Here is a 59,733-nt window from a genome sequence, read left to right on the forward strand (position 1 = left end):
CACTGCCTGTTTCTATTCTGACCATTTATTCCATTTCATGGTTATTGCAAAAAAAAAAAAAATTTTTACATTGGGGGGGGGGGGGGGTCAAAAAATGATGGGCCCCGGGTGCCACATACCCTAGGTACGCCACTGTCATGATGTTAAATCTTCCATCAAGTCCCCTTCAGCCATCTCTTCCTCAAGCTTTTCTTCATGGAATGGAGGAATAGCCTAATAGCAGGCTGCAAATTAGGACAGGTTAGTCACTGAAAACTCCATTGCCTCTGGTATGTATAGTTCTTGAATTGTAAGGGAAATATCCACTATACCTAAATGTCCCTTGAGTGAGGTGAGGAGTGGCCTGGTGTTAGAGCTGCTGCCTCAGCACCCTGAGGTTGTGGGATTGAATCCCAATGTTGCTTCTTGTGACACTGGGCAAGTCACTTAATAATTGTCCCGGGTACAAAATAGGTACCTGTATATATGTAAAATGTTTTCAACGTGTAACCACAAAAGGCGGTATACAAGTCCCATTCCCTTCAGTTACAACTGAAACCAGTGAGATCTAAACCAAAATCCCCCCATAATAAGAACAGCCTTACTGGGTCCATCTAGCCCAGTATTCCATCTTCACAGTGACTAATTCAGGTCAGATGTGCCTGGCAAAAACCATCTCTCTACCATTTTTTGCTATATCTTTTCAGAGATTGGGTGCACTCAGTACTCAGAGGCAACACCATGGATCCACACAGAGGCATTTTACAACACCAAGATGAGTTTAGTGTCAAGCCAAGATGTGAATCGCCTAACGTAGGGGTTAAATTATTCCATAGTTTAGGGATTAAGAAGAAAAATGCTGAATGCCTAGTGGATTCATAATATGCTCTAGAAGGAGAAGGGAGATCAAACCAATTTGCGTCTAATGAACAGAGAGATCTGACTGGAGTATAAGCAGAAATTAAATTATCTACATAGCATGAGTTCTCAACCCAGTCCTCAGACACACCTAGCCAGTCAGGTTTTCAGGATATCCACTGCATAGACTGGCTGGTTATGTCCTGAGTACTGGGTTGAGAACCCCTGCTATACAGTATTGTGTAGGTCTAATAGTGTTATAGGAACATGTAGCAATAATGATAAGGAATTGTGGATGTAGCTCACACCTTTTTCAGTAGCAGATCAGGCATACTAGGTATTTCCCTGTCTTTGGAGAGCTTAGAATCTAAGTTTGTACCTGAAGGGAAAATGGTTAAAGTAAAGGGCATAAACTGAGGTTATGGAGTGGTAGGAGTATAGATAGGTAGGTGCCATCGACTTGTGTTCAAGTCCTAGTGACATGATGAATTACATATCTATAAAGAAATTGGTTTTGTTCTAGTCTGGTAAGGTCCTCCAGCATCATTCTCATGATTGTTTTCAATATGTCCAGCCATCTGGATGCAGGTCAACCTCTTCTCCTGTTTCAATTTTCTCAAACATGCTGTCCTTCTCCAATGATCTTTCTCTTCTGATGGTGTGTTCAAAATAAGACAGTTGTAGCTTCTTCATTAGAGCTTTGAGTGACATTGCCGGTTTGATCTTTTCCAGAATCGATTTGTTAGTTCTTCTGGCAGTTCAGAGCATGCATAAAATCCTTCCACAACACCAAAGCTCAATTGCGTCAATCTTGTTTCTGTAGTGTCCAACTTCACATCCATAATTGACCACTGAGAAAATGAGTGTGTGAACAAGTCTGAATACTTTGTTGAGAGCCTTCATTGAAGAGCAACCAAGTGCTATTCTGTGAAGTATTTCTTCCCTGCTAGTTTCTTCTTTGTTTATGAAAGAGCCCAGGAGATTGAAATCTTTTACAACTTCTATTCTATCACCTTCAAGCTCAATATCTTCATCATTTTTTGTGTTCATGATCTTTGTTTTGTTTATGTTCAGTTCCAATCCCATGTTATGACTTTCAGCTTTGACTTTTCTCAATAGATACATGTCTTCTTTGCTGCTGGTGAGCATTGTATCATCTGCATAGCGCAGGTTGTTTATATTTTGGCCACCAACTTTGAAACCAATGCTCTCTTCTTCCAAATTTGCTTTTTTGAAGAAAGCTTCACCATAATGGTTGAACAGGTAAGGTGACAAGATACAACCTTGCCTAATGTCATATTTTATTGGAAACCAATCAGTGTTGCCATATTCAGTTCTCACTGCAGCTTCTTAATTTTTGTAGAGGCTCTTTATCAGCTGAGTTATGTGTTTGAGTTCTCCATAGTTTATCATGATCCACACAGTTAAAATGTTTGCTGTAGTCGATGAAGCAAAAGTATAGGGGCTTTTGGTATTCTTTGCTCTTCTCCAATATTCATCCAACATTGACGATAATGTCTCTTGGTCCTTGACCTGTTCTGAAACCAATCTGAACTTTGGGTAGTTCTTGCTCAACATATGATTGTAGCCTTTGCTGTATTATTTTCAGCAATATTTTGCTGGCATATGGAATTAATGCAATTGTTCTGTAGTTGTTGCAGTCCTTTGTGTCACCTTTCTTCGGTATAGATACAAACAGTGATCTTCTCCAATCACTTGACCATGTTTGTTTCCTTCCAAATGTGTTGACACAGTTGGGTGAGGGCCATAATAACACCTTCTGAGTCTTTGATGAATTCAATTGAAATACAGTTGATACCAGGTGACATGTTTTTCGATAAAGCTTTCATTTCTGCTATGACTTCTTTTAAAATATCTGGTTCAATATCAGTTTCCAGTTCAATTTTCCGATTGTTATCCTCATTGCCTTTTTTGTATAAATTTTCTGTATATTCTTTCCATCTCCTTTTAATGCTTTCTGGATCATTCAATATCATTCCATTGGCGCCTTTAAGCATCCCCAATTGAGACTGGAATTTCTGCCACAATCTCTTAACCTCCTGATACGCTAATCTGGTTTTTCTATTTCCATGTTCCAATTCAATTTTCTGACAAATATCTTTTAGATATTGTTCTTTGTCTTCCCCAATTTGACGTTGAAACACTCATGATACTTTCTTCTGTCACCGGAAAGTTTAGCTCATCTTCTACTTTTCTGGTTTCTTCTGAGATCCAAGGTGATTTCTTGACTTTCTTTCTCTTCTGGAATGTTTGTTTTGGTTTTTTTTGTTTGTTTGTTTGTTTCATCACTAATAACAGTTTTGATATCATTCCATAACTCTTCGGGCTCTATATCTTATCTCCTGTATCAAGACAGGCAAATCTGTTGACTAGTTTTATCCAATATGCTAAAGGAATATTTTCAATGTCATATTTTGGGAGGTCTCTAATGATCTTGCAAAGCTTTGCTTTGATCTTTCATGTCAAGAGCTCATGGTCGCTTCCAAAATCAGCTCCTGGTTTAGTCCTTGCTGTCCAAACTTCAGATTTCCATCTCTGACCTATGCAGAAGTAGTCAATTTGATTTCGATACATGTCATATGGAGAGATTCATGTTTACTGACAACATTTGTTGTGTTGGAAATGCATATTCATGATTGACAGTTGGTTCATTTTACAAGTAACATTAGGAAATTCTTTTTCACGGAGAGGGTTGTTAATGCTTGGAATGCCCTTCTGAGGGAGCTGGTGGAGAGGAAAATGGTGATGGTTGAAATTTAAAAAAAAAAAAAGCATGGGATAAACTCAGAGGGTTTTTAATCAGAAAATGAAGGGAGGATGGGACTTGATATACTGCTTTTTCTTTATGGTTTGCACAGTCCAAGCAGTTTACATGGGGCAATGAAGTCTTGTGACTTGCCCAGAGTAACAAGAAACTGTAGTGGGAATTTAATTCACAATCTCAGGGTGCTGAGGCAGCTTCTCTAACCACTAGGACACTCCTCCACTCCACTAAGACTGGTACTGGGGCAGACTTGAATAGTCTGTCCTGTATATGCAGGGTAGGATTAATTCTTCTGTGGGCCCTAGGCACCCAAGTACACTGGGCACCCTGGCCCTGCCCCCTCCCTGCTTCTGCCCCCCTATGTCCCCCCAGGCCTGGTTCCAGAGGTCCAAATAGCACCTCTTCCTTCCTTCCTTCATTATTCAGTGCAGCTAAACTTGCAGTCTTCAAAAGGCCACAGGCAGCGGTTCCTACCCACTGCCCACAGTTGGCCCAGAAGCCTGCACTCTGATGGGAAATCCCAGCATCAGAGGAAAGGCTTCTGGGTCAGCTGCAGTTAGTGTGTAGGAACTACTACCCACAGCCTTTTGAAGACTGTGAGTTTAGCTGCACTGAATAATGAAGAAGGCAGGAGGATGTCTGGAACTGGGCCCGGAGACAGGTACACTGATGTCATCAGTGCAGGCAGTGTTCCGGACCCCCCTGAACTCTTCGGACTTGAGGCACATATCCACTCGGCCTACCCTTTAATCTTGCCCTGTGTATATGGCAATTTGTTTAGGATGGGCTAGGGAGGGCTTCAATAGGAACTCCTGTAATTTGGACTATGAGGATAGTACTGAGCAGACTTTTACAGTCTGTATTCATTTGATCATTTTCAGGTTTGGATAGGCTGGAGTAAACTTTAACAGTAAGTCCAGTAGTTGGAACTAAGGACAGTACAGTATATGACCCCAAAATATAGTACATTTCTCCCTCCGTATTCGTGGTTTCGATTATTCACTGTTGTAGCTTGCGGCTCCTTCCCCCAAATTACATCAGCTTGCATAGAGAAATCGCTGATTCCAAGTGTTTACAGAGAAAATCGTTGATTCCCAGCACTTTGTTCACCGTGTTTTGCCTCTCCTTCATGAACAGGCCAGGTCTCCCACCATGTTATTCGCGGTTTCACCATATTCCCAATGGTTTTTAATAGAAAACAGCAAATAACATATAAAAAAGTTATTTGCGGTTTTTTCAGTATTTGCGGTTCTGTTAATTCCCTATCACAGCGAATATGGATGGAGAAGTGTGTATAGTCTATGGCCCAAAAATATCAAAGAAAAAAGACAATTTAATTTAATCATGACTTTATAAAGCATGTAACCATTGGACAGACTGGGTGGACTATTCAGATCTTTATCTGCTATCATTTACTATGTTACTATGAATCGATAGGTTTACCCAAGACAAGAGGCTTTTCTGGTTCTCAGGCTACTTTTCTAACCATTAGACTATTCCTGGGGGGGGGGGGGAGTGAAGGCACAAGAGACCATAGATGAGTTTTGCAGAGAGAATACTGGGTGGAGGATGAGTTAGACCAAAGAGCAAAGTACAGTACTGGGTAGATTAATGAGTATGAGGGGATAGAAGTACCAGAGAGGATAAGCCAGGCTGGAAAGAGATGCATGGGAAGTTTGGGGGGTAAATAAAAGGTGGAGCTCACCAGCCAGTGAAGGTTTCTTAGAGTCTTGGAGACTATGAATGAATGAAAAACTGGTTGTATAGGAGGAAATATTCTTGGTTGGGATCAGAGGGGAAAGGAAGCATCTGCCTTTGTTTTTACATCTTGAGCTGAAGAAAGAAGTTGAGAGGTGGTCCTTAGCCTTCAGCCTTCTAGAGACCTCCAAATCTACCTGAAGTTGAAGGATATACTGCTTGCTTTTTGGCCCCTCTTAAATTTCTTCCCTGGACCTCAGCATATTTAATACCAGCTCTGGGAGGTGAGCAGTTGGTTGTACAATCCACCTATACCTGTATGCCTAAGGGTAGTTGGAGGTATAAATTCCCCACAGGTTCAAAAAGAGAGGCACCATAGTTTGGCAAATGAGACACCAGGGGGCGCTGCTACACCATACATAAGGCCTAAAGCACATTATATTTTAATGATATATCCTATAAAATATATTTTGTTCTCAGCATGAGCTCGAAGATAGCTACCTTTTATAATACATTCCATTTCCTAGAATTTATTAGTTTTTATTTTTGAAAATTAAAATGCATCATATTACAGTATTTCCACAAAATATCTTTTACGCACAGGCCGGCAAAAACTTCCCCTATGAATCCCTCAATATCTATATACGGTATGTTCTTTTTTGCTCCTCTTTTTCTCCTGCCCTAGGAAATGTTCATATTTTGGATGATGATTATATAAAGTCAATGTATATCTGTAAAATTCTAACCAGAAATAGTAACAGAGGTCTAAGGGTGAACTTCAGTTTTTTTTTGGTCGGGGGAAGAGTGGTGCCTTCCAGCCCACAATAATCTCTTATTTCTGGCCAAGAAAGGAATCCTTTCCCTTCTTGTAAAAATAGATTATTTTTGTTCCATTTAAAATATTGGGTTTCCATAACTACCAAATAAAACCGGTAAGATTATGCAGAAAACAAAACCATAATGTCATTCAGAACATTACAAGGCATATAAGGCTCCTTTTACTAAGGTGCGCTAGCGTTTTTAGCGTACGCACAAAATTGCCACATGCTAAACCGCACGGTACGCTTCTAGAATAACGCCAGCTCAATGCTGGCATTAAGGTCTAGCATGTGCTATTCCGCACGTTAAGGCCCTAATGCACCTTATGTTATCAGTATATTTATCAAATATGATCTTCACGTAGGGCCCCCATACGCTTTGGCAGGCATGCCTTTCCTTGCTGCTCTGTTAAAACACACACACACTCTCTGCACTGTTGCAGCTTAGTCATCAACTTCAGCTAGGTTTCCCAAGATAGAATAACCAGCTGTAAATCTCTAACAGAGAAAATGACAGCAAGCAAAGTCTGCCCATCCATTAACAGCTACTTATCTTTGATAAAAATCAATCTGTTATTATTCCCTGAAGGCCTCTGTATAGTCTCCTGGGAAAGAAGTCTGCTATTTTGGAAATATAGCCCCATTCCAGTAGCTCAGTGTATCCTCAAGGAAAAGAAAGCTTCACTAACTGGTAATGATGTAAAAAAAAAAAAAAAAATAATAAATAAAATGTGGGGGGGGGGGGGGGGGGGGAGGGAGGTGAAGGGAGTGTGAAAAAAAACTCAAAATCTTTAGCTTTTATGTGAGAAATGTACCACGCCACCCTGTGAAAGTCGCTTTCCTATAACGATAATTGCAAGGGAACAGATATTTTTGTAATAAGCACTGCAGCCCAGCTGTAAATTGTGTCATGCAGTTCTTGGGTACAAGTGCTGAACGCATCATCAGCTCGCCTGGCATTATAGAGATGGGCTGAGAGTTAGGAATGAGGAGGTTCAGGCTGAGGTTTCTAGTTGGGTGGACGCAGATTCAAGAAACTTTCTTCACCTGACAGGTGTTGCCAAAGTACAGTAATCGAGAAACCCTCCGTCTTTCTGTCCTCTTTCACTTTCTCGGTCACTTCTTATCCTGAAACCCTGCAGATCCTCTGCTGACTGCGCTGGCCATCATTTGCCTCTTCTACAGTGTGTTATGCAGTTGGACTGTCATTAAACCTCTCCCCCCCCCCCTTTTTTTTTTTCCCTATCTTCTGGATGGGTTGTGCAGGCTGGAAGGATCCTGTCTCCTCCTCTGCAGGCTTTGCCATTCCAGGTTCCAGACTCTTTAATCCCCTCATATTCTGCAGTGCTGATGCTACTGATTCTCTATTAGGCAGAGATTTCCTTAGTCCAGTTATTGCAGTTAAATTTACTCTAGAAACAGGGACTCGACCTGACCACCTGTCTGTTTCTATCATATTTTAATGTAGGAATATAGTTTATCTTTCTGTCGTCTCGTCTGTTCCTGCACATGTGGTGGTGTGTCTGTTAGTGAACGTGTTTGTGTACCGATATACCCATCATAAAGGGTCTAGTCTTTTCTCTTCCCCCTCCCTTGTATCTCCTTCCTCTCCTCTTCAGTAGGTCTTTCTTCTACCCCTCTCTTTCCATTTCTATCATTCCCCTTCCCCTGTGGTCTCTCCCCCTCCTCCATATTCTTCTCTTTCTCTCTATCTTCCCCCTCTCTCCCCGCCCCTCCCCGTGTCTCAGCAGTCTGCCTCTGATATTGGCTGCTCAGACTCCAGGGTGGAGCAAACTGATTGCAGCAGTGGTGACAGTGGGTTGTTATTCTGCTTTTTTTTTTTTACTATTATCTATGCCTTGACCAGCCCTTGCTCTGGCGCTGGGGCCAGCCTGTGTCCCCCCCCCCCCTCCCCAGGCTGACCCAGGCCAGGGCTTGTCCTCCCTGCCCAGTGATGGTCTCTCTAGCTTTGGCCAGGTAAGGGACGAAAAAGAGAGATCCAAAGCCATCCTGGATGCCCCCTAGGGTCACGGGGATCCCATGGGGATGCCCCCTAGGGTCGCGGGGATCCCGTGGGGACGCCTCCGAGGGTCGCGGGGTTCCTGCGGGGTTGGATCGCAGTGCATTCGAGCCACGAGGGTAGTCTCCTCCTCCTTACCTGCACTGTCGCAGCACACAGCCGAACGGAAGTCTTCCCGATGTCAGCGCTGACGTCGGAGGGAGGGCTTAAGCAAAGCCCTCCCTTCCTCCGACGTCAGCGCTGACATCAGGAAGACTTCCGGTCGGCTGTGTGCGGCAGGGCAGGTAGGAAGAAGGCAATGGCGAACGAAAGAGGGGGGAGGGGGCGGTCCGCCCCGAAGAATGTGCACAGCCGGTCAGGTCCCCCGATCGACCGACAACAGGCCCGGCCGACAAACCTCCCTGCCCTGTAGCTGCGAATCTAAATTACCTCTTACAGCAGCTTCAATACTCCAGCTGCTGTAAGAAGGTAATTTAGATTTGCGGCTACAGGACAGGGAGATTTGTCCGACCGGGCCTGTTCTGTTGTCGGTCGGGTGCGGAAACGCCACAAAGGTAAGGGGCAGGGAGGGAGGAAAGGTGGAGTGGAGAAGAAAAGACGCTTAAGGGGGGAGAAGGCCGCTGAAAGCACTGGGGAAGACAAAGGGGTGGAGAAGGACGCTGAAAGGACATGGGGTAAACGGGAGGAGGGGGGGAAGGATGCTGAAAGCACATGTGGAAGACAGAGGGGGGTGAAGGACCCTGAAAGCACTGGGGAAGACAAAGGGGTGGAGAATGCCACTGAAAGGACATGGGGAAAACAGGGGTGGAGAAGGCCACTGAAAGGAAATGGGGAAAACAGGGGGGGAGAAGGCCGCTGAAAGGACATGGGGAAGACAGAGGGGGGAGAAGGCCGCTGAAAGGACATGGGGAAGACAGAGGGGGGAGAAGGACGCTGGAAGGAAATGGGGAAGAGGGAATGGGGAGAAGACCCTGGCAGGGAAGAAGACAGAGGTGCCAGACTATGGGGGGAGTGGAGGGAAAAAGATGGGTGCCAGACCAATTTGGGAGGGGGGAGAAAGGGAGAGGCACAGTAACAGAGCAAATGGAAGACACAGAGAGAAGAGAGGCAGTGGATGGAAGGAATTGAATGAGAATATGAAGAAAGCAGAAACCAGGCAACAAAGGTAGGAAAAAAAATTCTTTTTTTTTTTTTGCTTAAGGATAAAGTAGTATATTAGTTGTGTTGATAAAAATTTATAAACATTAGAGGCTCTGGTAGAAACCCGTTTACAAAGTATGTATTCTTCCCAATTAATATTTCCAAATTAATAAAGTCTTTTTGCTTATTTTTAAATGGGTTTCTACCAGAGCCTTTAATTCAGTAGCATAATTAAATGAAATAACTATTTCTGTAGTTTATAGGGACGGGCGGGGATGTAGGGGATTCCTCGCGGGGACTGGTGGGGACGGAGGGATTCCTCGCGGGGACGGGTGGGGACGGGTGGGAGTCCTCACGGGGACGGGTGGGGACGGGTGGGACTTTGGCGGGGAAGGGTGGGATTTCTGTCCCCGCGCAACTCTCTACTCTGAGAGAGGGGCAGAGGTGGCCATACAGTGGAATGGGATGAGCCATAGCTCCACCAATATTTTGCCCAACACGGTATCTTTCAGTGATTAGAGAGCTTGGAGGTGAGGTCAAAGATTTGTTTGTTTGGCCTCTGCAACCAAAGGATCTCTGCTGGTGGCAGCAGGCCCAGCAGAGGGAAGGGAAGCAGGGGAAGGCTCTCATATACCCTCCTTATTCTACCATCCTCTAGGACAGAACAAACAGACAGACAGATGAAGAAATATTCACAAAAATTAGGAAAGCTGGCAAACTGGGCAACAGTATAAAAATGGCTGATTTCAACTACACTTACTAAGGAAGTAGGCGTGTGAACTGACTATTAATCTATCTAACAGGAAGCTGGGATTCTACAATTTGTTGATTGGGACTGGAATGTGCACACTATGAAAGTGGATGGATAAAGTATTGATTGAACATTATATATAGTGGAGTTTTTTTTCTTTTTTTAAATCTTTATTGATTTTCAAACTTCGATAGTGCAATACAAATGGTAAATCAGAAAAACTGCACAAAACACACTATTCATTATACAGTTTTTACATTAAACAATCATTTTTTCCCATCCTCATCTTCATTCTTAATATAATAATACATATGATGTGATTATAAATTATAAATAAATAATTTAACTATTCAAAATACATTTCCCTCCCCCCACCCACCCACCCACCATGGGGCGGTAAATGCCTTGTCCCTGTCCTTGAGGTGAGCACTATTTTTTTCTTCCCATTTCGGCGGGTTACCATCGGCTAGCTGCGGTTAACAACCACTGTGTCATTCTCTTCTACGCTGACGACTTCACGATAATCATCCCATTCACCAACTCTGAACAGCAACAGCAACAGCAATTCAGCAACAGAAGTATTAAATCGGATGGAGCAATGGATGACCGAATTCAGACTAAAACTAAACTCAGAGAAAACAAAAATTTTCATAGCAGCGCCATACCCACTCGACACTAAAGCACCAATGTGCATCAACAACCTCTGCTATCCAATTCAACCCACTATGAAGATATTGGGTGTAACAATGGACCAAAACCTGACCATGAAAGACCAGGTGGACTCCTTGATCAGAAAAATCTTTTATACCCTCTGGAAACTTCGGTCCATCAGAGCTTACTTCGATGCCTCATTTCGAATTCTAGTACAATCCCTTATTCTGAGTCAACTCGATTATTGTAACATCGCCTACTTGGCACTCCCCCAGAAATACATGCGGCGATTGCAACTGGTTCAAAATACAGCAGTTAGACTACTTTGTGGATTGAAGAAGTTTGATCATGTGACACCTTCCTATCGACTTTTACACTGGCTACCGATGGAGGCACGTGTGAAATTCAAGTTTGGTTGTTTTTGCTTCAAGGTACTTTATGGCTTAGCCCCTAAATACATAACAGACCTTTTCTCTTTCTCAACCAACAGACACAAGCGAAGCTCACACCTGAATTTCGTTTCTTCACCGGTTAGAGGTTGTAAATTTAAAAGTCATCATCAACATCTTCTCGCACATCAAGCAGCATTATGGGGTGAAGACCTTGAACAATTGCTTGTGCCTACTACCTATGGAGAATTCAGGAAACGCCTGAAAACACATCTATTCCTGAAATACTTAGGAAACCAACCTATTCAATCTTAGTCCTTAACAACCGAGCGCAAGAACTACCTGTCGCTAAATCTGTACTTTGTTTGTTCATTCAATCTGTAACTTTGTTTATTCACTCAATCTGTAACATTTCTAATCATTGTAAACCGTATAGAACTTCATGGTCCTGCGGTATATAAACTGTTATTATTATTATTCTAGGATGTACTTCATGGGATTGCGGCCACCCCAGGCGGTGGGCCCGCTCAAATCGAATGGGAACCAAACCATCTCGGAGCGGAAAATTATCAGCTAGCCAAGATTCCAATTTTTGTAGTAGGAAAGAATCTGCCACTGATTCTGGGATACCCAGAATACGGAGATTTGACCTTCTTGATTGATTTTCCAGATCTTCTAATCGTTCAGTTTGTGCACATGTTAGTTCTTGGAGGGTCTTTATGTCAGCAGCTTGTTCCTGATGCTCATCGTCCAGTGTAGAAACACAAGTTTCTAGATCCATAGTGCGATGAGCCATAGGTGATTAAAGCTTCCAAGCACTGAAGTTGTTCTGAGGGACGATCCAATCCTGGCTGCATTACAGTAGATACAGCTTGAGTTATTTCCTTCAGTGCCTCTGATGAAAACTGGCTTATCTCCGTTACCGCCACCTGCGCCATCTTATCTTTGGCCGTGTGTAGTCGAACCCGGTCCTTTTTTGTTGATTTAAAGGACACTTCTTCCTTTGTTTGAGTTAAGAATTTGTCCATGAATGCGCACACCACACTGCAATTGGTTCGGTGCTAATTAGCAGGAGTTATGTGCTAAAATAGAGGCCCAGGGCCCGGGTGTGAGGTCAACTCACGTATTCCCTGGCTCACAGCATCACATGATCTCCTGCTCTCATGTTTTTTATACTGTGTATAAGACTTAACAAAGTGCATATTTTTACATTGAGTTCTCTCTTTGTACCTACTTTTATAAAGGCACAGAAGTGAGAGCAGTTACAGAGTGAGTACACTACTGTTTTTATGAAGGCTGTTACTGACATTTCTAAAGTATTATTTATTTGTCTTGTAAAATTTATCACTTAGGTGATATATTTACACACCATGTGAGTATGTATTGATTATTTCACCACCTTTTATTGATATATCTCTTTTTATATGGTTGCCCATATGTATTATATTTGATTTTTGGTGCTTTTAACTTTATATGTTTTGGTTTGTGGTAATATTTATTCATTTATGCAATTAATGGTTTTAGTCTTTGTATCTTTTTTGCTTTTATGATTTCATACTTACAGTTTTGGGTTTTTTTTTTAACTGTATATATTCTATTAACTGTTCTTATAGCCCCTGATGCAGCCCCTAGAGGGGGTAAAATATGGCCCTGTTCAGTTACTGTTGATTTTAAATATAGTTTCTTAATAAATATCTGTTTAAAGAACTCATCCAACTGATCTGCTTCTTTAAAACAAACAAAAGGTTTGTACAGACTCTTGGAAGAAAAAAACCATAGTCTGTTATTAAGACAGACATAGGGGAAGCCACTGCTTGCACTGGGATTGGTAGCATTGAATGTTGCTACTATTTGGGTTTTTGCTAGGTACAATCGACTCCACCTAAGTGCACTTTGGTTAAGCGCTTGCTTCGGTTATCCGCAGCCTACCACCATGGTCCCGTTTTTTTAATATTAAGGTCAATGGACTTAAACTCCGGATAATTGCAATTCTGATAAGCACACAATCTGCTTATGCGCACTGATGTTATAGGTCCCACCTCTATACGTTCACGTTACGTTTACTCCAGTTAAAAACAATCACGTTCTCACGTTGAGATCAACAGTCTAGGCCTGGCCAGGTGTTCGAACTTTCAAAACTGCACCATGGCATCTCGTGGAGAAAAAATCTTTGTCTTTGGCTGGTCAAAAGTCATTGTCTCTGGCTGAACGTGTCCACCATGCTGGACAAAAGTCATTGTCTTTGGCTGAACGTGTCGATGTCTTAAAGAGACTTGACCAACAGGAGAGTCAGGTCTCTATTGCAAAACATTACAGCATTTATCCTAGCCAGATTTCTCGAATTCACAAAAAAAGCAAGCCATATTGAAAGACTGGCAAAACTACAGCAATCTTACCAGGAAACTGAAAAGAACTGGGAAGGCTGGAGACGTTGAACAGGCTTTGCTGCGATGGTTTGCTGTACAGTCATAATGGACACTGCAGACAACCAGAGTCTGATGATGATGGGGATACTTCTGCGGTCATCACGATTAATGAAACACCTGCAGAGATTGTTTCCTTCTTGGACGCGCTGAAGTCCCTACACACACTTCGTTGTTATCTGTAGATAAATGGATGTCACGACTATGGACAGTTTTACAGCATCAGTAGTCAGATATACAGACTGAATCGTGCAATCTGCGTGCAGAAAACAATGACTGATTATTTCAGTAGAATGCTGGTTTAAAAAAAGCTTTACAGTATATTGCATTAGACGAAACAATGCTGATTCTAAAACTGAACCATGTAGAATTGTTTTACGTGTAGTTTTTTTTTATTTTTATTTTTTTGCTGGATACAAGTTTTATTGCATTTGACTACAGCGTACTGTGATTTATCATGACTAAAAAGTGATACTCCGATTAAGCGCCAGAGGCCTTGCACTTAAACGGAATCGACTATACTTGTGATCTGGATTGGCCACTATGGAAACAGGATACTGGGTTAGATGGACCATTGGTCTGACCCAGTATGATTATTATTATGTTCTTATGATATAAATGCACAGGATGCAAGCCATCTTCAGTTCAAAGGAAGCTCTGGAATAAAGGGGCATGGGATGAAGAAGTTAGGCTTCTTTACAGAAAGGGTAGTAGAAATATGGAATGGCCTCCCAGTAGAGACAAATGGGACAAGCACATAGGATGAGGAAGGGATAGTAGATGCTATGGATAAACCATATGGTCTTTATCTGATGTCATTTTCAGTGTTTCTATGGCACCATTTTATTCCTACCAATTTACATACCATATGCTTGGGCCCCACCTGACACTGTCCTGCTGAATTAGATGGCAAAATTGCAGTACCCTTTACTCAACATGAGAGAAAATAAATTCAAAACCATCTCTCATGCAATAAAACAGAAAAATCCAGTACCCACTTTCCCAATCATAGGAAAAAGCCTTCCCATCCATGCATCATCCATTGAAAGAAACCTCCATGTCCCTTTCAATGTGTAGAGAAAACCCCAAGCCCTTGCTCTAGGATAGGATTAACCCTTCTATTGGGCCCTAGGCAAGTAAATGAATTGGCACACTCCCATTGTAATCTATTTATAGTACTCCTACAAATAAGACTGGCTGGGTTCTGACTGCAGTAGAAAATGACATGGGGACAAAGTTTGTACCCATCCCCATGGGCTCTATCCTCATTTGCATAAGCCTCAAACACTTATGATTTTATATTTAAATCTTTTTTTTTTTTAGTATAAAAAGGAGGAATATTCTGTACAACTGTTTATAAATAACAAATATAGCCTTCCGTTTCAATCTGGTTTTGTACCTTCCCAAAGGTTCAGTTGCCTATGTTTTATACATCAGCTAGGAAGGTAATTGGATTGTCTTTCAGACATGGGTATAGAAGAGAACTTACACTGTGTAGTGGATTAACCGGAAAATAAGTGTCTATTAAATGTTGGAAATAGATGAATTTGTGGCAGTAATGGTAAGATGTCTAAACAGCTGGGCACATAAAGTAAGGATGTTGCAGAAAGTAGGAATCTCATCAGCAGACAAGATTTTTGTTGCTACATCAAAGACAGACAAGACACAAATGATGTCATTTAACAGTACTGTAGTTCATTTAAATCCAAAAGCAGCTTCCACGGTTTTAAAAATCATTGAATTTAGTTGCCAGTTGTCTAAGATGTGATTAAGCTTTTACATAGTGATACTAGTCTCAAGCTTAAAAGAATGACACAAGGACAAAGTTTTATCCCTGTCCCAGATTAACTGTGGGTAACCATTCCTGTGTCACTGTCTACCAGTGCAGAATCCTGCAGATGAAGAAGCAGGTAAGAAGGGCTGCTTGCCATCTGGAAGACAATGCACAGGGTGTGTGGTAGCCCTGACCCACTTCCACTTTTATTTCTGTTAGTAGTTAATTTAGGAGAACAAAATCTGGTTTGGAAGCTATTGAATTCGAATTTTGTGAGATGATCCCTCCTAAACATCTAAGTCCTAGGCATATGCCTAATTTGCTTAAATTTTAATCCTTCCCTGCCTCTTCCTACTTTTAGTACAACAAACATATGTAAAACTCTTACACCGTGAATCATGCGAAAATAAAAGGCCTAAAATAAAAATGCAGCACTTCAGATTCCTCTAAACCCCCCTCCTCTAGCACCATTTGAAAGTTCATTTGATCCGGAGTCGAATAATAATAAAAAAGCTGCTCTCGGCTCGGTTTGCCACAATAAATTCTTTGGGCCCCTTTTTGGTAGTTAGCTCCCATCCTACAAATTTTGTGGAATTTACTTCGAATGCTTGAGTTTAGGCACACTGGCGGCCTTTTAACAAAGCTGCGTGCTAACGGAAAGCATGGCTCGGTATTTAGCGTAAACCACTCAGCATCACAACTTTGTTAAAGAACAATTCTGAGCACTTGAGAGTGAGACCACCCTACGCTCCTCCCCCCCAACCGAGCGTAAATAGAGAACGGCCGTTGCCTTCTGATTGGCTCTTATCGACAGTCTTCCTGCTAGAGACCCTTCCCTATCACGTGCACAGGGTGAGGCGGTGCTGAAGACGGAGGGGGGGGAGGAAGGGTAACCATAAGTTCAGTTAATTTCTGGAAGGCAGTGACGATCCCATTCTAAGGTGAGTGAATTTTGTTTGTTCTAGGAACCCGATCCTTGTGCTAAAACCGGTGCCTGTCCTAAAATTCGGATCTCTGCACATAGGGTATATCCCAGGGCTCCAGCTCCTGCGTACACACCCAGTGCCTCTGTTCACTTACTCAGAGTCGGGTACATGCCCAGGTTGCAGTTTATGTCCATACTCTGTGCAAGTTCCAGAGACCTGACTAGGAACGGGGCGGTTACAAGTGCATTTGGACAGAATAAGTGAAGCTTTCGCAGAGATGCCAAGTTATCCACTTCCAGGCTGAAGGTTTACGGACAGTCCTGCTTTCTGACCACTCCATTATGGTGCATTGTGGCACTTACAGACACTACAAATTCCATATTGTTTTGGGATGTAAATTCAAAACCAGGACTGGATAAAAAGTCTCTAGCTTGGAACTGAGTAAACTCAGCATCCCTACTTTCTTTAACCCCCTCTTTTGCAAAAGCTAGTAGCGCAGTAAATGCTTTGACACCCATAGGAATTGAATGGGTGTTGGAGCATTTGCCGCACGGCATGTGGCTGCATGGCTTTGTAAAGGGGGGACCTAAGATTTTTATTAACTACTTTTGTAAAAATAAGGTGGTGTAACCCAGTGGTGTAGTGAGGGTGAGAGGTGCCCCTCTTCTCTTTCCCCATACATCTAGTTCAGGGGACTCAAAGTCCCTCCCTGAGGGCCGCAATCCAGTCGGGTTTTCAGGATTTCCCCAATGGATATGCATTGAAAGTAGTGCATGCACATAGATTTCATGCATATTCATTGGGGAAATCCTGAAAACCTGACTGGATTGCAGCCCTCAAGGAGGGACTTTGAGACCCCTGATCTAGTTGAAGTTGTTGCTCATGGCGGTCAACAACATGCTCCTCACGACCCCATCAGCTCTCTCTGATATCACTTCCTATGCGTGTCAGCGGGAGAGCCGACAGGGTTGCAAAGAGCATGTTCACTGCGAACAACTTAAACTAGAGGTATGGGGGAAGGGAAGGGGGTGTGCATGGGGAGGAGAAAAATGGGAAGAGGTGGGGGAGGAGGGGTTCCAGCGCTCCCATCAACATGGCACCCGGAGCGGACTGCCCCCTCCCCTCTCTTACTACGACACTGGTGTGATCTTGTATTGCTGTCCAATGATTTTTGTCTCACCTGCCCACGCTTTCCATTTGGATTTTAGATTTAATTACTGGCCTGATTTAAAAACAACTATCAGGACCTTCCTAACACTATTTCTCCCAGAATGATCCTGTAAAAATATATACAAGCAGTCCCTGAATTACAGATGCCCGACTTAAGTACGACTCATACGTAAGAACACGTCGCGGCTTCATTTCATTTCACTGAGCAGTGTTTCCAGTGGCATAGACTCCTACACTTCTCTTGTAGCAGAGTCAGGAATAATGAATGGCCACATTAAGAACAGTGTAGGGTTGTGCGTGCTGTATCAGACTGAATTGCTCTCACAAACGTTTGCCTCGACCCTGAAAAAAGTTTCTATATTGAAACATGCATGTCGGGAGAGGTATAAAGGTGAACTAGTCACTATCAAGTTAAGTGAGGTTCCTCTTTCTAATAGGATTAACATAAATATGATGATTTAAAGGAAATGAAGATTTTATACATATAAAGAAAAGGATAAATAAAAATAATGAATAAAGATTAATAAAGATTGGACTGACGAAGAGTGTAGCAACCGAGGCGGTGTTGTGCCCTGTTGCAGTCAGAAGGTCCATACAAATAAATAACATACAGGACTGTGTGAATACGTGATCCATTAGAATATTGTGGATTTGCTATAGTTAAGATCTAAGGAAGACTTAGAACTGAACAATAGTTTGAATACTCAGCAGGTGACGTACCTTAGAGGGAACACTGGAGACAGTTGGCCTTTTTATCAGCTGAGAGCAGAGGTAAGCAGCAAGAATCTTAAAATCTACAAGTTCTGAGTTACATACAAATCCAACTTGAGAACAGCTTTAAGAATGTAACTTGTTCTTAATCCGGGGACTGCCTGTAATTGGACATAATACTTTTAAATTTTAAACTTTGTATTTTGTGTAAGATATATGATGGTAAATGTTTATTAAAATTTGATGAATCACTTATTTTAACACACAAACCTAAGTGATGTATGAGGGCCTTTCAAAAAAGTAACAGCAAATTGACAGTATTTCATGAAACAAATACCCCTAGCATTTCAAACACCCATGCAGGAAAGGTATATTCTTAGAGGAAGTGTTGACAGTGCCCAATAGATGGCATGGCCTGCTTCTTGAGCAATTTTGTCAGAACGTTTTCTGTCACTTTTCAAGTGTGCGATACAGATTCAGTGCCAGTTCAGTGTCCCCTGAGGAAGGTGTCGTTTGGACACCAAAATTAGAATCCTTGTTGGGACTGTATTTTTGAATAAAGACTAATTTCCTTGGCTGTTTGAACTCCTTCCCTGCCTCTCCTGCTGTATTGTAATCAGTAGGGCACCATATACAAAATGACAGTGCCCTTAGCTGTTTGCATGGCAAAGGAGCAGTGAGCAGTCATATTTTTGTGGTCGGAGGGAGTGAAGCCTCGTGAAATTCATAGAAGAATGCTTCATCAGTATTGGCAATAGAAGAGTGTATGACTGGGTAAATGCGTTTAAAAATGGGCAAACCTCAATCTGTGATGAGGGCTGCTGTGGTCATCCCAGCACAGTTGTCACTGATGAGAAGGTGGGTCGTGCTGACCATGGCTGTGGAGTCGGTAGATAAATCCTTTGACTCCGAATCCTCAGTTTATCCCAGGACAAGCAGGCATGATATTCTCACATGTGGGTGACGTCATCTACGGAGCCCCAGCGCGGACAGCTTTTCAAGCAAACTTGATTGAAGTTTCAAGTTTGCACACTGCACCACGCATGTGCATGCCTTCTCGCCCACTAGAGGGCGCATCCCACCTCGTGGTCCTCAGTTCAATTTTTTCCGCGGAGCCAAAAAGCCCTGTGGATTTTGAGCTCCCTTTGCCTGCCTTTCTGCCACCGCGTCTGAATTCCATTCGGTCGCTGTGCTTCTATTTTTGTTTTTTCGTGTCGTTTCGATTCGTTTATTTAAAAAAAATATATAAATATTTTTCTTTTCGTTGGGCTCCGGGGGCTCCCGGCAGCCGTGGCCGCGGGACGTCGCTCGTTCCCGGCCTGTTTCATCGTTCATGTCCCGTCCTGTGACGGGCTTTAAAAAATGCAGCCGGTGTGAGCGGTTGCTCTCCATAACTGACCCCCACCGGTGGTGCATAATTTGCCTGGGCCCAGATCATCCTACGGCCTCCTGTGACCGCTGTTCCACCTTCCAGCCCAGGGCTCTCCGCCGCCGACGGGCGAGAATGGCGGAGTTGTTTGTGGTTGACCCCGCGCCTCTGAAGGCCTCGACGTCGGCCCCGGCTTCGGCCCCGGCCTTGACCTCGGCCTCGGCCTCGGCGACCTCGGGGGCCTCGGCTTCGCCTTGCCCCTCGACCTCGAAGTCGACGTCAGGGACGAAACCTGCCTCGGGTAAGTCCTCCTTTCCATCCCCTACAGGGTCTGCTAAGAAGCCATCCTCTGCTCCGGCCAAGGCGGGTGGGTCGTCCTCGGCCCCGCCTAAGGCTCCGTCCTCGCACGCCCCGAGGGAATACTCGAGACCGAGGTCGCCCTCCAGGGAGCCTGCCCCGGACTCGGACCTCCCGACCTTCGTCGGGATTCCGGCCTTTCAGGACCTCCTCCGAGCTCTAATTTCATCGGAGCTGTCGGGGGCCCTTGAACAGCTGCAGCGGGCTTCGACCCCAACTGCTTCGACCTCGGAGGTCCTGACCTCGGCGACCTCGGCCTCGGGTATCGGGGCTCCACCGATCTCGGCCTCGGTCTTACCCTCGACCTCGGCCTCGGGGGCACCGCCTGAGCGCATCGTGCGGCCCCGGGACAAGGTGCGGCGGGTGCGACGCATTTCCTCCTCCTCTTCCTCGAGGTCCTCCCGGGGCTCCTCGCCCTCGACTCGACCTCGGACGAGGCGCCGGCCGAGGAAGCCGAAGCGCTCGCGGGGCTCTCCTCGGCGGCGTGATCGTTCTTCGCCGATCGGGGGCGAGGCATTGCAGATGTCGGAGTTGCGCCTCGATAACCCGAGGCTTCTCCGGTCCTCTGCTAAAAGGGTTTCCCGTTATTCCTCGCCGAGGAAAAGGGAGAGTGCCACCGTTCCCCAGACTCCGGGTACCTCGCCTAGAGGCTCTTCGAGGCGGGGACGTTCTTCTACCCCCTCGAGGCCTTTGGAGCTGACTTCGTGGGGCTCGGGGTCCGGCAGGGATCCCCATTATTATTCTCACGAGGCTTCTCCCATTTCTTCGGCGGTGAGGTCGAGAACCCCTTCACCGCCCGCACGGCCGTCCTCTTTTTCAACCTTTGTGCAGGACATGGCCCGAGCCCTGGGGTTGGACCTCACGGCGGGTTCCCAATATTCAAAGGAGTTCCTTGAGGAGCAGGACCTTCCCACTCCACCTAGGGAGGCTCCTCGGCTCCCCTTCAATAAGGTCCTCCTACAGACCTGGCTGAAAAATCTGGCTAACCCTCTTACAGTCATGTCCGTCCCGTCCAAGATGGAGGCTAAATACAGGACGGTGCCGGCCAAGGGGTTTGAGAAGGCGCAACTCTCCCACCAGTCCTTGCTGGTGGAGTCTGCCCTGAAAAAGACACAACCCTCCCGGGTTTCTGCGGCGGTTCCACCCGGCAGGGAGGGTCGGACCCTGGACAAGTTTGGCCGTCGCCTCTACTCTAATTCCCTGATGGCCACCAGGGTACTAAATTATGCCTTCACCTTTTCCTCATATCTGCGTGGCATGGTGAAGGACCTCCCTCAATATCGTGACTCCTTACCGGACTCCCAAAGGGCGGGTTTTGACAAATTTATGTCCAACCTGTCTCAATTGCGGTTGTACCTTTTCCATGCTTTGTACGACACATTTGAGCTGGTTTCGAGGGTGTCGGCCTTCGCGGTGGCCATGCGCCATCTGGCCTGGCTTCGCACCCTCGATATGGACCCAAACCTGCAGGACCGTCTTGCAGACTTGCCTTGTGTGGGGTCCGAGTTGTTTGATGAGTCTTTAGAGGCGGCGACCAAACGGTTGTCAGAACAGGAGCGCTCGTTGGCCTCCTTGGTCCGTCCCAAGCCTAGACCCCCGCCGCAGAAACCCTTCCGTCCTCCTCCGAGGCGGTATCCCCAAAAGTCAACCCCGGCTTTCTCTAGGCCGCCGCCTAGACGCCCATCTCAGCGAGGCAGAGGGGGACAGACGCAAGCCCCGGCGCAGGGTCCGTCCAAGCCCGCGCCCTCCTTTTGACGGGCTGAGCGGATGGGGCGGGTTCCCCTCCGCGATCTCACAGGAACCCCTTCCCATAGGGGGGCGTCTCCGGTCCTTCTATGCGGCTTGGACCGAAATAACATCAGACGCTTGGGTGCTCCGGACCGTCTCCGAGGGCTACTCGCTCAATTTGTTGTCAGCGCCGCCGGATCAACCTCCGGGGGCTTCCCCTTACAATCGGGCCCAACTTCCCATCCTTCTGGCCGAAGCCAAGGCCCTGTTGAAGCTTCGGGCGGTGGAACCGGTCCCCAAGGACCAGCTGGGGACGGGTTTTTACTCCCGTTACTTTTTGGTCCCAAAAAAGACCGGGGACTTACGCCCCATACTGGACCTCAGGAAGCTCAACAAATTCCTGGTCCGGGAGAAGTTTCGAATGCTGTCTCTCCCGGTTTTATACCCTCTCTTGGAGGAAGGGGACTGGATGTGCTCCCTCGACCTGAAGGAAGCATACACCCATGTTCTGGTGCATCCCGCCTTCCGAAAATTTTTACGGTTCCAGGTGGGAGATCTGCACCTTCAGTACAGGGTCCTTCCCTTCGGCCTGGCCTCGTCTCCTCGAGTCTTCACGAAGTGTATGGTTGTGGTCGCGGCAGCCCTGAGATCTCGTGGGCTGCATGTTTTCCCGTACCTGGACGATTGGCTGATCAAAGCCCCGACCAGGGAGGGGGTTATCTCAGCGACCCGACAGTCTATCACCTTCCTTCAACGACTGGGGTTCGAGGTGAATTTTCCCAAGTCGCAGTTGTGCCCGGCCCAGTCACTTCAATTTATAGGCGCAGTGCTGGACACTGTGCGCCTACGTTCGTACCTCCTGCCGCCTCGGTTGGAAGCCTTGGTTCGGCTGGGCCGTCTGGTCTCTCAACTGCATGTGGTGTCGGCCCAGCGCATGATGATGCTTCTGGGCCACATGGCATCGACGGTCCACGTCACTCCGTTCGCCAGGCTACACCTGAGAATTCCTCAGTGGACCCTGGCCTCCCAGTGGCGCCAGGATTGCGATCCGGTGTCTCGTCTCATCACGGTGACTCCTTCTTTGCGGCGATCGCTCCGTTGGTGGACCAACTCTTCCAATCTTTCCGGGGGTTTGCTATTTCTCGTTCCTCCATGTCGCAAGGTTCTGACCACGGACTCCTCGGAGTACGCGTGGGGGGCTCACCTCGACGGTCTACGGACACAGGGTCTGTGGTCAGCGGAAGACCGTCGCTGTCACATCAACGTGCTGGAACTTCGTGCCATCTTTCTGGCGGTTCGAGCGTTCGACCACTTACTCCAAGATCAGGTAGTCCTCGTACGCACGGACAACCAAGTGGCGATGTACTATGTGAACAAGCAAGGTGGGACGGGCTCTTGGCCCCTCTGCACGGAGGCACTTCGCCTTTGGGAGTGGGCGATCTCCCGGAACATCTTCCTACAGGCGGTCTATATTCAGGGAGAACAGAATTGCTTAGCGGACAAGCTCAGTCGGCTTCTGCAGCCGCACGAGTGGTCGCTCAATGCCAGAGTCCTGCGCGAAGTCTTCGATCGCTGGGGGACCCCGCAGGTGGATCTGTTTGCCTCTCCGGAAACTCGCAAACTTCCCCTGTATTGTTCTCGGATGTACTCCCGGGACCGTCTCGAAGCAGATGCCTTCCTTCTCGACTGGGGAGGGAGGTTCCTGTATGCGTTCCCTCCTTTTCCTCTGATCATGAGAACGTTGGTGCGTCTCAAATCATCCGCAGCCACTATGATTCTCATTGCGCCTCGGTGGCCGCGTCAGCACTGGTTCTCCCTGCTGCTTCAGCTCAGTACCAGGGAGCCTCTACTTCTACCTGTGTTTCCTTCTCTGCTGTCTCAGAGTCGGGGTTCAATGCTGCATCCCAATCTTCAGTCGTTACATCTGACCGCTTGGTTCCTTGCTCCTTGACTTCGCCCCGGGTTTCTCAATCCGTGAGGGAAGAATTGGAAGCCTCCCGCAAGATTTCGACCAGGCTTTGTTATTCTCAGAAATGGACCAGGTTTTCCTCCTGGTGTTCATCTTCTCACCTGGATCCTACTTCGGTTCCGGTGTCCTCGGTTCTGGATTACTTGTTACACCTGTCTAATTCTGGTCTGAAGACGACATCTGTGCGTGCTCATCTCAGTGCCATTTCGGCCTTCCATCGACACCTGGATGGACGCGCTCTTTCGCTTCATCCTTTGGTGACACGCTTCATGAAAGGATTACTCAGGGTTTGTCCCCCTCTGAAACCTCCTCCCGTCGTGTGGGATCTGAATGTGGTTTTGGCTCAACTGATGAAACCTCCCTTTGAGCCAATCGACAAATCTCTTTTGAAATTTCTGACTTGGAAGGTAGTTTTTCTGATTGCACTCACATCTGCACGACGGATTGGTGAGTTGCAAGCTTTGGTTGCGGACCCCCCTTTTACTGTGTTTCATCACGATAAGGTGGTTCTCCGCACCTATCCGAAATTTTTACCAAAGGTTGTGTCTGATTTCCACCTCAATCAGTCCATTGTCCTTCCTGTGTTCTTTCCGAAGCCCCACTCCCATCCTGGCGAGACGGCGCTTCACACGCTTGACTGTAAGAGGGCGTTAGCATTTTACCTCCAACGCACCAGGTCTCATAGGAAGGTTCCTCAATTGTTTTTGTCCTTTGACCCTAATCGCTTAGGACATCCTGTTTCCAAGCGCACCTTGTCCAACTGGTTGGCTGCTTGTATTTCATTTTGCTATGCTCAGGCTGGTCTTCCGCCCCCGGGTCGAGTCACGGGGCATAAGGTCAGAGCGATGGCAGCTTCTGTGGCTTTCCTCCGTTCTACACCTGTGGAGGACATATGCAAGGCTGCCACTTGGTCTTCGGTTCATACGTTCACCTCCCACTATTGTCTGGACACTTTGTCCAGAAGTGACGGCCGGTTTGGCCAGTCGGTGTTACGTAACCTGTTTTCCTGAATTGCCATCCTCCCACCTGCCCTTTTTTTGGTTGGCTTGGAGGTCACCCACATGTGAGAATATCATGCCTGCTTGTCCTCGGATAAAGCACAGTTACTTACCGTAACAGGTGTTATCCAGGGACAGCAGGCATATATTCTCACAACCCGCCCACCTCCCCGGGGATGGCTTCTTTGCTAGTTATGGAACTGAGGACCACGAGGTGGGATGCGCCCTCTAGTGGGCGAGAAGGCATGCACATGCGTGGTGCAGTGTGCAAACTTGAAACTTCAATCAAGTTTGCTTGAAAAGCTGTCCGCGCTGGGGCTCCGTAGATGACGTCACCCACATGTGAGAATATATGCCTGCTGTCCCTGGATAACACCTGTTACGGTAAGTAACTGTGCTTTCTGGTTCCCATGACTCTGACTCCAGGTACCCAGAATTGTCTCAGACTCCTTGACTTCGACTCCACAGCCCTAGTGCTATCATTATTTGTGAAAACAGGCACATTTCTTTAGAAGTGCTGACCAGGGAATTGAATGTCGGTATCGGATCCGCCTATACCATTGTCAAGGAGGTTCTCAAGTAGGTGCCTAGCATGCTGACTGATGAGCACAGGATGATTTGTGTGCAGACTTCCACAGCCTTTTTGGCGTGCTATAACGATGAAGGAGAAGACTTCCTGGCACATATCGTTACAGGGGACGAAACCTGGGTGCATCATTATGAGCCTGAAAGCAAGAGGCAGTCTTCACAGTGATGTCACACATCATCTCCAGTCAAGAAGTTCAAGTCTCAACCTCTGCTGGAAAGGTCATGTTCACTCTCTTTTAGGATATGAATGGACCAATTTTGGAGCACTATCAGGAAAAGGGTGAAACAGTGAATAGTGTCTGATACAGTGCAGTACGGGAGGAGGAGTTGAAGCCAAAAATACGGAGCCGTCACAGAGGACTTTTGTCTCAAGGTGTTGTTCTCCCTCATGATAACGCACACCCTCACACGGCCACTGCAATTCTTGACACTATTCAGAGATTGAGATTTCTGATCTTACAGCATCCTCCATCCAGCCCTGATTTTGCTCCCTTTTGTTTGGACCCTTGAAGGATGCTTTGGGAGGACAAAGATTTGAAAGCAATGATGAGTCAAAGAAGCAGTGCATTTCTGGCTGAAGGCACAACCAAAAATCCTTTTTTCCAATGACATAAAGAAGTTGGCACAATGGTGTAAAAAAATGTGTTGAAAAGGAGTCTGATTATGTAGAAAAATGACATAATTTGTATCTAATTGAAATATATATATAAATATTAAATTTGCTGTTACTTTTTGAAACACCCTCATAAATAAATAATTTAACATGTGTTCTTGCCTTTTTAAAAAATTGTCTACTCCAGTGGTTCCCAGCCCTGTCTTGGAGGACCCCCAGGCCAATCGGGTTTTCAGGCTAGCCCTAATGAATATGCATGACAGCGATTTGCATATAATGGAAATGACAGGCATGCAAATCTGCTCCATGCATATTCATTAGGGCTAGCCTGAAAACCCGATTGGCTCTGGGGTCCTCCAGGACAGGGTTGGGAACCACTGGCCTACATAAGCTGCCACCCTAGATGAAGTCTAGAGTCTAGACTACTTGATGGTTAAAAGCCAGCCCCGAGTTGTCATAGGCCAGGGGTGTCAAAGTCCCTCCTCGAGGGCCGCAATCCAGTCGGGTTTTCAGGATTTCTGCAATGAATATGCATGAGATCTATTAGCATACAATGAAAGCTGTGCATGCAAATAGATATCATGCATATTCATTGGGGAAATCCTGAAACTCTGACTGGATTGCGGCCCTCGAGGAGGGACTTTGACACCCCTGGCCTATGACAACTCAGGACTGGCTTTTAACCATCAAGTAGTATAGACATCATCTAGGGTAGCAGCTTATGTAGGGTAACAAAAAACAGGGGCAGTCAGAAGAACAGTTTGAGCCAGCCTAAACTTTTCAAGATATGAGAACAGGAGAGAGTGCTTTCCATCATGGCAGGATTTTCAGATTTAATGATATGAGATGGGAGGGTGAGGTATCATCCCTGTAGTTCTGGCCTGTAACTTCATAGTTGTTATGCAGATTCACTCCACTGTATTTAAGTCATGTTTTTCCTTTTAGTCCCAACTTATATCATGGAAAGCATCACTCTCAATAATGGGATTCAGATGCCACTGGTGGGCTTTGGCACTTTCCGGATTCAAGGCTACAATGTTGTTTATCAGTGTCTAGATGCTGCCCTGCAGCAAGGCTACCGCTGTTTCGATACGGCTACTGTCTACAACAATGAGGCAGAGATTGGGAAAGCTCTAAAGGTCCTGTTGCCAAAGTATGGCCTCAACCGGCAGGATATTTTCATCACCAGCAAGCTAGCACCAAAGGACCATGGCCCAGAGGCAGAAGCAGCAGGCTTGCGCAGCCTGGCGGCCTTAGACTGTGATTACATTGACCTGTACCTAATTCACTGGCCAGGTAAGCAGGGCTGGCAGAAAGAGGACCCACGGAACAGAGAGAGCAGGCGGCAGAGCTGGGAAAGCCTAGAAAAACTTAATCAAGCTGGCAGATTTCGGTCAATTGGTGTCTCTAACTACACATTGGAACATTTGAAGGAGCAGCTGGCTTGGTGCCGGGTGCGTCCTGCAGTGCTGCAGGTTGAGTATCACCCACAACTGGTGCAGCAGGATCTGTTGCACTTTTGTCAGGAGGCAGGCATTCATCTGCAGGCATATTCATCACTGGGGGTGGGGTCACTTGTTAAGAAAGAGGAGGTAAAACGAGTGGCAGAGAGGTGTAGGCGAACTCCTGCCCAGGTCCTTCTGCGCTGGGCTGTGCAACAGGGCATTGGTGTGATCCCCAAATCTGCCAGTCCAACCCGTATTGCTGAGAATTTCCAGCTCACAGACTTTGTACTATCTGTGCAGGATATGGAGGAGCTGAACCAGCTGCATTCTGATACACACTACTGTTGGGACCCCACCACTGTGGCATAGGGCAGTAGTTTTCAACAGTCCTCGGGCTATATCCAGCCACTCGTGTTTTCAGGATATGTACACTGCATAAAAGATTTGCATATCAAGGAAGCAATATATGCAAATCTATTTCATATGCATATGCATTGTGGATATCCTGAGAACACAACAGACTGGATTGAGCACTATGCTAGAGGGCCTGGCTGACTCGTGCTCCTGGGATCCCAAGGAGGAAAACTTTCAGTTCTTTTAGCATGCACTGGAATGTGATTGGGACATGCAGGTAGAATTATGGCCTACTGTACTTCTGGGGCCGATGCCGACAGCCTCGCCATAAAGCCGCATCTGTATTATGAAGTTAGCTCTCTTAAACTTGCTGTGGCTTGCAAATTATTGCTGTGTTAAAATCACAGCAGTAATTGACAGCTCATTATGAAATGTTGCCCTTCTTGTCAGTTGAGGCTGCAATAAGCTCAGGCACTGACAGGAAGACTGAAACTTTAAAAATAAGTTGCTGCTGATCAGCATCAGCCTAATCTCCTGACCCTACCTGACTTTAAAATTGTGCTGGTGCCTAGTCCCTGCCTAAAATAATACAATTTCCCTGGTTTCTGATAGCAGCTGGGCCCTGCCCAGAATGCATTGCATGGAAGCAGGGCACCACCATTTTGATGAAGGCAGAGACAGGCACAAGTGGGCATCAGTCCCATCTCATTCAGTGTTATGAGGGGGAGGCACTAGCCACCAGAGATTATTTTTATTTCAAATCTCTCCACTACAGATATGTTTAAGAAACAGGCTCTACATCTCATCTCCTATCCTTCCTGTTTCTAGCAGTCATAGAGAGTAGGGCTACATTTCTGATCTGTTTTTCAGGTGTTTGATCTGTAGTAGAGTTTCCCAGCTTAACTATCCATTATAAACTTGGCCCTTGGGTCTTGCACCAAGATATACTCCCCCTTTATCAAGCTTTTACCGCAGCAGTCTTTGCTAAAAAAAACCAACCCTTACAAAACTTGATAAAAGGGGGCCTTATATAGAGAATTATTATTGACTATGGTTGCCATAGTCAATAATAGTTCTCTGTTTAAGATTTCAGTTTAGCCAGCATGGTCTCATCTGTTCATATTTTAAATTGATTGTTTTGTTATATTGCATTTTGTTTTGTTTGTGACTTGTAATGTGTTTAGGTTAAATAGAAATGCTGAATGAATGCATGCACGCATAAATATATCCCATCCTTGGATAGGCAAACATTGCCAGCATCCTGATTCTCTGTGAGCACTGCAGTATATTTTGTGAAGTGTGGCAATGGCAGCTGAAAGGGATCCACCCCAACATTAGGAAAAGGGAGCAGTTAAGCTTCTGTAACACAGCTTTATCTCAGAATTTTGATCTGGCTTCATAGGAAATAAACACATGATAACTGGAAGCCCTTGCACTAGTTCAAAGGAGACCCATGAGACACTCTTCCAGCTGCTGCACAACTAGACCTGGTGAAGGGCTGAAGTAGAACTACACAGACTTCACCAACATGACTCGCAGAGGTCCCGATACTCAGAGCACTGGTGCTAAAGTGAACAGTACCCACTCCAAATTGTGGGAACAGCACCAGAACTTAACAGTTGGATGCTCAGTGCTAATGACAGTAAGAAGCAAAGCAGGGAGACCCAATATTCCATAGGAAAAAGGAAGCAATCCACATAAAGAATGTCTGTGGAAAACACAATGTTCTTGACTTTCCTTTTATTTCTTCTAAATATCTTCAAGCAATATAAAAACTTGTCTATATAGATCATAAAAAGGCTAATGGACCTGACACGGGCTATTTTGGCGGACAAGACTTCCTCAAGGGTCTGATGGCAAATGATCTATTGAATTTGAGGAAAATTATCAAATCTTGAAAACACTGATCAGATTTATAAAAAGCAAAGCTGAGCACTGGTGCACAAAAAACTGCTTTGTGCAGAGGAAAAAGTGGTGTGAAGAAAATGAAACGAAAAAGCCTGCTGGCTGTGACCAGGTTGGATCCATTAGCCTTTTTATGATCTATGTGGACAAGTTTTACTATTTGAAGACTTTTAGGAGAAATAAAAGGAAAGTCAAAAACATTGTTTTCTCCAAAGACTGTCTTTATTTGTAATGCGAATGACATACATATCATATGCATGCTATGAGAGTGAAAGTAAGGGTGAGGAATGTGCTCACAGTTTTACAGTAAGTGCATCTCATGTGCATATGCCCAAGCAAACTGACATGAAGCACACATTAGTGCAGTTCTACACCTTTAAATAAGTAAGTTTTTCAAAAAAAAATTTCACTTGAATGGTTTACATTTAGGCACAGAGAACAGGTGTCAATGTGTGCTCTCACTTTAGGGTCTGCTTAGCCTTGCACACATTTGTTTCTCAGTATCGGCACTTTGAGGCTTCTATAGGCTTCCTTCTGCTTCCAAAGCAAATCAAAACTAGTAGATTTTAAAACAGAAAATCATAAGAAATCTTCTTTAACCGCCGCCCGCCGCCCCCCCCCCCCCCCCCCCCCCAAGCCAGCAGTAGGTTTTGAGCAGGGTTGTTGCGTGTGTTGTTCTCTGAATATTGGGACGGTATAATAAGACCTCATTAACATCCTTTTGAGTACATTTAGATACAATGTTGCAGCCATCTTTGGTATACACAATGTTTTCTGCACTAAAGCCCTCTGAATATTCTGCACAGATTAACACAAGTGTTAAGTATTGAACATCGTGACCAGAAAGTTTCAGCATAAGCTAGATATGAAATGGCAATGAAAAGCTAAGGTAGAGTTCAGTAATCCACTGTATAAATATCTTTATTAAACACCCAGGAAGCGTTGTGTACAGTCAGTTTTCAGCAGGCTGAATCTAAGTAATTCTGAGACTAACCACACTAGTCTCATTCTACAAGAGCAATGGCACAGAGATCAGATGCCACTGCAATGGCAGTTGACTTACCACTCCCACAGAATGGCCCCCGTAGGCACACAATCTAAAAAATGTTAGGCTTGGCCATATCAAGTACATGATGCAAGTCTCTTTAGAGAATGGCCAAGATAGCAATGATCATTAACTCTATGATAAAATCATACAATGGACTGGGATGGAGAGGCATTACAAAAAAATTAAATCGGAGGGAACCTGTCCCTGCCTTTGGTGAGATTCTCTGCTGAAGTACAGAAACAAGACTGTTTTAGTGTTTGCTGTGAACATGTGTTTCTGTTCTCAAGGCACTGACCACAAAATGCATACTGTTTACCCATTTCTCAAAAGAGTTCTGAAAATGTCCTCTTCCATCCTTTGTCTCTCATTATGGATACTGTATTCCAAAGGAAATGGCACACGTAACAGGGATCTGCATCCAAGGCCTCTATCCCCCCCCCCCCCCCCCCAAATGCAGCGCAACACAGCACTTGGGGCCCAGGTTAGAATTTCTTGCTAGATGCAGGTGGTTCCTCTTTGTATCTGTACTGAGTCCAGAGGTTCCGGAAAGTATCCTTCCACCCGTTGCCTTTTGCTAGCTTTCCAGTAGCTCCTGCACTCTTTGGTCGAGGGAGACCCTAGTGGGCAGGAAAAAAACACAGAAAAAGAATGTAACAAAAATCTTTAGCATGTGGCTGAAAACTTTGGAGAGGAATTAAAAGCCGGGCAGCATTTTGAATCATAGTAGCAAACGATACAGAGAAAGAGAGAGCTTCCTTCTCCTTTCTCCCACTTCAAGACACCTAAAGGCAGCCACTGTGGAGGGCACATTCACATTTGAAATGTACAGTAACTAGTACTTAAGCCAGGGGTGCCCACACTTTTTTGGCTTGCGAGCTACTTTTAAAATAACCAAGTCAAAATGATCTACCAACAATAAAATTTTGAAAAAACACAATGCACACTATATGCAGAGAAAATGTTAATTATCATTTATATTTGGAGTTTTTTCAAAGAGGTCAAGGCAGATAACTTTAAAATATGCAATGTCACCTCAGTAACAACTATATAAAATTAGACAAATATACACCCTCCCCTTTTACTAAACCACGATGGTGGTTTTTAGCGCAGGGAGCTACATTGAATGCCCTGCACAGCTCTCGATGCTCATAGGCTCCCTGCGCTAAAATACACTACTGCAGTTTAGTAAAAGGGGGCCATAGTGCAAAATATAGACAGCAGATATAAATTCTCAAAACGGAAACATTTTAATCACTAAATTGAAAATAAAATCATTTTTCCTACCTTTGTTGACCTGTGCATCCACTATTTCTTCCCTTCTTTCTGCCTCCTGCATGCTTCATCTCCTCCAGACCTCATTCCATTCCCCAACCAACATCTCTGTCCTACCATGAGTCCAACTTTTTCTTCCTCTCTTCCTGCCCCTCCACCCTTTCATTCTCTCTGTCTTTCTGCCCCTGTTCTGCCTCCCTGTCTTTGTTTCTCCTTTCTTTCTCCCCAAGCCACCGCCGGGGCCGTTGTCTGGGAACAGGCCCCCAAGCCACTGTAGCCTTCGCATTCTCCCTGTTTCCTGATGCCACAACAGGCCAGCAGCAACTGCAGAAGCGCCAGGACCATCAGCCTCCCCTGCCGACATCAATTCTGACATCTGAGAAGAAGTTCCAGGCCAGCCAGGCAGCAATTGGCTGGCCAAGAACTTCCTCTCTGACATCAGAATTGATGTCCGGGGAGGGTGAGGCTTGTGTGCCCGGTGCTTCTGCAGTCGCTGCTGGCCTGTTGTGGCCTTCAGGGAACACGGAGAACTCGAAGGCAACGTGAGTCTATTGCGGAGCCGACTCGCATTGCCTTTGATCGATCTTTTGGGCACCCATGACTTAAGCATTTATCTTGCACAAACATCTAAGCTACCATTTTACATAGCCAGGATATGCATATTAAAAATCCAAGCACATGCAACTTGCAAGGGTGTGTGTTCTTTGCAGGACTAGGGTAGGCCTAGAAGATTATGCTTCTTCTGAAATGGAAATGTGGCAACGTCAATGTAACAGATGAACATCAGGCTTTATGCCTGCTACCTAACATGTTTAGGTTTACACAAACTGTTCTGGTTGAGCAGTACTCAAGGGATTAGGGGAGGTTGCCCCTTTCATTGCCAGTGGTTTTTGTCCCCGCATAAAGCCAAACTGACAAGAGATATTGTCTGAGTGTCAGGAAAATATATTTCACAAAATAACTGTGTATACACTAGTTTTCAATGAAATTTTCTACTAAAAAGGATGTTTAGAGCATATGCACTTGGCACAAACAGCCATTTCCCCTGAATTTTAGAGCAAAAAAAGCTGAACTTGGTCACAGAGGAGACAACAAACCAGAGTCAAGGTTCAGAGAAAGATTTGATTGGGACCCAACAACAGCCCATATTTCAGCTAGTGCCTGCGTCGAGGGTCTATAAACACACAACAAAGTATACAAAATAAAAATGTGGTCATTGGAAATGCATGCCATACACTAACAAATTAAATATATCATGCCAAAATATACAAAAGCCATAGAAATACCAGATTAATGTTCCAGGAGAATAAAATGAGGTTTCCTAATGTCCAAGTCCACAATGACTTTTTTTTTTTTTTAAACAACATATGTTCTATTGAAAGTGATAAGGGTCACAACTGAACAGAATACAAAGAGCGAGATTCACTAAGCAAACTGATTGTGTACTGATCGCTTTGCGATCCGATTTTACTCCAGCCCAATTCACTTACCTCTCCTCCGATCAGATTCCGATCCGTGCATGCAAATGAGGGAATGGGATGCAGGGACACGATTCACTACAGAAATCTTGCAAACTGACTAGGCTGGACGATCAACACAAGAAGCAGGTAGGGCTAAGAACATAAGAATTGCCGCTGCTGGGTCAGACCAGTGGTCCATCATGCTCAGCAGTCCGCTCACGCGACGGCCCTCTGGTCAAAGACCAGCACCCTAACAGCGCACTTTCTTGTTCAGCAGGAAGTTGTCTAACTTTGTCTTGAATCCCTGGGTGAAGAAGAACTTCCTTACGTTTGTAAGGAATCTATCCCCTTTCAACTTTAGAGAGTGCCCTCTCGTTCTCCCTACCTTGGAGAGGGTGAACAACCTGTCCTTGTCTACTAAGTCTATCCCCTTCAGTATCTTGAATGTTTATCCCCTAGTCTCAGCTAGGGTGCTGGTCTTTGACCAGAGGGCCGTCGCGTGTGCGAACTGCTGGGTACAATGGACCTCGGGGTCTTACCCAGCAGCGGCAATTCTTATGCTCTTATGGATCTCACAGACTAGTCTCATAAGGCAGTCGAGCCAAAGAGCAAAGGACCTGGTTGATATTCCAAGACAGACAAAGCAGCCACAGGGGAGGCTGAAATCTCTGTGTGCCCCTCAGAAAACAAATTATATCCGGATGAGAGGCTAAGGAGCCTCTCAGAGGTTTAGGGCCTAGACAGGAAAGACCGGCAAGCTGCACCCTGAGAGAAGCCACAGCCAGGCCCTTTTGCCAGGCCATCCTGGAGGAACTCCAGTGTTCAGGGAACCAACGGGACAGACAGATCCTCGAGTTTCTGGGCGCACCATGCCTGATAACGCCAAGCTTTCAAATAGGCTGCTACTGTGGACTTCTTGCTACGGAGAAGGGTGGCAATCATGGCCAAGGAATAGTCCCTGCAAACTAAGGTCGCACACTCAATAGCCAGGCAATAAGACCAAAGTGGTATGGATCCTGATATGCAAATCGGGCCCTGTGTAAGAAGATGAGGATGACAACGGAGTCCGAGTCCCTGGCCAAGCTGTGCTGAACCAAATTGGTGTACCATAGGTGCCTCGGTCAGTTGGGCGTGATGAGAATCACTGACCTCTCTGGGTTGCTATTCTTCTCAACAGATGACCAATCAAGGGCCACAGAGAAAGAAAGAAGACCATCCAGTGGCCAGGGCTTAGCCAGAACATCCAGGCCCCTCAATGCCAGCCTTATGACGACAGCTGAAGAACCATTCCACTTTCCTATTGCTGCTGACACCATGAGGTCAAACGTGGGGCAACTCCAGCATTCCACAATGCAGTTGAATGCCCTTCAGGAGGCCAGAGGCTGACAACTGAGGTAATCTGCTTGGACGTTGTCACGTCCAGCCACCTGCGCAGCTGAAAGCACCACGAGGTGTCTCTCTGCCCACTGGAAGAGAAGCTGGGCTTCCATGCTCAGGGAGCCACTTTTGGTGCCCTCTGGCGATTGATGTAGGCCACCGCCATGGTGCTGTCCAAGAAGATGCCGGAGATAAGCCTCGAAGTGGAGAGCCAGTCAGATCACTTGAAACTCCAGGCGATTGATCGACCACTTCCACTCACAGAGGGCCCACTGGCCCTGAACTGGAACGTCCATGCAAACAACACCCCAGCCCCTGAGACTGGCATCTGTCAGCAAGATCACCCACTCGGGAATCCAGAGGGGAAAATCCTCAGACAGAGAAAGGACTCAGCCACCAGGGGGTAAGGCTTACTGTTGAGGCACCTTTAAAAAAAAAATGCTGGGGAGATGGAGGAAAGGGGGGGAGGGACCCCGCTCGAGACCTGCCAGGTTTGACACCCCCATGGTCGGACAGACCCCCAAACAGGGTCCACCCAAGCTTAATACAGGACCAAAAAGGGAACAAAAATTCCTAAACAAATCCAAAAGCCCTACCAAGGGAGATGGATACAGCTCACTACACCTGCTGGAGACAGAGAAGACTGAGGTAATTAGGGAGGAGTCACATGATTTGTACTATTCCAAAGTTTTGTCTCAGTCTCCACCTGCTGGTCATGAGGAGATATAACCCGCTTGTATGATTAACCTATGCTGGTCTGGAGATTTGCTAAAGAAGTGCGCTTAGCAACCTGCACCACTGAGGAATCAACTTTCGGGGATGCAAAGTGCTGGTCAAAGGCATCTGCCACTGGGTAGAGCCTGAACCGTTATCTGTGCTCTTCAATCTTTCCCTGAGTAAGGGAAGAGTCCCCTTGGACTGGAAACAGCTAACGTCATTCCACTGCACAAAAAGGGTTGCAGGACGGAGGCTGCGAATTACAGACCGGCGAGTCTCACATCAATAGTGAGTAAACTCATGGAAACACTTATTAAACATAAATTAGATACAATCCTGAACGAGGAGAATCTACGGGATCACCACCAGCATGGATTCACAAAGGGAAGGTCCTGCCAATCCAACCTGATTAGCTTCTTTGACTGGGTAACAAGAAAACTAGATATGGGAGAGTCCCTGGACGTAGTGTACTTAGATTTCAGTAAAGCTTTTGATAGCGTTGTTAAGCAAGATGACATCGATGGGATTAGGAGAAACATCAACTACATGGGTCAATGACTGGCTGAGCGGTAGACTTCAAAGGGTGGTGGTTAACGGTACCTTCTCCAATACGTCGGAGGTGACCAGTGGAGTGCTGCAGGGCTCAGTCTTGGGACCGATCCTTTTCAACATATTCATAAGAGACCTGATTCAGGGGCTTCAAGGTAAAATAACATTATTTGCCGATGATGCCAAACTATGCAACATAGTAGGTAACAGCACTTTGCCCGACAGTATGACGCAGAACTTGCTCTTTTTGGAACACTGGTCATCGACTTGACATCTAGGCTAGAGAATGACACGGGGAAAAAATCTGTCCCCGTCACCGGCCCACCATCCTCTGCACCGCCCCGTCACCCCCGTTCCCTTCACCCCCCCCGTCACCGTCACCGCCATCCCTTTCACCGCCCCATCACCGCCACTGCCATCCCATTCACCGCCCCGTCCCCGCTGCATCCATATAAGCCTTAGTACTGTAATATTTAGCTTATTCCTTTCTTATAAATCAAAGTTCCTGCTGCTGAACTAGAGAAAGAGATGTTCAGCTGGCAGGGCTTTGTTTATAAATTTTTATCAACACAACTAATATACTATTTTATCCTAAAGCAAAAAATAAATAAATAAATATAATTTTTTTTTCTACCTTTGTTGTCTGGTTTCTGCTTTCCACATCTTCTCATTGAATTCCTTCCATCCACTGTGTGTCTTCTCTCTGCGTCTTCCATTTGCTGTTACTGTGCCTCTCCCTTAACCCCCCCCCCCCCAATTGGTCTAGCACCCATCTTCTTCCCTCCGCTCTCGCATAGTCTGGCATCTGTCTTCTTCCCACTCTGTCTTCCACATTTCCCTTCGGGTCTGTTCCTCTCCACCCTCCTTCAATGTCTGTCCTATTCCTTTCCACCACCACCCTTCCCTCCCTCCTTTACCATCTGTTCCTTTCTACTACCCTTCAGCTCCTCTCACCTGGCTTATCTATCTACCTTCCTCCCTCTTATTTCATGGCACGTTAAAATGTAATTTGTGCAAGCCACTGGAGCCTGCGAGCTCGGTCCCTGTCCCATCCCCACAAACCATCTCGCTTCTGTGCTCCTATTTTCTCCATTTCTAATATCTCCCCTATGTATCTGTCATTGCCCCCCCTGTGTCCATATACCATCCCCATGGCATGTCCCCTTTATGTCTCTGTCCCTATGCCCCATGCACATAATTTCTCCTCTTTCTGTTACCTTCCTGTGTCCAGATTTCCCCTATCTTCCTCTTCCATACCAGTGTGTCTCTTCTTTTCAACCCCATCTAGCTTTTTTCCCTCTTTCTTCCCCCCCCCCCCTGCTTCTAGCATCTGGCTCACCTGCCAGTCCTTCCCTTTCTTTCCTGCTGTGGGTTTTTCTTTCCGACTTCATCCCCTTGGCCCAGAATCCTTTTCCCTTTCACTCCCTCCTTCCAATTTGAGCCGGGAACACTAGCGATCGCACGGTCCCCGCAGCTCACACCCGCCTGCCCAATCGATTCTAGTGTTTAGCCAGCTCTCTCCCTTCTCCTCACCTTAGTTTGTAGATTTTCTTTTTCGGCGACCCGCACGCGCGGCTGCTCAGTGTTCAATCTTCTGCTCTGCTGCAACTTCCTGTTTCCGGTTGCGTCAGAGCAGAAGATTTAACACTGAGCAGCCGCGCGTGCGGGTCGCCGAAAAAAGAAAATCTACAAACTAAGGTGAGGAGAAGGGAGAGAGCTGGCTAAACACTAGAATCGATTGGGCAGGCGGGTGTGAGCTGCGGGGACCGCGCGATCCTTCATGCCTCACTACGGGGACAAGACCATTCACCGCCCCGCGGGCGGTGAATGGCCTTGTCCCCGTCGCCGCAGCGACTGCTAGTTTTTCTTCCCTGTTTTCGGCGGGTGACCCGCGGCTAAAATGCGGTGGCCGCGGGTAAACCGCCACCGTGTCATTCTCTAATCTAGGCTTCAATGCTAAAAAGTGTAAGGTCATGCACCTATGGCAGCAGAAATCCGTGCAGAATTTACACTGTAAATGGTGAGACCTTAGCTAGGACTAAAAGCAGAACGAGATTTAGGAGTGATCATTAGTGAAGACATGAAAACTGCCAATCAAGTGGAGAAAGCTTCATCCAAGGCTAGACAAATGATGGGTTGTATCCGTAGAAGTTTCATCAGCCGCAAGCCTGAAGTCATAATGCCTTTGTACAGATCCATGGTGAGACATCATCTGAAATATTGTGTACAATTCTGGAGGCCATCGTAAAGATGTGCTGAGAATTGAGTCGGTTCAACGAATGGCCACCAAGATGGTCTCAGGGCTCAAGAATCTCCCATATGAGGAAAGGCTGAACAAATTGCAGCTATACTCACTCGAGGAACATAGAGAGAGGGGGGACATGATTGAGACGTTTAAATATATCACAGGCCATATCGAAGTGGAAGACGATATCTTCTCTCTTAAAGGACCCTCGACCACAAGAGGGCATCTGCTGAAAATCAAGGGCGGCAATTTCATGGCGACACCAGGAAGTATTTCTTCACCGAAAGGGTGGTCAATCATTGGAATGAACTTCCATTACAGGTGATCAAGGCCAGCAGCGTGCCAGATTTTAAGAAAAAATGGGATACGTATGTGGGATCTCTAGCGGGACGAAGTTAAGAGGGTGGGTCAATAGGGTGGGCAGACTTGATGGGCTGTGGCCCTTTTCTGCTGTCATTTTCTATGTTTCTATGTTTCAGATGCATTTCAATGGATCCTCAGGCACCTCCCACATATCCGGGAGCATTTTGACTATATCTGGATGATCAGGGAAAGTGGCAGACTGCGATTTCTCGCTACTCATAAGATAGCATACTATTGTAGCACACCGGCTAACCTCCAACTCCTGGAGGGATTCAGAGAACATATCAACCAGGTTCGTAGGTGTGAAAAACCTCTGCACTGTAGGAACCCTGCCCAGGTCCAGAGTCCCATCCATATCCTGATCCTGGAGATCCACAAGCACTGCAGCATCCCCCACAGGAAAAGCATGGTTCGGACATCCAGGTTGTCCACGCCAACCACTAGCACAACAGCTGGTGATACCTCGGGTATTATGCCCAGCCTTCCCATGTCCTAAGGGGAAATCCCCATAGCCAGTGAAGACAAAAGAGATGCAGAAGTATATTGTGCTGTAATGATAATAATTTATATAAATGCATCATCTTTTGTGCACAATTGAAGTTTTAAAAATGAATAAACAACATTTTTTTAAAAAAGGCACCATTTTTTGCCAAATAAGCCTGACAAATTAAGTTAATAAATTCCAGGGAAAACCTGTTTTCCAAGTCAGAAGCAGCCTCCAGGGAGCCTCCCTTAGAACTTTTGGAGGACTTCTGCACTTTAGGTGCTGAATTGCGGCTACGTTTAGTCAGGGGCTGCAAGGGCACTGTCTGTGGGGCCTGCTTTTGACTTTTTGGGTTGTTCCTGGCTAGCAACAGTGGCAGGACCCCCCTTCAGGGGCCAAGGGAACAACAAAATTTCTTCCCCCTCCCTCCAGACAACACTGCTGCTCACCAGACAGCCATCCACTACAAACAAGGCATGAATCTGAAGTGTCCTGCCTTAAGGACTTCATCTGAGTGGTTTTCTTGCAAAAACGAAGTTTGTAGAGGCAAAAAATAAACTTAATTTTTTTATATTTATTATGTCTAAGAGACATTTGGAGCATTGAGATTAAGCATCAAATTACTGCATCTCAATGGCCACTAATTTGGTCTTGGAGAATGAGATGTACAGTATCAGCATCTATGAGACAAACTGGTTCTTTTTATTACATAGAGCTTTTTGGACCCCTACACGTTTACAAAAATTAGATAGCTCTAAGTCTAATAAATGCTGGCACTGTAATCTGGAACCAGGGACGCTGGATCATTTACTGTATCATTGTCCCTACATAAAAGTTTTTGGAATACAATTTGGCCACAAATTAATAAATTGATGGAAAATCATATAGCAATATCATATGATACAGTGTTATTTGGAATGATGATGAGAAAAAAAAAGTCAAATTTCACCAGAAAATAACAAGCTTTTATTAATCATGACAGGGGTTGCCATCAGCATATAACCAACAATTGGAAGAATTATAATAACCTAAATTATACATTTATGGTGGAATACAATATGTCATATATTCAAAATGGAAAGAGCAATAGCAATACAAAGAGGGACATATACTAAATTTATGAAAATATGGGGGCCATTGACAAAATATTGTAATGAATAAATAGTAGGATTTTCTTCTTCTTTTTCTTCTTTTCAATATCTTCTTTGTGACACACATGAAGGGGAGGGAAATGAAAATAATTTTTACATAATATGATATAATATGAATATAATATGTAATGTATGATTGGAAAGTATTAGAAGGGTGGGGGGAGGGAGAAGGGATAAAAATATATTTAAAATATGATGTATTAGATGTAAAAGTGATAGTTGTGTATTCATCAATTGTATTTTAATATTTTGTACACTTTATGTAAAATTTGAAAACGAATAAAAATTATAAACCAAAAAAAAAAAAAAGAAAAATCTAAGATGGACGCCAAGCAATTTTCAAAAGAAAATAGCTCAGGAAAAGCACAGGAACCCCCAAAAAGCAGCAATTTTAGGATTCTTGAAGGGGGGGGAGACAAGGGCTAACTCCAAACTGCCCAAAAAACCACTTTTAAGGACTCCCTCAAAATCGCTGTGACAGAATGTGAGCTCTGTACTGCCTTGAGGTGCTGTGTATTGCAGCAATGGAAGCTGAAACAGTTAACAGGGAGATCCTCTACAAGCATGACTGTTTGTCTTCTGACTGCCCCACCAGCTTGATACCAATGGGCCAGAGACCTCTATTGCCACTGGACACCTGTTGCAGATGCAACTTGGTAGAGGGGACGCAGTTGGCTCTGATCCCAGGCTCATCTCCATGAAGCCACGCAGCCTGCGCTCAGACCCACTAGTGGACGAACCTAGGGTAAGCCAGCTCCCAAGGAAACAGTCCCTGAGCCCCGAACAAAAGTGGCAGGCTGTCCAGAGGGTGCACTGACAGGCAACCAACTCACTGGAAAACAAACTAGCGTCTGATGAGAAAAACGCTTCTTACCTTGCCACTTGACAAGAAGGATAGGAAGTGATCTGGCAAGGGCCAGGAAAACTCCAGAGTATATCTGTCCTGAATCACCTCCATAACCCACTAAATCTAGTCGTGATCTTGGCCCACACCTGGTAAAAACTCCCTCTGCAACCATGTGCCTACCGGCACCAGGGAAGAGCCCATAAGGAGTCATTGGGCAGGGCAGGTGGTGGAGGAATGGGCGGAGGAATCAATGCCTCCGATGGGCTCCCCGAAATGACTGCATGCGCTGAAAGAAAACGACCCCGGGGAGATCTAGTGTAAGGAAAGGAAGCCGGCCCATGACCAGGTGGTATCGGTGAAAATCACACATACACCCCTGAGCAACACCACCCTATGCAGGCAGGCAAGCAAGTAAGCACAGTCTTCAGGAAGACGGGGAACTTTAGAGTCTCTACAACATGTCCAGATCCTCGCCAAACAAGATGACCCCCCCCCCCCACCCCCGAAAGGGAAATTTCTTAAGTTTTGCCTTCGATGCCACATCCACCAACCAAGCCCGGAGCCACAGGGTATGATGTGCGGCCACACCGAGAGCCATGGCCTGCAACAGATCATACATGGCATCTGAGAGATAAGAAGGCGCCCATCTCAATCTTAGTTAACTCCTGATCCACCAAGGACCAGTCATCAGACTCCAGTCAAGGACCCGCTCGGACCACCAAAAACAAGCCCGTGCCACCAGACCGCCACACAACGCTGTCTGGACCACCAGGGCAGTCACATCAAAACTCTGCTTATAGAAGGAACTCCAACCTACGCCAAGCTGCCCTCTACCGGCACTGAATACCGTTTCGTGTTGGCCAAAACCACTACATCCACTAGTGGGCGAATTCAAGGCATCCCTATCTCCCTCTGGAATGGGATAACAGGCGGGCCATAGATCGCACAAAATGAAAGGGCATTTCGGCGCCTTCCATTGCAATCAGAACAATATCCTGATGCATAGGAAAAGAGCAGGAGGCTGAGCAGATTCCCCGAAGCAAGGGGGTCCACCACATGCTCCTTTGCATCCTCCTCGAAACACAAAACTGAGGAAACCTGAAGAATAAGATCCTGGAGCTCATCCCGCTGAAAAAAAGCGTACCACAGATGCATCCTTGCTAGCCGGCGGTTCCAAGAAACTTCCGCCAGTGGCATCTGTCCCCCCCAGCGTGATCATGGAGGTCCAAGGGGTCCAAGTCCTCTTCAACCGAAAACGGGTCCCCAAATAAAAAATCCTCATCCCAAGAGACCCTCGGCCACTTGGACAAAACTGGGGGGAGGGGGAGACGGGATTGAAGCCGGAGCAGAGAGGGACTGAACCAGGGTGGGAAGCAGAGAGAACCCCCCCATTAAAAAAAAAAAAATCCAAGACCCCTGGGGTGGAAGCAGGACCCTGGCCGCCTGAAGATAAGCCTTGCACAAGGCTAAAACAAAATCAGGAGAAATCCCCTGGTGGCCCAATGGGACTCACTGCCAAAGCAGGAGACCTAGCAGAAACCTGCCCCTGTCTCTCCAACAGGGGGGAAGATCACTTGTGGCTGCAGACAAGATGGAGGAGCTACCCGCCAACCCCCCCCCCCCCATGGCAAACAGCGGCTGAGAGGCCTGCTAAAGCAGACAAGTCGGCAGCAGTGGTAAGGGAGGCCCCAGCACTATCGGCGGTAAGGGAAACCTTATTTCTCTGATCGTCGGCAGCTGGGGGAATCCCTGTGTGGGCTGCGAGAGAAGCCTGGGCTTCCCCACTGCCAGTGTGCGAGGCACTTGCGAAGGGGATCCCTGGACACCAGCACTTGAAGTAAACGAGGATTCCCTTTCACGGTGGCCGGCACACGAATACAGGCCGGCCGCATCGACCTCGCGTCTGCAGCACAATGAGCATTTTTTCCCTTTAAAAGTGCTCATTGCGCAATACACAAGCCAGCTAAAAGAAAAGTGTCAGTTAGCAATAAAAATCAATAACAGATAATTGAAGGTTTCAGACCGGCACTGCATCAGGATATCGGTAGCAAGGCTTACAGCTAAAGCAACTCTAGAAAAATCTTGAGGAGGTGAAGGAAATGGGGGGACTTGACCCGTCGAGCATGACACCCCTGAGGTTGGACAGACCCCCGAGAGGGTCCCCCAAAGCTCATTCTGGCACCAGACAGAGATATGAAGGCCACTAAACAACTTCCAACAGGCCTACACTAAACCAGGAAGCACTGCAACAGCTTACCACCACCCGCTGGAGACTGAGAACAGATTGAGGTATTAGGGACTGCACAGCCATTTGTACTACAGCCAAAAGTTTGTCTCAGTCTCCATTTGCTGGTCATAGTGAGCTATTACCCATCAGTGAACTGTGCAGGTCTGGAGAGACGCTGAAGCAGCTGCAATTTTAGAACTAGGGCTAACTCCCAAACTGCCTAAAAACCAAGCATGAAAACTGGACTGCTGGTCTTCTGACTGTCCCACTGGCCCAATACCAATGGCCAGAGACCGCTGCTGCCACCGGACACCCACACAGATGCAACTTGGCAGAGGGACGCAGTCGGCAACGATCCCAGGCTCACCTCCATGGAACCTGGGAAGAGCCAGCTACCAAGGAAACAGTCCCAGAGCCCCGAACAGATGTGCAGGCTGTCCAGAGGGAGTACTGACAGGCAGCCATCTCACTGGAAACAGACTTTACGCAAAGTCTGCGATCTCCTGCAACCAGAGCTGTCCCCATGGGGAACCTCTGCAGCACAAGGGCGGAATTCACAAACAAAAGACAGAGTTAAAAAAAAGTAAACATGAGCAGAATAGACAAGCTCCTACAGTCTGGCTTGTAGGAAAAAAATTGTATTCCTGGGGGGCAGTCCTGAGGTAAGAGGGGAGAGGCTGAAAATACTGTTTATTCGAGGCTCCCTACAAGCGGTCTAGCGATCATAGGAAAATAACCCACTTGTCCAGGAATAGAGTGGGATTGTACAAGAATTTTGAGTTAACTTTGAGGATCTCTAGCTTTTGCTAGTTGAAGGAAGCTTTTTGCTCCTTAATTATTTGAAGGTGTGTATTTATAAGCATTTAAAATTATTTTGGTGTTAAAACAAGACCAACTATAGACATTTTTAGACACCATGTTTTGCTAGTTGCCTTCAGTTTTGTTTTCATAAACTTCCCTCTGTGGGGTCAGGGCCATAGCTAGGTCACATAGAAAGGGGAAGGGTTTAAAAATGGTGGTGGAAAGGGAGCCTTGTGTAACTGCACATGAAGAATTAAAGTTTCACAGACCTGGTAGAAGTCAGTTTTGATTGAGCTGGAAGACCAAAGATGGAGAAGGAACAAATTATCAGAACAAAAATAAAAGGGCAGACTGAAGATTCAGAAGCCATGAAGTGCTCATATCTGAGGACAGTGCTAAGAATATATATTTTTACCTGAACAGTCAAATCAAACTCATCACTCATTCTCCGCAGTTCCCGGCCATAGCGCATAGCCGCCCACAGGTTAGGGGGTGCCGACTTGGAACGCCCCCGGAAATACCCCAGCTCATCCTGTGCCTCAGCTTCTGTTGTGGTTGTGTCCGAGCCTATTCTGCCCCGGGGCTCCACTAAAAAAAATTGAGGACAAATATTTAGCAAGTGTATCTCTCTTGGTATTAGGGCAGAGACTGTACCAGAAGCTCCATTCTAATACCTCACATTATCTATGTAACAATGTTTTCAGTATGGTATCAGAAGATTAGGTTCTTACCTCGATAAACATCTTTCCAATAGAAAAGTATGAGTCCTGAAAAGTATGAGTGGGTAGTGCATCTTCACCCGCGAGGTATGCAGAAAGCATCTACATTTTCAAATTCACCTCCCTGCATCACCAGGCACTGTCCTCTCCTCAATTTGTTCCAAAGCAGAGATTACACCACACAAACATGTGCCTACATAAACATCAGAGCTCTAGGCCCAAAGATAGAACACATAAGAGACTGGGTAGAAACTGAGAAACTAGACTGCGTCTTCCTTGTCGAAACCTGGCTAACCTCAGACTCCGACCCCAGGATAACAGAAGTTTGCCCGCAGAGCTACAAGGTAGGTGGTCTGCAGAGAAAGAAAAAAAAAAAAAAGAGGAGGAAGACTGGCCATCTTAGTCAGAAACTCCCTAAACTTAAACATACTAGACAAAACATCCACCCCATACATGGACCTACTAGCCTGAGAACTATCATGCACCACACTAAAAGGATCCATAGCCTGCATGCTCTGCTACATCACACCAGGGAACTGGAACACAGCAAAACCAGAATTTGAAGATTTTATATACCGAAACTCACTAACGGCAGTACACAACCTAATCCTAGGAGATCTAAACTTCCATCTCGAAGACCAATCCTCTAAACAAGTAGAAAACTTACTATCTTGCCTTGAAGCCTTAGCCTACAAGATTTTAGACCCACAAATCACACATGAGAAAGGTCACCAACTTGACATCGCAGCCTGGCCTGCTCAGCTAGATACCTCAGAAGAGTTTGCAGTTTCTCCAGGCAGAGCTGTCGCAGGATTACTGGGATCCAAAGCACCCAAAGCCTCTAAGAAAAAATGTTGGATAATACCTGAAAATAAGAAATTTATCAGAGCAGATGAAAAGACACTTTCTCAACTCACTTTCAGAAAGAAAAATCTGAGGAGAGGGCAGTGCCTTGTGATACAGAAAGGCAGAGCTGAAAATGTATATAATGCCTTCTGCATACTTCATGGGCAATGTTTCCTCTAAGGACCAAGAACATGAGCGCAAAATCTTTTTTTCATGAGCAAAGGACTGAGTTGATTTGAGCAAAAATTTTCCATTACATTACCCTGATATTATACACACTGTACATTACAAATATAAATAAAAAAAAATAGAAAATAAGATGATATTTTATTGAAAGGACTTAAATAATTTCTCAGTTAGCTCTCAGAGGCCAAAATCTCCTTTCCCAGATCAAGACAGTAAGTAATCCTGACCTGAGAAAGGAGGTTTTGGTCTCTTGACAGTTGGTCAAAAATGTATTAAAGTTAGTCCCATGAAAATATATTATCTTAATTCTATTTATAATTTATTAACCTTTATATACAAGGGTACCACGCTATACTGAATTAAAAATAATTTTTTTCTGCCCATTTACTTCTCTGGTTTCTGATTTCCTCCATCTTGTCTCTTGCTGAGATTTTTCTTTTCTCCTTTTCCTTTCGGCTTTCTTCAATTTATTTTTCTACCTCTATGTCCCGATTTAATTCATTCTTACTATCTAGTTGAGTTCCCTCTTTTTACGGTCTACTGGCAGATTTCTATCTCTTTCTCTCACTGTGGCTTCCCCTTATTCCCAGTCTTTCACTAACTCTGCACTCTTTCTCTCTCCTTCCATCATTATCTCCTTTTTCTGTCCCCCCCCCCAATATTTGCTCATTTCTCTCCCCTCTTCCATCCAGCATCTGCCCCCTTCTATACAGTGTCTGCCTCCTCTGCCCCTTACCATACAGCATCTCCATGCTCTCTCTCCCCTCCATCAGTATCGTCCTCCTTTGTCTCTTCCCCCTTTCATACAGTCTGACCCAACTCTCCCCTTTCACTTCCCCCTTCCATCCAGGATTATTGTACTCCTTCTATACAACTTATTCCCCCTCCCCTTTCCATCCAGCATTTCCCCTCTCTCCCCTTCCATCAATATTTCCATCTTCTTTGTATCTCTCCCTTCCATACAACATCTCTCATTTCACTTCCCCTGTTCCCTCTTCTCTGTACCTCACCCCCAGCATCTGCCCTCTCTCCCCCCGTTCTCACTTCTATACAACATCTGCCCAACCATTTCCACCAGCTTCTGCCCCCTCTCTCTCTCCCCTATCCCTTTTCCACCAGCATCTGCCCCATCCCATTTCCACCAATATTTGCTCCTTCTCTCCCACCCTACATCCATCAGGTTCAGCCACCTCTCTCACCCCCCCCAAACCATTTCCAACAGCTTATGCCCCCTTTTTAGGGTTACCAGATTTTTACCTTAAAAAAGGGCACAAGGCCCTGCTCTGTTCCATCCCTAGACACATCTCATCCCTAGACACATCCCATCCCACTCCCACACAGCCCTTGTTTTTTTCCCTGAGCTCGGGGCTGTGTGTGGAGGTCCTCCTAGTATGCCCGAATGCAATATGATGAAGTTGTGTGCATGCGTGTAAAGCCTTCATATTGCATCCACACCTGCTTGAAGGCCCCTGCATTTTGGAAATCCATCCAGGCACCCAACAGTCCTCTAAAAAGAGGACATGTCTGGGCTTTCCAGGACATCTGGTAACCCTACCCCTCTCTCTCCTCACATCTCTTCCTCTACCCCATTTCCACCAGTATTTTCCCAAACTCTCCCATATCCACTAGTGCCTGCTCCCCTAGCATCCCCACCACTGCTACTGCTTTTCCAAAACTGCAATGGCAAACTAAAACAAATCAGTTGCAGGGCCTTCCCATACATATCTGCAGCTGCCGGCTCTTTTCTGAAAGAAATGACATCAGAGAGGGCTGGCTGGCAGCTGTGTGTACACATAGGAAGGTCCCGCAATTGGTCTGTTTCAGTTTGTCGCTGCATTAGTCTCAATCTCACCGGCTGCGCGGTTGGGCTGAATGGCCTCCTGTTAAAAAGTGCGCAGCCTAGAGGGAACATTGCTCATGGATGAAGATGCACTATCCACAGGTTCAGGACACATGTGCTTTTTGCCAAATAAAGGAGTACCAGCACAGTACACCTCGTAACACTAATGCTGAAACATTACCTCTCCACCCCCGTAATCCTTGCTCAGTAAGGGCATATTTTATGTTTTGGTTGAAGATAACCCATTAATCTCACCTCCTGATCCTGGAGGCACTGAACAACATGATTGCAAGTTGGGTTCTGTCACAGTCTGTCTGTTCAAGAAGGGGAACTGTTCTGACTGCGAGCTGTTAGTTTCTTCTTCACAGAAAACACTGCTCTGTTCCTCTAACTCAAACTCTGGGATTTGGAACATAGCCGGAAGCCAATATCCTCCGCTGAGACAGGAAAACTGGTAGGAGAAAAGAAAAACAAGAACAGAGATAAGGACAAACAAATCTATAGGAGTCTTTTATTAAATATCAAGTTTCAAGTTTATTAGGTTTTTCTAAGGTTATCTAAGCGGTTTTACAATCGGGTACTCAAGTATCTGTCCCTGTGGGCTCACAATCATTAACACATTATCTGCAGCAGGGCCCATAGGAATAAGATAGGTACTGCAGCAGATAAGAGGTCTTTTACTAAAGGTTAGCATATACAGTAAGTTAGAAACAAATTGGAAATCTAACTATGCTAAGGCAGCATTTTCTACCTACTATCACTCTGCCCAACAAGGTATGTTAAGTCTGGTACAAAGAAAGAGCAAATGACTTTTCTACGATTACATAGTGAAATTGCACGCAAAATATTGTGGTCACTTGCAATTCACTTACAGGTTTGTTGGGCTCACTGCATTTTAGGACTTATGTTGGGCCTGGGTAAAATCACTTCTGTTACTTATGCTTGCTACCTTTAACCACCTAGCAAACTGATGTTAAAAAAAAACTTTACGTTACTTGAAAATGTTCGTCTGATCTATATTTCGGGCAAGGACTTGACACATTCCAGCAAAGGGCAAAGTGTGGCTTTTTTAGTGCTCATAGCAATTACGTGGCGTAATTACAAAGACTAAAGTTTCGTGAAAGCTTGGAGTAGGGTGGTAGCGTTTCCCAGCCAGCCTTTTATTGTACTTATCATCGCGCATTCTTTCAATACGAAACTCCAACCTTCACATTCACCTATTTGATGGGGGGAGAATTAAGAGAGCTACTTTATATAAAATAAAATAAATGCAAAGCGACACAAGACTGCTCCAACGAACGTAAGTTTTCAAACAACAGAATTAGGAACAGCCACAGATTCGCTCAGCCTGTCACTCCCTACCCTCCACATAACAGCTACACACCGCTGGGCGAGGAACAGACTTTATACTGGCCAACTTACTAAGCTCCGTACTAACTCGAAACCTACCACCACTCCAGTGCAACCCGTCCTTTCCTCTGTTTATCTCAAACCGGAAGTTCGTAATTCTCTCCAAGGCAACCCTCCACAGTTAGCCAATGAAACACTAAGGCGTCATGGGCGACCAGGAGGCCGGTTTGACTTTCTTTGCTTCCTACTCCTTGGCGGCGGTGGCCTGCTAGGATAACTGCCGTATTCCGCCAAATCACAATAGCGTCTTTATGGCCGCGGCGGCTGTTCAGTGACACCGAAAAGTAAGTGAGGAAGCCGAAAATCTAAACTGACATCCACGGACCGCCGGCTCAGAGATGGAATTTTAAAAGGACTACAGATCCCGTCATCCGGCAGTGTATCACGTGACATAACGGTCACGGTTCGCTCTGCTAGAGGCTGTAAGGATGATGACGTCAGTCCCGTGCGCCGCCCATCTGTCGCGCAAGTAACTTTCATTTGAAAGAGTGATGCCCTAATAATAGCGGGGTCTGCACTTAGCTCGGGAGTGGGGAGAAAGCGAATGTGGGGCATGGTATCAATTGACACGCACGAACCTACCCCAAATCCTGGAGAAAGAAAGATAATCGTCACGTCAAACACCATACGCTGTAAACCAGAGACTTGGAGGCGTAATACATTTTTAAATCCACCAAGCACCCCAAACCTGGTTGAGAGACGCAACATTTATCAAATAGCGCGAACCCAGGAAAAGGGGTGGGGCTTCCGAAGCACTCCCAAACTTCTCAGAGGCTGGCATTCATTAAAACCCATCAGGCACCCCAGACCCAATGAGGAGTGGTATCAAAACTCACAGAACACCCCCACACCTCGAAAGAAACATGCCACTCACCTAGCACCTTTCCTCCCTAGATCCTGGAGGAAGGAAGAAAATTAATTCAGACTCAGCAACACACCTCCATAAGTCCTGTGGGACGGAAGAACCTCAAGTACCTCGTATCCACATTTTGGTTTTGGCTTTCCCTTAGCATTCTAAAACTTGGTGGTGGTCTTGTTACAGAAGAATATCCAACACCAGCCAAACTCCCCAAAGCACTGGTGTGAGGATTGTCAACCATATTTGGCAACTGGGCACCCCCTAAAACCCAGGAGAGGAGGGGAGAAAAGCAGTGCTTACTGATGTTCATCAACGTTTCTCTTAGTACTAGAGAAGAGAAGAATGTCACCAACAGCCAGAGAGCTCCTTGGAAATAGAGAAGCACTAACCCCTAGACATGGAGGCTCCCTTAATCCCTAGGAGAGGAAGGAGCATCACTCTTTAAAAATCCCATATTTCCTAAATAAATACCCATGGGGTGGGAAGGAGAAAAGTAACCATTAGGCACCCCCTAAATTCTGTTGGAAGGAGGAACAGAAAGAAATGTTATCCATATAGAGGATGACAGAAAATTACCCTTTGAAACCCAAGACAACTCTAAGCTGTTAAAAAGAAGTGAAGAGTACTACTCACCTACACCTACTGAACTCCCCCATTTCAATTTCCAAATCCTCTGAAGGCACTTTTATGCTCTGGGGAAGGGAGGGAAAGAGGCCACTCACAAGTGACTGAACTCTCTGTAATCCCATGGCATTGAGAAAGATTGTGTTATCCAGTGAGACTCAGCTGGATGTCAAATCATTCTAATTAGACACTGTCCTAGGCACTGAATCATGTTTGGCAGCCACAGTATAAACTATTGAGCTGCAGTGTGAGAAATCCTAATGGAAAACTTACGGAATCTTTTCCTTGCCATCAGGAGGCCTGGATTTCCATCTACATTACCAGATTCATCCTTCATTTGTTCCTCAAGTATCTAGTACCAGCGGCAGCCCAAAAAATCTTCTGTTGTGTTCAGTTTCTGAAGCACCATCTCCATCTAGCATCATATTTGAGGTTTTCATCCTGCAGGGCTCTGATGCACTTGGACAGTGGTCACAGTCTGCATATCAGTGTTTGTTTTTTGATCTGTGTAAATGAGGCAAGGTCGTGGCTTGTGAAGTCCTGAAGTTGAGCTTCTGTTTCTCCAATGTTGATTTTTAAGAGATCTGCAGTTGCACACCATGTTCCTGTAATGGTTAACCCAGTGCACAGAGATAAAAGATTACAGTGGTAGGAGCTAACCTGCATGTTGTAATCAGGTCTGTGGAATAATATGCATGATCATCTGCTTCCTCAGATACCAACTGGTCAGTAGTGCAGGACCCTGATTTGAGCTGGTGTGAGTTTCCCCAATTCTTCAGACTGTAGATTTGGATTTCAGCCTTGGAAAGGACTGGTAGAAGAGAAAGAACCAAGCTGTTCCACACCAGGGACAGACTTTTGAAACCACAGGTTTGCTTTGTATCTACTCACTGTGTAAACTTAAAAAAATAAAGAGCATGGCCAAAAACTGATGACTTACAGATGATTTTAGAAAGCAGTGGATCTGATAATGCCTGTACAAACAAGTCTTTGATGCCTGCTCCATGCCCTGCTCTTATCTCTTTCTCCGGCTTAGGCTGATTCCTGGGTCTCCTGTGCTGACTACAATTAGTTTGCATGTTTAAGAAAACCAGCAACGTTTTGGAATGTATAAGTCATAGAATGACTGACTATAAATTGAAAAAGTTACACTTTTGAATTTTACGTTATTTATGGGAGTGGTGAAATGTAAGCTAAGAGACTTTCCACTAGAGAAGGAAGACTTGTATTTTAGTGCTACAGACAGTATCTGCCTGCCAGATGTTTAGGCAAGCGTCTCCTTTCACATGGGCATAGGGCGGCTCTGCAGGATGGAGAAAGGATCTTCCTTCAGCAATCTAACGGAAATAATTCCTGCCGAGCACCTGCGTCCTGCCTTCCCCCCTGCAGTCAAGCTGGGACTTACCAGTCTTTATACCACCTTGTATGCTCTGCTTTTCCTCTTTGTCTATGCCCAGCTTTGGATGGTGTTGCTGTACCGGCACAAGACCCTGAGCTACCAGACTGTCTTCCTCTCTCTCTGCCTCTTATGGGCAGGTCTGAGGACCACCCTTTTTTCCTTCTACTTTAAGAACACTGTAAAAGCCAACAGCTTGCACCCATTCTTGTTTTGGCTGCTCTACTGCTGCCCAGTGTGCCTTCAATTCTTCACACTCAGTCTGTTGACTCTGTATTTTACACAGGTACTTATAGGAAGTGAACTAAAGAACATGGGCTAGAAATTAACCAGCACAATGCTATAAAAGCCACAGTATTTTTTATTAGCCTGACAAAATAGATACCTTTGACCTGATTTGCAACCTATTAATAGCTGACAAGCAAAGCATTTCAGGGCAGATGGGAGGAACTCAGGGCAAATCAAGGGTATCTGTATATTCAGTGCTGGAAGTGGTATTGGCTTTACTCTGGATATTGAGAAACAAACATTTTAATTTAAAAATGTTTGAAGTGATATGCACATTGTTGTACATGTTTGTTGCAGACCTCATATGAAAATAGAAGGCAGGGTGGGTCATTTTTAATATGAAGTTTAAATCTGAGTTTACTTTAGACATTTGCAGAAGACATACAAAAATCCCGTATCAAACATGCCCATTTTCAAAACTGCAAAATGTCTATCTTGCTTTTTTGAAAATGGCCATTTTTCAGATGTGCGTAGATGTAGGAAAGGCCAGCATTTTTAGTAGACTGATTGCATAGACATTCCAGCAGAGCAGTGGGGCACCTTAGGGGGCACTGCAGTGAACTTCACATAAAAGGTCCCAGGTACATGTCTCACCATAACCCCTGATACTGTATGGTGAGTCTTCCAAAACCCACTCCAAAACCTACTGGGCCCAACTGCCACCTCAACAAAAGCCTTATTCGTACAGGTAGTACCTATATGAAGGTAGGCTTTTGGTGGGCTCACATATTCCACCATAAGTATAGTAGTTACAATGGGATATGGGCCTGAGCCCCCAACTCTATGGTTGACTACACCACCCACTAAGCTACTCCAGGAAACTGCTTGCTGCTCTATTAGGACTAGCCATAACATCTGAAACTATCATACTATCATCTTTGAGGGATGAGGGGGGAGGTCAGTTGCCATTGGGGAATATGGGGAATCATGTTTATATCCCTCCCGTGGTCATTTATTCAGTTAGGACACCTTTTTGCACTTATTCATTATTAAAACAGGTCTAGCCCCAGCTGTCCAAATTGTGCCCTGGATATATTGTTAAATGTTTGATTATGGCAGAAAAACGTCTAAAAATGGAGAAAACTGTGAGAAACAACCAAGGAACAGACATGCATTAATAAAGGGTTATTGATAGAACTAATTACTCTGAGACTTTATCAAGACATCTTCGGTTGTTTCTCATAGTGGCATAGATTTTCTCCATTTTTTAGACTTCCTGTTTGGATTCTGGGGGGATTTGGTTCCTTTCTTTCTTCAAAAAAAGGTTCAAGTCATAAGCCTGTTCTAGTCCTGTCCACACTACACCTCCAACATGCCCCCTTGAGATTTAGACAACAGCATAGATATCTGTCTAGAAAATAGTTTTTTTTGAAGATAGCGAATTGGAAGGGTTTGGTGAGAAAAACATACATTTGTCCCTTTATGCCACTTTTTGGACATTTTTCTCTTTTGAAAATGAGCCCCATGGTCTCTTATGCTGCCATTTTAAGCCACATCTGTGTAGTTTATAATATGTGTATGCAGGTAGGCTGAAGCTATTTCTGAAGATAATATTTCCTAAATCAATACTCAGGAAAAGTGGAACATGCTATCATAGCCCTCAGACTAAAAAATACTAGTGATATTTTGCTACTGTCCATGAGAGCAAAAGACCCCTGTTTCTTCCTTCTTTATAACTTGGCATTTGTGATTTTCATGACTAGGTGGTGTTTAAAGCAAAGGCCAAGTTCCAACCAGAGATGTCCAAAGGCTTGTGAGTAACTTATTTTACTTTATACATTTACTAATCATGGCAGATAGATGGATCTGCCCTGGATCATAAATGTGGTATGTGCAAGAGAATGATGATATGCAAGAACCCAACTACAGGTGACAGGCAGATGAATCCATCTCTTTATTCTATGGAAGTAGATGGCAGATGGATGCAGTAGGCAGATGAGCAGTGGAGTAAGGAGATAAATGGATCAAAAAGGTAGATAAGAATGAATTGAGGGAACAGAAGGTGTGTAGATGGAGATTTAAAAGTCTAAATTAGAAATAGGGATTTAGAAGGATAAAAGAGAGATGAACCAACAAAGCCTGAAGAATGTATTTTAATTCTGGGAGGAGAGGGGCAAAGACAAAACAGAGAGGAAAGCTGTAGGACAGATATTTTCACCCAGAAGGCAGTGGAAGGAGCCACCCAGTAGAGAATGACATGCTTGATTTTTTGGAGGAGAAAAGTTCATTATAGGTTAAGCAGCTACTTTCTTCAATGGTTTCCTAATAGTAAAACAGATGACTAAAATCTTTTATGTAATAAGCTGTTGAAGTTTGATATTTTATTGATACTATATGGTCATCAGGTAGATCTTTACTGGTTTTTTTTTTTAAAGATTTAAAAAGATTGCTGATAGAGTATAATATTGATTAAATATAGGATATATTTCCACTAGAAAGTTTTACAACATAGTAATAGATCCAGTAATGAAATTAAATTTATACTCATTTAGATTTAATTATATGCTGTTGTAGATGAAGAACTGCTTTGAATTTTGGATTTGATTAGGATATCTGGTTTATTTATTTATTTTTTTAAAATATTTTATTTATAAATTTTTCATTATTACAATAATTTAATTTTACATAAACTTCAATTAATACATGAAAAATTGTGAATACAAGTAATTCATCTTATCACATAAAATATAACCCTCCCCTTTCTTCATTTCTTAAATCCATATAATATACATTCCCACCCTTCCCCAATCTAATATATCCATTACTAATGTGCTATGAAACCTGATCATTGGAATATCGAGTCAATGGTTCCCAAATTTTCTTAAAATTATGAATATTTCCCTGTTGTAATGCTATTGTTTTTTCCATTTTGTATATATGACAGATTGAATTCCACCAAAATGTAAAATTTAATTTGGTGTAGTCCTTCCAATTTTGAGTTATTTGTTGCATGGCGACCCCTGTCAATATTAACCCCCAGAGACCCAAATATAGAAAAAAACGTAAAAAAATGTTTTCGAACGTTCACATGTTGTTATAGGAGGCTTGTGATCCCTAAATCAGTGTTTTTTTTTTTATTTTGACATTTTAGTAACTTTTGGGGAGGATGTTGTAAAATTGCAACGCTGGGCCTGTAAGGTAGCAGAATTTCAATAGTGTCACTCTCTCTCTGAACACATGTAAGGAATAATTAAAAGTTTATTTGTACTTTACAGCTTATAAAGACCCACCTAAGTTTATGTATATACACAACAACAATAGTATAATAAAGAAAAAAGTAATTTTTATTATCAATTTAATACAAAAAATGAGTATCATATAAAAACGCAAATTTTTCCCTGTGAAGCGCCCATTGACTTCTATCAGCGGTAATCAAGAAATTTCATGTTTTTGCACAAAAAATTTCATGTTAGCGCAAATACGGGTAAAAACGGCCACGCTATGAAATAGCACTTGTGCTATCTTCATAGCACGGTTTTGTGAATCGAGCCCTATATGTGCATGTTTTATTTGTTCATTTATTCAGTTATGGTAGTTCCAAAAACAGTTATTTTGCTCTGAAAAGCACAGGCGAACATTGCACTTCCTGCAAAGTGTGTTGGTATAGCCTTTTGCACAGTGTCGGCACCGTCCTCTATCGGCTTTGATGGGAAAATGTCCAATCATGTCCTTGCAAACTTCCTTTGGAGGGTGTGCATTTGACTTTTTGGCTGTCATGGCAGCTGAAGAACCTCCATCATCTGTAAACTGCCTCTTTTGGGAAGTCAAGGTGCCCCCTCTTGATGAAACTGGGCTTGCAGATGGTCGCCCTCGCTTTGACACTGACCCAGCCGTTCCGATCAGGATAAGAGAAGATGCCAACTGGGCCTGAAACATTCTCCTGTTTAGCATCTGTTTCTTTGGGATATCCAAAGCTTTGCAGTCCCTTTTGTACAGGAGCCAAGCATTGATCACAGCTAGGTTAATGGTGTGCCAGAAGATGTAAAGGTACCAGCGGTAGGACTTCAGTGGAAACTTGTATTTTGCTGCAAATGAGTCTAACAAATCCACTCCGCCCATGAATTTGTTATAGGCAGCCACGATATAAGGCCTCTCAACTTCAACAAATCTTTTGGCAGTTTTGTCCCAGCGTTGAATCTTCTCCACTGGTTGTGGGCCAGCAAAGGAAGACACAAGTGTAACCTGTCTGTTGTCAAACCATTTCACAGCACAAATGTTGTGATTTGACTCCACTCTGACATCAAAGCTTCCTCTTCCCTTTTTCTTCAAGCTTTTCTCATCCTCAAGATTACAGTTTGGAAGGCGCACTTGTCTGGCTGTTCCTGTGTAATGAATTCCACAATCCAGCAGCCTAACTATCAATGGGATGCTGGTGAAAAAGTTGTCTGCATAGATCTTGTAGTTGTGACTATGTGGAAGTGTGGAAGCAAGTTTCATCACAACATCCCCTGATAGTCCAAGTTCAGATCTTGCCCGTATTCCATTCACACTGCCTTGGTACACATCAAAATCACAAAGTATACCAGAGATTCCAGTACTTGCCCACAGCTTGAACCCCCATGGGTTTGGCTTGCCACGCATGTACTGTTTGATGCTGCTGAATTTCCCCCTGAAAGGGATCATCATTTCATCAACAGAGTTATGTTCTTCAGGGACCACTTTTAGGCATTTCTCTCTGAAAGCATCAAGCCATGGTCTGAGTTTCCAGAGTTTGTCACTTTTTTGTTCCATCTCAGACACGGTTAGATTGTTCACAAAATGTAATGATGTCAACAGAGACTGGAATCTGTTTTGTGACATTACATCAGCGACAGGACTGTATCTTGTGTCTGCTTCCCAGTACATACGGACTCCAGGCATTTGGACAAGACCCATCTTCAGATACATGCCAATCATCTGCTCTATTTCCTTTGTGTTTGTGTTTATAGATGATCCTTTCTTCTGAAAACTGTACTGATTTGTGTTATCTGCCAGAGCGTTGATCATATCTTCTGTCACAAACTTCTGAAAGTACTCCAGTGGTGTGCAGAGGGAATGGACATCATTACTCCAAAGCAGGCAACAGGGTTGTATGACTTCATGGCCAGATAAACAGACCTATTTACACATTCAACCATCCAATGGTGTTGCAGAACTGAACAATAGGTTCTATTAGTAATGTACATGAAGTTTTAAAAAGAAAAAAAATGGGGGAGGGTTTATTTTGTAGCCTTAAATGTGATGTTGTAATATTACAACACTGGGTCTCAGGGGAGTGCAGACAAAACCTTGCTATCACTTTGACCCACTGTTGTAAAATTACAACATAGAAATAACCAGCTCTAAATCTCTTAAAATCAGTATATTCAATGATGTCATAAAATCTGCATGATCTACACATATTAATGATCACATAAAAAAATATTTCAAGCTTTTTACTTACTTTAGTCCTGATGTATCCCATCCAAAACAACAAGATGATATACTCCAAAGCAGACAACAGGGTTGTATGACTTCATGGCCAGATAAACAGACCTATTTACACATTCAACCATCCAATGGTGTTGCAGAACTGAACAATAGGTTCTATTAGTAATGTACATGAAGTTTTAAAAAGAAAAAAATGGGGAGGGTTTATTTTGTAGCCTTAAATGTGATGTTGTAATATTACAACACTGGGTCTCTGGGGGTTTTAATAATAGTTTGTTATTGTTTGCTGAAATCGGACTCTGAGTTCTCATTGCTGTACCAAATAGTATAGTATCATATGAGAGTCCTACATGATTTTCTAGTAATTCATTAATTTGGGGCCAAATTAGTTTCCAAAATGCATTTATACAGGGACAAAAAAAAATTAAGTGATCTAATGTCCCGACTTCTACTCTGCAATGCCAGCATCTATTAGATCTAATACTATCTATTTTTTGTAAACGCGTAGGGGTCCATAAAGTTCTATGTAACAAAAACAACCAAGTTTGACTCATAGATGCTGATTTTGTAGATCTTAATCTCCAGGACCAAAATCGTGGCCATTGAGATTCAGAAATTTTCTGACCAATCTCAATACTCCAAATATCCCTAAGTCCAGTTTTCTTTTTTTTGTTTAAAAATCCATTTAACAATTTATACCATTTTGCGGCTTGGTGACCCAAAAAATCCGCCTGGAAACATAGAACCTGCAGACTATATTGAGTATTAAGAGCTTTCCATTCAGGGAACCCTGCCTGAATAGCTTGCTTCAATTACAACCATTTAAAATATTGTGTTTTATTTAATCCAAATTTATGTTGCAATTGTGAAAAACTAAGCATTGTTCCTTCTGAAATAACATCATTCAATGTTCGTATACCTGCAATCATCCATTGTTTCCAGACGATTTTGTATCCGCCAATCTTGATCCTGGAGTTTACCCAAATTGATTGATTTAATGAATTTAGCAATTGGTTCTGGTGATAGATTACTGATATATCTTAATGTCTTCCAAGTATCCAACAGAATTCTGTTATCCTTATATCTTCTAGGCATGTTTATACTAATTAGATGTTCTAAATGTAATGGGAACAGGAGCCGCCATTCTAGATATAGCCAATCTGGTACATTCTCCATGAGATCTGGGAGGATCCAATACATACCCTGTCTTAGAATATAGGCTTGATGGTACCTATAAAAATTTGGAAAATTTACCCCTCCCTCCACAATTGGTCTTTGTAAAGATACTAAAGCAATTCTGGGTCTTTTCCCAAACCAAACAAATTTTGTAAGAATATTGTTTAACTTTTTATAAAATGACCCCTGAAAAAATATTGGTATCATACTCATTTGATAACAAACCACAGGCAATATCATCATTTTAATTGTTTGGACTCTTCCCCACCAAGAAAGATGTAAAGGATTCCATTGCTCACACATTTCTGTTATTTTTTTTAATAAAAGTTTTTCATTTTCTTTTACTGTATCTTCAATTGTATTTTTGATAATAATACCTAAATATTTTAATTCTTCTTCTTTCCAAATAAATGAATATGAATCAAATAATCCTTTGGTACAGTGAACATTAATTGGAAGAATTTCCAATTTACTCCAATTAATTTTATATCCAGAAAATTTCCCAAATTTCTCTAGAAGATTAAGTAAACTTGGAATAGTATTCCCCGGTTCTCTTAAATATAATAATATATCATCTGCATATGCAGAAAGTTTAAATTCCCTGTAAGAAAATGGGATTCCCTTTATCTCCTTAGTTTGATTAATTGCAATTAATAAGGGTTCTAAAACAATATCAAAAAGTAAGGGGGACAAAGGACATCCTTGTCTAACTTCCCTACGCAAGTTAAATCTATCTGATAAATTGTTATTAATATATAATCTTGCACCAGGAGAGCTATACAATGTCTGAATCATTTTAATAAAACCGGGGCCTATTCCAAACCATTCCAGAGCTTGATACATATAACTCCATTCCACTCTATCAAATGCTTTTTCTGCATCTAAAGATAGCATAAACTTGGATCTTTCATATTTTTCACTAAATTTAAAGAGTGGAATGCTAATCTAGTATTGTTTGATGAGTGTCTTTTAGCAATAAATCCTGTTTGGTGTACATCAATAATAAAAGGAAGAGCTTTT

The 59,733-nt window shown here is 44.5% G+C and overlaps 2 protein-coding genes across 8 annotated transcripts; one reads left to right on the forward strand and one right to left on the reverse strand.

Annotated features, from left to right (window-relative positions):
• The first annotated feature begins 16,091 nt into the window (after window positions 1–16,091).
• LOC117364779 (glyoxal reductase-like) lies at window positions 16,092–28,766 on the forward strand. Of its 3 annotated transcripts, none has more exons than XM_033954387.1 (3): window positions 16,093–16,227; window positions 18,091–18,153; window positions 26,661–28,766. In XM_033954387.1, exon 3 carries the CDS (start codon window positions 26,675–26,677, stop codon window positions 27,527–27,529), a length of 855 nt encoding a protein of 284 aa, XP_033810278.1. In that variant the 5' UTR covers window positions 16,093–16,227; window positions 18,091–18,153; window positions 26,661–26,674; the 3' UTR covers window positions 27,530–28,766. The 3 variants fall into 3 exon arrangements, with proteins under 3 accessions (XP_033810280.1, XP_033810278.1, XP_033810279.1); XM_033954388.1 differs by having other exon boundaries at window positions 16,108–16,227; window positions 18,094–18,153; XM_033954389.1 differs by lacking the exon at window positions 18,091–18,153 and having other exon boundaries at window positions 16,092–16,227.
• A 1,556-nt stretch (window positions 28,767–30,322) lies between these two features.
• Window positions 30,323–49,699, reverse strand: BAD (BCL2 associated agonist of cell death). Of its 5 annotated transcripts, none has more exons than XM_033954391.1 (4): window positions 49,544–49,699; window positions 47,807–48,002; window positions 44,376–44,548; window positions 30,323–31,084 (listed from the first exon to the last, which is right to left on the reverse strand). In XM_033954391.1, exons 1-4 carry the CDS (start codon window positions 49,667–49,669, stop codon window positions 30,950–30,952), a joined length of 630 nt encoding a protein of 209 aa, XP_033810282.1. In that variant the 5' UTR covers window positions 49,670–49,699; the 3' UTR covers window positions 30,323–30,949. The 5 variants fall into 5 exon arrangements, with proteins under 5 accessions (XP_033810282.1, XP_033810284.1, XP_033810283.1 ...); XM_033954393.1 differs by lacking the exon at window positions 49,544–49,699 and adding an exon at window positions 49,001–49,215; XM_033954392.1 differs by lacking the exon at window positions 49,544–49,699 and adding an exon at window positions 48,914–48,937.
• Window positions 49,700–59,733: the final 10,034 nt, after the last annotated feature.

This window comes from Geotrypetes seraphini, chromosome 8, assembly GCF_902459505.1.
Source record: "Geotrypetes seraphini chromosome 8, aGeoSer1.1, whole genome shotgun sequence".
NCBI lineage: Eukaryota > Metazoa > Chordata > Amphibia > Gymnophiona > Dermophiidae > Geotrypetes > Geotrypetes seraphini.

Bases quoted from the DNA above. Each gene is read 5' to 3' on its own strand.
- LOC117364779 (XM_033954389.1), top strand. From the start codon at position 26,675: ATGGAAAGCATCACTCTCAATAATGGGATTCAGATGCCACTGGTGGGC.
- BAD (XM_033954391.1), bottom strand. From the start codon at position 49,669: ATGTTGCGTCTCTCAACCAGGTTTGGGGTGCTTGGTGGATTTAAAAAT. The intron at 48,003-49,543 runs GTAGGTTCGTGC...TTCTCCTACCAG, and splicing joins TTCTTTCTCCAGGATTTGGG to TTTTCCTGTCTCAGCGGAGG. The intron at 31,085-44,375 runs GTAAAAATATAT...CCTGCCCACTAG, and splicing joins AGTTTGATTTGACTGTTCAG to GGTCTCCCTCGACCAAAGAG.